Below are 68,027 nucleotides of genomic sequence, written 5' to 3'. Positions count from 1 at the left end.
TCGGGTACGGACTGGGCATTCCCCTGGACGGCCGAGAATGCGGGTGCGCCCTGGGTTCCAGCCTCCGATCCAGCCACGGAGGCCCGGTGAGCCCTGGCTGAGGGTCCTGAGACGGCTACGGAACCGGATCCTGCTCTCTGTCCGGCCGCGAGTGCTTGCGCAGAGGCGGGTTCAGGCACGGCAGAGGGCTCCGGAGCCGGATTGGTTGCGGGTAAAGGATCTGCTGCTACTGCCGCTGGATCCCCGGGTCCCGGCCGGTTCCCGGCAGAACCCAACCCTGATACTTTAGGGCGCATCTTGAGTCCCCTGTTGACTCGCGCAGCTGGGGCTTTATAACTTGTGTCTGGATGCGCTCCCGCCCGGCCGTACCACGCGAGGGAGGGGGCGGCCGAGGAGCAAATGGTGGTGCCCGGGGCGAGAGGACGCGCGGAGGGACGAATTTTGGGGGGCGGACCAGAGCCCAAAAAGTAAGAAAAGAGCGAGGAGAAGAGGAGAGTGGACGTTGCAGCTGTTTCCGCGGACTTCGGCTCCGAGTATTGTGCTTCTCTCCCCTCTCCGACTCCCGAGAATGGTTTTGCCCAAAGCCACAGCTTCCCGGGGATTCGGGTACCTGGACGTGTAGGTCTTTAACTGGGGGACAGCCCCTAGTTCCGCTCCAGCCCGAAACTTTTCGGCTGCCTTCCCTGGATCTAATCTGTGAGTTTAGTTTTTCCTCTGTTGATTGGGGGATAAATCCAAATTCCAGTATGGTCTCCACGCGTCACACACTGATCCTGGCGCTATCAACCCCGGTGCTCCAGCCGCTCGACAACCTTCTTTCTTATTTCTTAAGTCGTCTTATTGCCTTTCCTCGTGTTTTACCTCCGCCCTCATTCACTTTGCCCACCTTCTACCATGCTGGCAAACACCCATTCTTCCGGGAGACCCCGCTTAGGTGTCTCCGCATAAAAACTCCTGCGACCCAGTCCTCCTCGGCCCCGGAGCATCCTTTATGCGATGGCCGCAGTGGTCACGCTGTGTCTGTCTCCAAGACAAGACCTGCGCTCAGCACAGGGAGCGTGTCCCTCAGAGCGCAGCGCAGGACGGGTCCCTTTGGGGGTCTCAGTAAACCCTGAATGAACTGTGAAGCAACAGAGGAGTTCAGAGGCCATTTCTGTACCTTTGGACTGAAGGAACCTACAGACCAAAAGAGATGGCTACATCACTGATTCTTTTAAAGCCTTGGGATCATTCCTGGTGCCCCAATTTCCTTCTCTTCAATACTGTCAGTCACCAAATCCTGGTTAATTTCCCTCCTAATGTGCCGCCTCCTTTTCAACCCTCCTTCTGTTGATGCCTGATTCTCTCTCCTCATTCTCTCTTCTCAATTGTTGTAATCCTATACTCCCATCCACCCCAGCCCATCCACATGAATCCATCTCTAATCTAACCCACCCCTCTCACTCACACCTCTATCCAAGCTAAGGATTATTCCAGGAGCCCTTTTCCTACAGACACCACTCAAAGCCAGAGTCCGGGACAGAGGCTGTGCCCAAGGTCTGGGCCTGGGACAGAGGCTCCTAGTGCTAACAGCATGAGCCAGGCAGGTATCCATGACACAGCCTGGAACAAGAGGCGCAACCCAGAAAGGAGAATCAGAGTGTCCCACTCCATCCCTCCCGCTCCCCCTGGGCAACCACAAGTCTGTTCTCTATGCCTATAAGTCTGTTTTGGTTGAGTAAATAGGTTCATTTGTGCCATATTTTGGATTCCATATATGAGTAATATCATATAGTATTTTCTTTTTCTGTCTGACTTACTTCACTTAGTGTAATAATCTCTGGGTCCATCTATGTTGTAGCAAGTGGCATTTTTCATTTTTTATGGCTGAGTAGTATTCCTTTGTGTATACACACCACATCTTCTTTATCCATTCATTTGTTGATGGACATTTAGGTTGTTTCCATGTCTCGGCTATTGTAAATAATGCTTTTATGAACATTGAGGTGCATGTGTCTTAATAAAATCTTGCTTTTAGGGAATTCCCTGGCAGTCCAGTCGTTAGGATTCAGCACTTTTATTACCAGGTCATGGGTTCAATCCCTGGTCAGGGAACTAAGATCCCACAAGCCCCACGGTGCAGCCAGTAAATAAACAAAATCTTACTTTTAAAGTAATAATACACAGACACACATTACCCCCTGAAAACTCCCTGTCCTCTATGATGAGTGCTGAAAGTCAGTTGCTGGAATCTCTCTGACTTTGTCACCCAAAATATTCCAATCTTACATAGTTTTACTATCATCCTAGCCAACAGGAGTCCAACTTTTTGGCAACACATTCACTCCTGTTTGGGGCTCCCATCTCACCCCCCTGCACCTCTGCCATCCCCTGTCATCCCTTCCACTTGGCCATGCAGGATTTCTCCCGACTCTTGGAACCTGTCATGCTTTCATTCATTCACTCAACAAGTTTTCACTGAGCCCCTGCCGAGGGCCTGGTTCTGTTCTAGGAACTGGGGATACAGCGATGAACAAGACAAGACCCTACACTCAGGAGCTTCCACTCCAGGAAAACAGACGAGGTAACACAACTATAATGTCACATGGTGACACCACCTATGATATCCTCTGGTGGTAAGCATTGTGGGAGAGAAAAAGAGCAAAATAAATAGAAGGAGGAACAGATGCTACTGTTTCAGAAAGAGTGTTCTGGGAAGGCTTCCCTGAGGAGGTAACATTTGGACAGAGACCAAAGTGAATTAAGCAAGTAAGCCCCACCTAGAGTCAATCCTAAGGGAAATCAGTCCTGAATATTCATTTGAAGGACTGATGCTGAAGCTGAAGCTCCAATACTTTGGCTTGATGCAAAGAACTGATTCACTGGAAAAGACCCTGATGCTGGGAAAGATTGAAGGCAGGAGGAGAAGGGGATGACAGAGGATGAGATGGTTGGATGGCATCACCAACTCGATGGACATGAGTTTGAGCAAGCTCCAAGAGTTGGTGATGGACAGGGGAGCCTGGCGTGCTGCAGTCCATGGGGTCACAAAGAGTCAGATATGACTGAGAGACTGAACTGAACTGATATGGGGGAAGAGCTGTTCAAGCATGGGAAAAGTAAGAACAAAGACCTGAAGACTCGTGCATGCTTGGATGCTCCTGGGATAGGACGCCACCAAGGATTTTCCAGCAGGAGAGCAACATGGTCTTACTTAAATTTCTAAAAAGATTACTTTGGCTGCTGAGTAAAGCAGGGATTCCAGAGCAGTGCTGTCCAGGAGAAATTGAATGAGAGCCATAAACACAAACCACAGATATAATTTTGTCATATTCTTTTCCATTGTGATTAATCACAGTGTGTTGAATATAGTTTCCTGTGCTATGCAGTAGGACTTTGTTGTGTATCCATCCTATATATAATAGTTTGCCTCCAGTGTTATTTGCTCAGTCGTGTCCAGCTCTTTGAGACCCCATGGACTATAACCCGCCAGGCTTCTCTGTCCGTGGAATTCTCCAGGCAAGAATAATGGAATGGGTTGCCATTTCCTTCTCTAGGGGATCTTCTTAAACCAGGGATCAAACCTGGGTTTGCTGCATTGCAGGCGGATTCTTTACCACCTGAGCCACCAGGGGAGCCCCAAGTTTGCATCTACTAACCCCAAACTCCTCAATCCATCCCTCCCCCACCCCTTACCCCTTGGTATCGACAAATCTGTTCTCTATGTACCTGAGTTTGTTTTGTTTCCACACACGTAATTTTAAATGTTCTAGCAGCTGTATTTTAAAAGCTTACTTTTTAAGCCAAAAAACAGGCAAAATTAGTTTTAATAATATATTTTATTTAACCCAAAATATTCATCTCCAAAATATTACTTAAACACACAATCAACACAATTATTAATGAGATTACATTTTTATAGTAAATCCAGTGTGAATGTAACCTTACAACACATCTCAATTTGGACTAGCATTCATTCTCATCTTTATTTCCCTAAATATAATCTGTCTTTTTTTCCTACATGCTTTAAAATGTCTTCTCCTCATCACTGGCTTTCAGCAACTTGATCATGATGTGTTCTGGTGGGGTTTTCTTTTATTCTTCTTGGGCTTCACTGAGCTTCTTAGATTTGTGGATGTACAGCTTTCATCAGAATTTGGACCCTTTTCAACTTTTATTTCTGTAAATACTTTTTCTAAGTCTCTCTTCTAGAATTTCAATTCTAGAAGTGGTATATTAGACCACTTGACAGTAACCACAGGGCACTGAGCCTCTGTTCTTTCTTTTTCTTTCAGCCTTTTTCTCTCTGTCCTGCAGTTCCCATTATTTCTATTGGTTTCTCTTCAAGTTCACTGATCTTCTTTAAGAAACAAAAACAATTTTTTTTTCTTGTGATGAGAACTCTTAGGATCTACTCTTACTGACTTTCATATACAACACGCAGCAGTGTTAATTATATTTATCATGTTATATGTTACACCCTTGGTACTTTTATCTTTTGACTGCCTTCTCCCACTTCCCCTTTCCCCTGCCCCCCCACCTCTGGTAACCACAAATCTATTAGTTTTTAAAGTATAATTGACCTACAACACTATGTTAATTCCTGTTGTACAACAGTGACTCAATATTCCTATACATTTCAAAATGATCACCATGGGAATTCCCTGGTGGCCTAGTGGTTAGGATTCCAGGATTTCACTGTCTTGGCCCAGGTTCAGTCCCTGGTCAGGGAGGGAACTGAGATCTCCTAGCCCCCATGATGTGGATCACAACAAACTGTGGAAAATTCTTCAAGAGATGGGAATACCAGACCACCTTACCTGCCTCCTGAGAAACTTGTATGCAGGTCAAGAAGCAACAGTTAGAACCATACATGGCACAACAGACTGGTTCAAAATTGGGAAACAGGTACGTCAAGGCTATATATTGTCACCCTGCTTATTTAACTTATATGCAGAGTACATCATGCGAAATGCCAGGCTGGATGAAGCACAAGTTGAAATCAAGATTGCTGGGAGAAATATCAATAACCTCAGATATGCAGATGATACCACCCTAATGGCAGAAAGGGAAGAAGAACTAAAGAGCCTCTTGATGAAGGTGAAAGAGGAGAGTGAAAAACCTGGCTTAAAACTCAGCATTCAGAAAACTCAGATCATGGCATCCAGTCCCATCACTTCAAGGCAAATAGATGGGAAAACAATGGAAACAGTGGCAGACTTTATTTTCTTGGGCTCCAAAATCACTGTGGATGGTGACTGCAGCCATGAAATTAAAAGATGCTTGCTCCTTGGAAGAAAAGCTATGAAAAACCTAGACAGCATATTAAAAAGCAGAAACATCACTTTACCCACAAAGGCCTGTATAGTCAGAGCTATGGTTTTTCCAGTAGTCATGTATGAATGTGAGAGCTGGACCATAAAGAAGGCTGAGTACTGAATAATTTACGTCTTCAAACTGTGGTGTTGGAGAAGACTTGAGAAGTACAGCAAGAAGTTCAAATCAGTCAATCCTAAAAGAAATCAACCTTGAATATTCACTAGAAGGACTGATGCTGAAGCTGAAGCTCCAATACTTTGGCCATCTGATGCAAAGAGCCAATTCATTGGAAAAGACCCTGATGCTGGGAAAGATTGAGGGCAGGAGAAGGGGACAACAGAGGATGAGATGGTTGGTTAGATGGCATGACCAACTTGGTGGACATGAGTTTGAGCAAACTCCAGGAGATGGTAAAGGACAGGGAAGCCTGGTGTGCTGCAGCCCATGGGGTCACAGAGTTGGACTTGACTGAGCAACTAAGCAATATATATATATATATATACACACACACACACACATATATAGTATATATCCATTCTTGGTTTTTTTAATTTTTTCAAAATTTATTTTTAATTGAAGGACATCTGGTTTTTTTAATTACTTATTTATTTATTTGACTTCATTGTGGCACATGGGTTCTTCCATCTTCGTTGTGACATGCAGAATCTTTTAGTTGTGGCATGTGGGATCTAGCTCCCTGACCAGGGATTGAACCCGGGCCCCCTGCATTGGAAGTGCAGAGTCTTAGCCACTGGAAACACCATGGAAGTCCCTATCCATTCATCTGTTGATGAAACATTTTGCTTCCATATCTTGGCCACTGCAAATAATGCTATTATGAACATATAGGGACATAAAGCTATGGTTTGTCAGCAAGAAGTTTTATTAATATTTTTGAAGTATAGTTGACTTTACAATGCTGTGTTAGATTCTGGTATATAGCAAAGTGGTTCAGTTATACATATATATATATATATATATGCTTTTTCATATTCTCTAATTATACATTATTACAATATACTGAATATAGCTCCCTGTGCTATACAGTAGGACCTTGTTCTTTATCTATTTTATATATGGTAGTTTGATTCTGCTAATCCCAAACTCCTAATTTACACCCTCTTTGATAACCTTCAGTTTGTTTTCTATGTCTATGTGTCTGTTTCTGTTTTGTAAATAGGTCCATTTGTGTCTCTTTTTCCTTCTTTCTTCTCTTTTTTTTACCACACCGCAAGGCATGTGGGATCTCAGTTCCCCAGACCTGCGCCTCCTGCAGTGGAAGCATGGAGTCTTAACCACTGAACTGCCAGAGAAGTCCTTATTTAAAAAAAAAAAGATTTATTTTTGGCCGTGCTAGGTCTTAGTTGTTGCACAGGCTTTATTCTAGTTGCAGTGCTCAGGATTCTCATTGCAGGGGCTTCTCTTATTGAGGAGCACGGCTCTAGGGCATGTGGGCTTCAGTAATTGCAGCACACAGGCTCAGTAGTTGTGGCACACTGGCTTAGTTGCTCTTCTGCATGTGGGATCTTTCTGCACCAGGGATTGAACACACGTCTCCTGCATTGACATAGATTCTTCACCACTGAGTCACCAGGGAAGCTCCCTATTTTTTTTCACTTGTGTCATATTTTGTGTGCTCAGTCGCTCAGTCTTATCCGACTCTGCAGACAAGACTCTGTGTAGACTGTAGCCCACCAGACTCCTCTGTCCGTGGGATTCTCTAGGCTAGAGTACTGGAGCCGGTTGTGATTTCCTACTGCAGGAGATCTTCCTGACCCAGGGATCAAACCCATGTCTCTTGCATCTCCTACACTGGCAGGCAGATTCTTTACCACTGAGCCACCTGGGGAGTCATGTTTTAGATTGTACACGTGTGTGCTTAGTTGCTCGGTCGTGTCCGACTCTGCGACCCCATGGACTGCAACCTGCCAGGCTCCTCTGTCCATGGAGATTCTCCAGGCAGGAATACTGGAGTATTCTTGGAGTGGGTTGCCATGCCCTCCTTCAGGGGATCTTCCCAACCCAGAGATTGAACCCAGGTCTCCTGCATTGCAGGTGGATTTTTTACCAGCTGAGCTACCAGGGAAGCCCATAAGTGATATCATTTGATATTTGTCTTTGTCAGGAGAAAGTTTTAAGACACAACCCAACCCCAAGGGCTTGCTGTGGATGGGGAGGCTGGAGAACACCAGGAGGTGGCCATGACCCAGCATCAGCACAGGCCAGACTTCACAAGGCTGAAGTTCCTGGACTGCGTTACTGAGACATCTCTGCAGCTCCCACACCAAGCACAGAACAGGACTACAGTAGGGACCCATTCAATTTCTACTGAATAGATATTTTCTGAATTGAATCATCCCTGCCCTGAGCCACTGGGAGGTATGGGATGAAGAAGAAAGAAGTAGGATGGAGAAGACAGGTGCCTCTGTGATGCCTCAAGCTCCCAGGTGACAACACGGTCTAGGTCCAGACATTGGTGCCTGGCAACTCTCATTGTGACCACCAGAGGGCAATACCAGTCCACATACCACCATCACCACCACCACCATTCCCCACCCTCACCTCCCTCCCCTGCAGGGTCATCATCGCCCCACAAAAGAGGCCGTGCTGGAATGGCGACTCCATTTTTCAGATGGAAAAATCAGGGCTCAGACCCCCAGTCCCTCTGCAGTAAGTACTGTGGCCTGCCGCTTAATGCCTGGGTCAGCCAGGTCAGCCAGGCGTACTCCCCACCACAGACAGGAACTTGGGGCACAGACACTCTGATCCCCACCCTTGGGCAGCAGCTCAGGCCACCTCCCCTGACCTGAACCTGGATAAAGCCACCTGGGACAAGGTTCCCCATGGAAAGGATCCCTGAGGGTCAGTGCAGTGACCTGGGCAGGGCCAGGCACCAAGCCTAGTGTTTGCAACTGACTGGAGAGCAGGATGGAGGGGGCCCTGGACTCGGGAAAGCAGAGACCCTACCCCCTACCCCCACTCTTGCTCCTTTCCTGCGGGCCTCAGGGGAGCCCTCCCTCACCTGGCCCCACTTCCCAACCAGCACCAGCACTTCCCCAAGTGTAACCTCACCCCCCCGCATCCCTCCACCCCTCAGAGTCCCCTTTCCGTTACTCCTCCCAGGACCCTGGCCAGACTCCAGGACACTGAGCCCTCTGAGCGCCCCTGATCTGGGGCGAGGAGATGGGGATGCTCTGGGGGCCTGAGTCCCTCAGCCACTGTCCTCTGTTGTCCAGGACAGGGAAGGGACAGAAGCAAGGAGAGAGAAGAGAGGGGAAGTGCCTGTGGTGATGGTTGGAATGGGGTGTGGGGACTCCAGAGGGGATGGGCAGAACCCTGGGCAAAGAGCGATTTCCTCCACTCTGGGCTCCACCAAGCTGTCTGCCACGGGGAAGAGGAGAGGCTCTTGTACCGTTAGAATACCCGCCACCCACACAGACTGCAGGCTTGCTCCTTCTAAGGTTGGCCCCCTCCTCTAAGAAGCCCTCCATGCTCCCAGACCAGGAGTCTCCTTGTTCTGCCCTCTTCTGGCATCCTGGCCTACCACTCACAGTTCACCATCTAAGACTGACTGATGAGATGATTATTTGAAAAATAGTGAGTAGACTTCCCTGGTGGCTCAGTGGCTAGAACTCGGCACTCCCAATGCGGGGGGCCCGGGTTCGATCCCTGGTCAGGGAGCTAGATCCCACATGCTGCAACTAAGACCCAGTGCAGCCAAAACAATGAGGGCAGTGTCTGTTTTACCCATTTCTGTATCCTCAGGACTCTAATTAGCGTAAATACTCTGTATTTGTTGAATAAGCACATGACGGACTCTCTGGGCGAGTCTTGGCTGTTGGGGGGCAGTGTCTCCCCCCAAAAGCCAGAGAGGGCTGACTTGCCCAGGCAGGGTGGGAGCCCAGGGTTCTGGACTCCTAGACCAGTGATCCCCTAGACAGTAGTCTGTGCCCTTCTAAAAAAGTCTCCCTTCAGACATCTGCTCAAAGATCCTTGTAACCCCACTCTCAGCCCCCAACCCCACTTCTTGTTCTGGTTATGCCCTCTGGGATCCCCAGAATGAGCCTGCACTCTCCAGTGCCCTGGGCCCATCTAACAGGTCTTTTGTCAGTGTGCTCTTCCCCAGGCTCCCCATCCTTCAGCCAGGTGTGAACCCCATCCCTCCTGATCTCATTGGGGCCCCCAAGCCAGCCAGGGGCTACCAGTGGGGCCAAGGCATCAACGCACACCCCGGTTCAGGGTCCCAACCTTGGAGGAAAAGTGCCTTAGGATTAAGAGTCAGGTGTCCTGGATTCAGATCCCAGCCCTGGCATTCACACAGCTATGCTGCCTTCGGCACGTTACCTAACCTCTCTGAGTCTCAGGGGCCGCAGCTTGTATAATTTACCTTCATTTTATACACCTCGCAGGGCTGTGGGGACTGAGCTTATTTAGTAAAGCACTTCGCACCTGAGAGCTCGTAACTGCTGTTGTTAATATTAGTTAAAACAACAGAATTATAGGCAGGTCGCTGGAATGTCTCTGGCCTCAAAAGTAAAATGAGAGGCAGATCTCCAACCTCAAAGCTGCTGTGAGAAACCATCCAGCACAGGGTCTGGCACCAAGGAAAAACTAAATGACTATTATGACCGGCCCTCCAAGAATGACAAGACTGAACCTCACCCTCCAGGTGGGGTTGCTGCTGCCTTCCTGTTAAAACCTCAGGAGTGGGACTTTCCTGGTGGTCTAGTGGCTAAGACTCCATGTTCGCAATGCAGGGACCTAGGTTCAATCCCTGGTCAGGGAACTAGATCCCTCATGCCGCAGTGACAATTAAAGATCCTGTGTGCCTAAACTAAGACCCAGCACAACCAAATAAATAAATTAAAAAAAAAAACCTCAGCAACTTTCACACCCCATCTTATCCGGTAACCAGTTCACACACTTTGGCCAGATGCATAAGGCCTTCTGCTGTTTGACTTTTGCCTGGTTTTCCACCCTGTTTCTCACTATACCACCCCTTCCTCTCACAGGCCGGACACACCAACCACTGTTAGCTCTTGAACTCCCCACCCAGCTTCCTGTGTCTGTGCCTTTGCTGTTCCCACTGCCAGGAATGCTGGAGCCTCCCAGTGAGGCCCAGCAAACATCTCTGTACACAAAATGAGGTTCAATTGTCCCCCACTTCCTCTCAGGCTCCTGGACCCACCCAGACTCCTAAGCACGTCCTCACTTCCGTACTGTCCTACTGGCCTTGGTTTATAGTCCATCCTCCCCCTGGAAGACAAGAACATTGACATCTCTACCCCCAGTGCCTTGAACAAAGCCGGGCAAAGAGCCAGCCCTTAGGAAGTATTGGGCTTCCCTGGTGGCTCAGTTGGTAAAGAATCTGCCCGCAATGCAGGAGACCTGAGTTTGATCCTTGGGTCAGGAAGATGCTCTGGAAAAGGGGATGGCTACCAACTCCAGTATTCTTGCCTGGAGAATTCCATGGACAGAGGAGCCTGGCGGATTGGGCTAAAGTGAGATCCATGGGATCGCCGAGTCAGACAGAACTAAATGACTAACACTTTCACTTTAGGAAGTAGTTGGTGATTGAATGAATGACCCATGAATCTAACCAATGCAGTAGCACTGTATTCCTCCAGAGACATTATGCTTCTATCAGTACAGACTGTGTATGCGTGTGTGTTAGTCACTCAGTCATGTCCGACTCTTTGCAACCCCATGGACTGTAGCCCAGCAGGCTCCTCTATGGGATTCTCCAGGCAAGAATACTGAAGAGGGTTGCCATGCCTTTTTCCAGAGGAATCTTCCTGACCCAGGGATCAAACCCAGGTCTCCTGCATTAGCAGGCAGATTCTTTACCACCTCAGCTACCAGGGAAGCCCAATACAGACTAGGACTATATTTTGAGTCATTTTCCAAAGCTTCATTATACTAGCAACTTATTATGAAGTTGGGGCTCAACTGAATTTCTCAAATCTGTCCAACACATACTGAGTGTAGCTGAATTTCCCAATGTTTCTTATATGTGCATAGATGTTTTTAAAGTATAGGATTTAGGTTTCCATCTAATTACTTCCTATCTAGCTATTTTATCTTATCTACTGTATCTTTTGAGCCAATTTATATGCTGTAGAGATGACATCATGTAGAAATGTTTTTAAAATGTTTAATGTAAGGCTCCCTTTAATAACTTATTTTTCATAACAATTTTTAATTGACAGATTTTAAGAGCCATTTTAAAGATAAGAACTTATTTTTAAGATACATTTTAACAACTTGATATTAAAATCCCACGTTGAATTCTGCCCCTTTATCCTGGCTCATCACCATTTCAGGGGGAGGGCCTTGGTTCAGCCACCTAGCAAGTGACCCTCGCTTGTCATAGATATATGTCTGTCTGCATTGGTATTGTTGATACCAAGGTAGAGATATTGAGTGTGTGGGTGGCAGAGACCTTCCTCCAGCTCTCCGGATGGACCGGGTCAGGTTCCTACTCCTTGGATATGGCTCAACCAAGTCTGCCTACCTCCCCTAAACCTGTGTTTCCTTCTGATCTGCTACTAGTCTTTTGTTGAAACCCAGACACTCAGCTCTTCTGCTGGTTCCCCAACCAAACCCACTTAAAAGGCAGCAATTGGTCCAGACACTCATTCCCAGTTGCGGCAGACATGACTGGTGGTCTACCCTAGGTCTTCTATATCCCCTTTCTTACTATCAGAAACCTGATTTTTTTTTTATCAAGGAGGCAATGTGTGCAGCTGAAATATTCTATTTCCCAGCTTCCCTTGTAGAAAGAGATAGTCATGTGACAGTGTCCAGTCCACGTCCAGATATGACCCTGGAGTGGACATCTTTTCTGGAAAAGGAAAAGGCAATGCCTCTCTAGAAAAAACAGCCCTTTCCCCTTCTTCCTGTTGTAATTATGCCTTTACATTTCATCCTCATGTTAAGGAGGTGGAGCAGGCAATATCCCCATTTTACAGAGGATATTGAAGATCAGAGAAGCAAACCGACTTTCTCAAAGGTGTGGGGCTCAGACTGCTCCTATGTGAAAACTGAAGAAGCAACCAATTCATTCCATTACTAACTTGTCTTGTTTCTCTTTTTGGCCAGGCTGCCAGGAAGCTCAGCACCTAATGGGGAAGCTCAATCATGGCCTGTGTGAACTCTTAACATGTGTGCTGTGCCACCCCTTCCTTTCCCTTGTCCTCATTGCCTGTTCTTGAGATTTGAATGAGTGATCCTTTCTTATAAGTCATCTTGAATCCTCTTTAGGAAAGACAGGGGGTGGGAGATAGAGTTATCTTTCACAGCCTCCCCAGATCTTCTCTCCACTCTGCCCTGGGCGGAGGGGTACATCATGAAGACAACAGTGATGGGCTCTCTGGTTTCTGATTGGGTTTGGCAAACAGGGCACACCAGTAGGAAGGAGTGAGGTCACAGTCTTTCCTTGTTAGGTGTCTCCTCTGTAGGGCTGTTCCCAAGAAACACTCCTTCCCTTCTTGCTTGAGGGTAGAGGTGAGGTCTTCATAATTAGCACAGGGCACTACCCTCTCCCTTCCTAGTTCCTATACTGTCCACACCTTTGTAAAGTGTCCCTGTATCAAATTCTCAAATAACCTAAACTGAGTGGTTCCTATCAGGACCATCTTATGGGCTGAATGTCTGTGTTGCCGCCGCCGCCCCCCCCCCCCCCCGCCACTAAATTCATCTGTTGAAGTTCTAGCCCCTAGTGTGATGGTATTTGGACATGAGGTTTTGGGGAGTAACTAGGTTTACATGAGGTCACAGGGTGGGGCCCTCCTGATGGGATTAGTGCCCTTAAAAGAAGAGGGCTCCTTGGAAGGAAAGCCATGGCAAACCTAGTCCACGTGTATGCGAGCAAACTCTCTTCAGATGTGTCCGACTCTTTGCTACCCTATGGACTGTAGCCCATCAGGCTTCTCTATCTATGGGATTCTCCAGGCAAGAATACTGGAGTTGCCATGCCCTCCTCCAGGGGATCTTCCTGACCTGGGGTTGAACCCAGGTCTCCTGAGGATTCTGTATTGCAAGTGGATTCTTTACCACTGAGCCACCAGGGAAGCCCTATGACAAAAGCAGAGACATCACTTTGCCAACAAAGGTCTGTATAGTCAAAGCTATGATTTTTTCAGTAATCATGTACGAATGTGAGAGTTGGACCATAAAGAAAGCTAAGCACCGAAGAACTGATGCTTTCGAACTGGAGAAGACTCTTGAGAATCCCTTGGACTGCAAGATCAAATCAGTCAGTCCTAAAGGAAATCAACCCTGAATATTCATTGGAAGGACTGATGCTAAGGCTCAAGCTCCAATACTTTGGCCACCTGATGCAAAGAGCCAACTCACTGGAAAAGACCCTGATGCTAGGAAAGATTGAGGGCAGGAGGAGAAGGGGGCAACAGAGGATGAGATGATTGGATGGCATCACTGACTCAATGGACATGAGTTTGAGCAAACTCCAGGAGATAGTGAAGGACAGGGAAGCCTGGCGTGCTGTAGTCCTCGGGGTCAGACATGACTTAGCAACTCAACAACAACAACAACAAAGAAGAGGGAGGGAAATCTCTCTCTTCATGAGTGGGCATCAAGGAAAGGTCATGTGAGCACACAGCAAGAAGGTGGTATCTGCAAGCCAAGAAGTGGACTCTCACCAGACATGGAATCTACTGGCACCTTGATCTTGGACTTGCAGCCTCCAGAACTGTGAGAAATAAATGTCCATGGTTTAAGCCACGAGTCTATGGTATTTTGTTATAGCAACCCAGCAGACCAGACAGGCCTTGAACACAGAGTATGAGAAAGTGCAGTTAAAAGACCTTCTTGTGGGAATTCCCTGATGGTCCAGTGGTTAGGACTCCTCACTTTCACTCCCAAGGTTCAATCCCTGGTTGCGGAACTAAGATCCCACAAGTTGCACAGTGTAGCAAAAAAAAAAAAAAAAAACTCTTGTGGTCCCTAAAATTTCTGTTCTCCCTCCCATTTCATCTCAGTGGAGTTCGGCTCAGTGTCTCATCACCTCTCGCCTGCACCTTACAGCCTCGTCCTAACTGGGTTCCCTGCTTTGTCACCAACACCTCTGTGCCACTGCTCCTCCACCAACAAGGCCATGGCCTCCCTCCACTGCCCAAGCTCAGGCAGGTGTAGACATGAAATAGATGTGGTGACAGCAGGCCCCCAGGGGCCACATGTGTGTTCTACTCAGCCCTCTCCAGGAAGGAGAATTTGGGGACATGAGTGCAGGACCATCACATAAGCTGCCGGTTACACTGTGATGGATAAAATGAGAGCAGAGGAAACAGCATGGGCCAAGATCAGGAGTCAAGAAACAGCTTGGAAGATGCTGGCTGCAGGAACAGGGGAAGGGAGGCGGGGAGGGGCTGGGCCGGGCCCACCATAGACCAGAAAGGAGCCTGGCTTCCAAGCCATAGGCCACATGGAGTGTTCTGCCCAGGAGAGATCAGCCAGTGATCATTAAGGCTGCACGGCGGGGAAGAGCAGGCGAGAGACTGAGATGCCCGCAAGGAGGTTCCCCACTGAAGAGATAAATATGACCTGGTGTCCTCCAAAGAGGGGACTCACCTCTAGTCAGCTCTTCACCCCTCCTGAGGTTTTGAGTTGTATGTATTAATTAAATCAACTCCAGCTTGTGGACGCTCCTTTCTCTCCGCTTCTCCCCCCTCTTGCCTTTTCTATACACAAGGTGGCCACATACACTCAGGATCCAGCCATCGAGGAGGTACCAGGCTAAAGGAGCTCCGTCCCCCTCATTGCTCTCCCTCAAACAACCCCCATCAGATCAGTGTGTTAGTTTTATTTTCTTTGCTTTGGTCTATACAAAAAAAACCAATAACCAAAAACATAAAGCGATCATAATAAAACTCTGCTGGGACCTCCCCCAGCCCCCAACACCCGTGTGCAGGAGGTGGTGGGGAGTTTGAAATAGAAAGAGGAAGAGAAAGCCCCTCACCGCACACCAGAGGGGTCAGCCAAGAGCACTTCTTGGGGGTCAGCTAGGGTAGTTGTGTGGGCGGGAGTGGGGTTCCAGGGCGCTGTCCCCAAGCTCCCCTAGGAGGGGCCAAAGCCAACTGAGCATCCCGGGGAAGGAGCAGGCAGTGTCCTGGAGCAGGGACAATCTCTCCATGTCTCCATCCCATCTTCCCAGAGGATCCCTGAACTTTCCAAGACAAGCTTTGGATTCTGGGCCTTTTGGCCTTGAACCTGGGGCCTGGAGATCCCGGGGGCTCAGCACAGTTGGAGTTCAGTGACCAAATCAGAAGCCAGAGCCTGTGGGGCCCAGGCTGCTGGAGACAGGCAGCCCAGGAGGAGGGGGGATATTCGGGGGGGGGGACAAGATGGGTGCCTAGAGTCTAAAGTTTTCATGCCAGGGCCTCAGGGGTGGGAAGGGGGTGTCGGGCCCTGGACCCACGGCCCAGAACAGAAAAGCAGGAGCAGATCACCATCCCAAAAAAGACCCCACAGAGGACCTCTGGAGGCACGGGGCTTGGCAGGAAGTTGCAGCCCTGCTGCCCGGGTTCAGGCACTTGGCTATCTGGCCCCATCACCTGCACGGAGAACCTCTCAGATGGGGAACCGCACCTGCGGAGGGGGAGGGGGGCAGACACAGAGGGGTTAGGCCAGGCCCATGGCCCCTGGGAGCTCATGCCACTCCTGCGTCACCCACCCGCCATCCGCAGAAGGAGCAGGAACTTGCTGTCCGGAGCAAAGATAATAGAACAAGGCAGGCGAGGCATGCCTTCCTTGGGGCAGCTCAGCACCCAGAGGCCCTATGCTTGCTCCTCTCCTAAAGGAGCCAGGGTTTCAGGGAAAGTCTGAGAGGCCTCCTGTGAGAAGGAGGTCCTAAGGGAAGGGAAGCCCAAGTCTCAGCAGCCCACAGCGGGAGAGAGAGCTGCAAAGCAGGGAGAGGGGCGCCATACTAGGGTCCGGGCAGCTAGGCCAGCATGTGGTCTGCAGTCGGGTAGGGGGGCCTGAGGCCGTCGCTGTAGGTGTCGATGGGATAGTCTCCTTCCATGTCCATGTGCATCTCCAGCGGGTCTATGGGCACGTCACTCGAGTACATGGGGCGGTAGGTGGCGTCCAGATCTGGCGAGGAGAAGGGTCTCAGGCTACCCTGAGGGGGTCTGAACAGCGCTCAGCCACACCTTCTACCCCTGCCCACCCTCAGTGGGCTGGACCCCCCCCACCCCCACTTAGGGACCTGGCCAGGAGTTGGTATGAACACTACAGTGACTGTCACTGGTCCTTTGGCCCTGGGGACATGAGCTGCTCCCTCGTTCACACACACCCACACAGGATGCCCCTGTGCCCCAGCTCTCCAGGGTCCTAAGCACCTCTGCACACACTTACCATCAGCATAGGGTTCATTCATGGGGATCATGCTCTGGGCCTGAGGATGGAGACAGAGAGCAACATTAGGGGAGAGGGGAAGGGAGGGAACACAGGCTCTGGACTGGGGCTGGGGAGGCAAGGAGAGAAGAGCAGCAAGAGATGTTTCTCTAGAGGGGCCAAGGAGGTCTTCCCTGGTGGCCCAGTGGCTAAGACAGTTACAATGCAAGGGGCACGGGTTTGATCCCTGGTCAGGAAACTAAGACCCCACAGGCTGCGCAACCAAAAAACAACAGATAAAGGGGGCCAAAGGAAAAGCAAAGATCCCTTGGAGGCACCTGCAGAATTAGAGCAGCCCTGAGGAGGGGAGTGGCGGGGAGAGGACTAGAGAATGGGTGTCAGGAGTGGCCCGACGCAGGATCAGGGCAGCCGTCAGCCTGTAACGGCACCTTTGTGCAAGTTAGGGAAAGGCACTCCTGCCCCAACACTTTTTATCAGTTTGAACAAAAAATTGCCATTTTGTAGGTCAAAAACAGTAGATGGTCCAACCTATTACTTTCATCTTCTGGGAATTGTCATAAATGATTCAATTATAAAATTAAAACCTATTGGGAATTCCCTGGCAATCCAGTGGTTAGGACTCCACATTTCCACTGCAGGGGGCCCAGGTTCAAACCCTGGTCGGGGAACTAAGATCCCCCATTCGGCATATCAAAAAAAAGGTCTATGAAGCTGACAAGATGGGAACCCCCCCCCCCAACACACACACTCCTGACAAAGTGCTGTCCTTGTGCAGTACCCAACTTGCACAGCCAGACACTGCGATCCAACTCAGGATACTCACTGCCTCCCAGGCGGCAGGGTCGTGTTTGAAGAGGGAGTTAGTGAGCTCCACAGACACCCGTTTGCGGTAATCTGGGTTCTTGTCCTCGGAGATGCGGAACAAGACGGCAGCGGCATAGGTGGCTGAGCAGGGAAAAGGACGGGCCAGGCAGGTCAGGTGCTTGCCTCCACCCTCCCCCAGCCTCCCTCCTCACCCTCCTCGCCCCCTTGCGCCTAGCCCAGCCCCTCACCGGTGCCCTCATTGCGTGAGTGCAGTAGCTCCATGAGTGGGGCCGACGCGCCCTCCGCATCAATGGCGTCCGCCGCCTCCTTGTCCTGGGCCAGCTCGCACAGCACCCCGGCGGCCACGCGCTGGATGTTCTCCACCGAGGAGTAGAGGAGCTGGGGAGAGGGGCGCGAGGTGGGCGTGAGGCAAGCCCGTAACACACCTCACCACCCCGCCAATCTCCGCCGTCCTTTTTGGATATGACTCAAGGCCATAGGAAAAAGTGTGACAAGTCTTAAGTAAAATCTAAAGAAAGGAAATGCAGGGAATTCCCTGGTGATCCAGTGGTTAAGACTCTGTGTTTTCAATATTGGGGCGTGGGTGCAATCCCTTCTTGGGGTACTAAGATTCTATAAGCCTTGAGGTAAGGCCAAAAGATTTTTTAAAAATTCTTTTAGTTTAAAACAACCGCCACAACCTCCTACCCAGACACAGCTTCTTTCCATTGGATTTTCATCATAGTCATGAACACATATTTGATTCGTTTTTTTAAGACTTTTTTTGATGTGGCCATTTTTTTTAAATTTGTTACAAAATTGTTTCTGTTTTATGTTTTGTTTTTTTGACCTCCAGGCGTGTGAAATCTTAGCTCCCCAACCAGGGATCAAACCTGTACCCCCTGCACTGGAAGGTGAAGTCTTGACCAGTGGACCACCAGGGAAGGCCCTGATTCCTGTTTTTTAATCATACATTGCAGCATAATGCATTTTCCCATATGATTCAGTAACTTTTCCATAAAAATCTACGAGTTCAGGGACTTCCCCAGCGGCCCAGTGGCTGACTCTGCTATCCCACTGCAGGGGGGCTGGGTTTGATTCCTGTTCAGGGAACTAACTGCAAGCCTGCGAAGAAACATGGCCAAAAACCAAAAAATATTTATGAGTTCATATCAGTACTCAAGAGAGAAGGGGAATGCTACAAAGCAAAACAACAGTGGAAATTAAAAAACCTCATCCATCACAAGTGGAGGTAGCTACCAGCACCCATTCCTTACTCTGAACATTAATAATTAAAGGAAAAAATTTCAAAAATTTCAAAAACTGAAAATTCAATGGTTGCCATTGACTTCTCTGACCAGCAGGGTATAAGACTGCCCATTTTATCGCATCTTCACCAGCATAAAGCACTCCCATTTTTTTTTCTTTGCCAATTTGATAGTGGAAAATGGGCTCTCCCTGTGGGGTAAGCTTCATTTCTTTTAAACTCCTGGGGTTGATTGAGCACTGTTTGTTTATGAACTACCTGGTAATTAATTACATGTGCCTCTGTGTAGATAACTACTGAGGTTTAGTATTAACAACGGAGAAGGCAATGGCACCCCACTCCAGTACTCTTGCCTGGAAAATCCCATGGACGGAGAAGCCTGGTAGGCTGCAGTCCATGGGGTTGCTAAGAGTCGGACACGACTGGGCGACTTCACTTTCACTTTTCACTTTCATGCATTGGAGAAGGAAATGGCAACCCACTCCAGTGTTCTTGCCTGGAGAATCCCAGGGACTGGGGAGCCTGGTGGGCTGCCGTCTATGGGGTCGCAGAGTCGGACACGACTGAAGCGACTTAGCAGCAGCAGTAGTATCAGTATTAACAAGCCTTTTATATGAAAGATATTAAACTCTTGTCTGTTGCGAGGCTTGCAAGTATTTTCCCAGTTTGCTGTTTACTTTTCAATGATTTTAGGCTATTTCTGACATTAAAACCTTAATGTTGTTTCTGACAATAAGAATACTTCCTGTTTTCATTTGTGGGCTCTTCCTTTACCTCTGAGCTTGGAAAGCCTTTCCCATGCTGGAGTTTGGTAAGTGATCACATCTGGTGTGGCCACTTTTCTCCAAATGCTTCCAAAGACCTCTTGATGCCTGGCCCAGACTGCCTCAAACATTCCCATTTCAGCAGTGGGGAAAAGCAAGGGTTGGGGGAAACCTCTCCTGCCCACCTGCCCCAGACTCACCTGCACAAACAGGGGGATGGTGTTGAGTCGGAAGATCTCCATGCGGTTCATGGGGTCCCGGGCGAGGATGTGCAGGGCTCCAGTGCAGCCTTCCACAATCTCCTCCATCCTCACGCCATCCTGCACAAAAGGAGCCACTGGGGTATAGCAACAGTGAGCCTAGGGAGTGGTCACACCCCGCCAGGACACTGGCAAACCTCACTGGTCCTTGGAGTTGGCCTCAATCACAACTTGCCCCCCTAGTCACACGCTCATGTGTGCACACGTTCACACAGAGGGCAGCCAGACTCTCAGGGCGGGTGGTCACAGGCTCCAGCAGCTCACTTACCGTGTAGGGCTGCTGTGTGCCAGCAGCTACATGGCGCTGGGCATCCTGGTGGGCCTTGACCAGCAGTTGGACAAGGCGAGGAATGACCGCTGCCTCCTGCAGTGGGGCATGGTTGGCTGGGCACAAGGCCAGATTCCTGATCAGGCCAATGGTTGCCTGGCAAGAAAAAGGGTACCCGTCAAGGGCATTTCGTGGACATCTGGAGGATCCCACTTCTCCAGCATCATCTCCTTCCCCCTCATCTCTTCTCCCCCAGGCCAGCCGTAGATGTGCTGGAAGGTCTCCAGAGAATGACACTTCTCCCAGCCCATGCCCCTTATTCCATACAGTCTGCTGGTCCTCATGGCAGACTCTAATAGCCCCTGCTAAAATGATACTCCATTCCAGAATATTCCACCAGCCCCCATGCCTTGACCCTCACCCCTGTTCCCTCTCTCTTAACACCCCCTCACAGACAATATAGTCTTGCTTTTCTGATGGTTCCCAAACTGATTATCAGGGAGTCCTTACTAGGGTTGACCCCAAAGCCTCCGGCATTGGTGACACTCACAATGTAATCCAGCCAAAGCAGTGGGATCTGGAACGAGGTCTCTGCCCCAGGTCCTACCCTGCCAGCTGGCTCCGGTGCCCTCTGACAAGAACCCATCTATAGCCGCTCCCTCACTCTCTGGCACCAGGTGTCACACACCTATAGCTCTGCTCTGGCTCACCCTCACCTGCCCTGTCTGTGACAGGGAACTGACACACCTGTCCTCTACCCAGGCAGCCTCCAGGTTCCCTGGCCCCCAGTGGTGGACACCAAGTGTCCCCGGAACCCTGTCTCCCCTTTGTCTCTTTAGCATCCTTCCTGAGTTTGAGCAGAACGCATGACACAGTACTGGCACCCTTGCATCCACACGTGGCCAAAGGAACAATTTCCTGAGTATGGGCTGAAGTGGTCTCACTTTCTGGTCGCTGCCAGCTCTTCAGGGCTTCTCCACCTCTCTGGGGCTAGAATGCATGGATGAGGGTGACCTCACCCATCGATTCAAGCGTCCAGACCCTCTGGCATAATGACTGTGCCCCGTGGACCACCAAAATCACCTGGGGGCTTGTTAGAAATGCAGTCGCAGGCCCACCTCGGGCCTATCGAATCTGAGCCTGCAGTTGAATGAGACTGCCCAGGGTGGCCCTGTGCGCCTTCAACTCTGAAGCTCTATTCTAGCTGATGGCCGAGCTACAAGATAGAAGGATTCTGGGTCTCGGGAGCAGAGCCACCATGGACTGTGGAGGCTCTAACCCTGTCTTCGGAGCTCCTCCCCTCGCCTGGCCCCACTAGGCAGCAGGCGGTACCTTGACCAGTGGCCACTGGTTGGGCTGGTTGAGCAGCTTGACAATGGCTGGGATGCCATAGTTGAGACGCACGGAGTTCTGGGCCATCTCAGCCTCGGGGTGGCGGCTGGTGAGGTGGCGCAGGGCGCAGACAGCGGGCTCCGTGATGTCGTCCTTGTCACCTGCGCGCAGGATGGCGTGGATGAGCGCCTCCACGCCACTGTTCTGCGTCACCAGAGTCTTGTTCTTGCTGTTGTTGCACGTCAGGTTGGACAGAGTGCCCGTGGCACAGGTGAGGACGTTGATGTCATCCACGCTCAGCTGGTTCACCAGAATCTTCAGCACGCTCTCCAGGCCCTCCTGGGGTTGGGGAAAGCAGTGGAGTGTGAGGGAGACCCCCAACTGCAGGGGCTTCCCAAGTATGTCCAGGGGAGCAAGATGGCCTAAGTGAGGGTCTCCAGCCCACTCAGTAGAGACTCCCTGGGCCCTGAGAATCTTCAACGCCATGATCCTGCCAACACCCCGTGAGATGGCAGTTCTACCCGTGGAGCATCTAGGGCTGAGAGAGGTTGAGAGCCTGGCTCACAGACCCACAGCTCATGGGCCAGATCTGAACTCAAGCCTATCTCTAAGCCCCATGCTCTCTTCTCCAGCCCCTCCTCTGGGTCCTCAGACCCAACAGAACTCAACTCAGGCCGAGGGAGGCCCCTAGGCCAGAAGGAAGTTGTTGAGCTATGCTTCAGTGGCTCAGTTGACCCACTTTTATATGCTTCTCCCCTTTCTGGATTTGCTGCTGCACACTCAGTGGTCCCCAAGACAAATCTGCCTTCAGGAAACATCCCTAAGCCAGAAACCTCATTTCTTCCAGGGAAAGCCACGTGGGACTTGTGGTAGAACATAAAAACCCCAGGCGCTGGGGACAGACAGTCCTGAGTTTGAATCCCAACTCTGCTGTCTATTAGCCGTGACCAAGGCCATTTCTTAACTCCCTGAGCCTATTTATTCTTTCCTTTTTTTTTTCCTTCTATGAAAATTTTTTGTTTTTAATTTTTATTGTTTCTTGGAGTACAGTCAAAAACTTCCTTTTTAAAATTTTTATCTTATATTGGATATAGTTGAAAACTTTTTAATATTTTTATCTTATACTGGAGCATATTTGATCAACAATGTTGTGTTTCAGGTGTACAGCAAAGTGATTCAGTTATATATACATGTATCTATTATTTTTCAAATTCTTTTCCCATTTAGGCCATAACAGAGTACTGAGCAGAGTTCCCTGTGCTATACAGTAGGTCCTTGTTAGTTATCTATTTTAAATATATCAGTGTGCACATGTCAATCCCAAAATCCCAATCTATCCTTGTCCCCCAGTTTTCACCCTAGTAACTATAAGTTCATTCTCTAAGTTTGTGAGTCTGTTTCTGTTTTACGAATCAGTTCGTTTGTATCGTTTTTTTGAGTCCACATGTAAGTGATGTCATATGATATTTGTCTTTCTCTGTCCAACTTACTTCACTTGGTATAATAACCTCTAGGTCAATCCATGTTGCTGCAAATGGCATTATTTCATTATTTTTAACGACTGAGTAATACTCCACTGTATATATGTACCACTTGAGCCTTTGTTTCTTCAGCTAACAACGAGCCCCACACTCTACCTCCAGGTACTGAAAGGGGTAAAGAAGCCAGTGTCCCAGGTGCTTAGCTGAGCCTACAACATGGCGGGTGCTCAATAAGCAGCCTACTGATGTAATTCTTAGCAATGACAGACAGGTCTAAAGGAGGAACTGGAAGACTTGTCCCGAAACTGCATTTTTCCTTAAGTTGTTTTTAGCCACCAGGGCCCCCAAGCCATCGCCTGCACACTACTGCTCCCTGCCCAAAGTCTAGGGCATAACTGTTCCTCTGGTACCACCTGAACCCCAGCTTGGAACCATCAGCCGCTTTCCTTTAGTCCTCTTCCAAAACCCCTCAGACGGATTAGAGCCTTTAGCTAAAGGGATGAAGGGCACTTCCAGCCTCAGCCACAGTGGAGCAAGATTTAGGGGCCTCAGGCTCCTAAGGTCAGACTCCCAGACAGGAGGCTGGACGCAGTAAGACAGCTGAGGAGGTGGACACAGGCCTGATCACCTCCCTCACCTGCTTGGTGGCCACATCCGAGAGGTTGCGCAGGGTCCACAGGCAGTTCTGCACGAGGCGGGGGCTGTTGCTCGTCAGGTGCTTGCCCAGGGCCTGCATCCCACCTGGGGTAGGAGATGAGCACATGTCAGCCACAGGGGAGCACAGCTGACTGAGCCTGGTGGCTGGTAAGGGGCCCCGCTTGCTCCCACCCACCTGGCTACATGAGCCATCCTCACGGGCTGCAGTACTCACCAGCCTCCACAATGGCAGGCTTGTTGCTGGGACACACGGACAGCACTTTGAGCACGCGGCTGGTGGTCCAGAGCAGCTTCTCATAACTGTAGTTGCGCATGATCTGGACAAGGGCCTGGGGTCCTCCATTGGCCAGGATGATGAGCTGTCGGGGGAGGGGGGAAATGAGTGTGAGACAGATGGGGTCTATGGCAAGGAACAAGGAAGGAAGGGGGGGTAGGTGACAGAGCTGTTATTACTGAGCTTCATCCAAAACCTGAATAGCTTTTGTGACTATTAAATAAGCCAAATATTGAAAAAAATGATAATACACAATGCTGGCAAAGATGAGGTGAGACTACTAACATACATTGCTACTGATGGCAAGGTAAATAAGGCAATCCTTTTGGAAAGTACCTGGCAATTTTTGTAAAAGCTTAGAAATATTAAAAATCCTTAAGCCTACTGATGAAAAACATCCTACTTTTTGGGAAAAGCTGTGTCTTGAATATGTTCATTACAGCATTGTTCATAAAAATGGAAGATCAGGAGCAACCTAGATGCCCTTCCTCAGGATAAAGTCTGGAGTCTCCATTTAATGAAATGTTATTTGCTCTTATAAAGAGTGGTTTTGAGGACAGTGTAGCAAAAAAACAATAATAATTTTAATATCATACATTAATAGAAAACATGCAAAGTTGTAAATTGCTATGACTACAACTGTATAAAAAATGCCCACAGGAAAGCACTGGAGGAAGCACATGGTTGTGTGAGGATAATTTTTTCTTTCCCTTATCCTCAAAATATTAAGTAGTATGATGAAAGATTACATCAGAATTTACATATATATTTAACCTAAAAAGAGTAAGGAAGCAGTGACCCGAAGCTGCAGCTGGATGGAGGGGGATGGCATGGGGGACACGGGTCTTGGTTGGGGTGGGAAGCACTGGAGGAAGCCGAGGTTGTGTGAGGACAATACAGCTCAGCCCACCTTGCTCTCCTGGTTGCCATAGGCCAGGAGCTGCAGGCAGTCGGTGGTGATGGCCAGGAACTTGGGGTTGTTCTTGTTGAGCAGGGGCACCATCTTCTGCAGCCCGTCCGCCAGGCGCACTGCCATCTTGGCACCCTCCTGGTAGAGCAGCAGGTTGTGCAGCGTAGTGATAGCATAGAACAAGACCGACTCCACAGGGGAGCTGGGATAGGGTAGAGAGTTCATGTGAGTCAGGTTCCAGGTAAATGTGGGTCACTTCCTGCAGGAAGCCTTCCCCAATACTGACACTTCTATGGAAATAGCTCTTTACTAAAATTTCATTGTCCCTTGAGTCCAGTCTCATTTCTATGAACAGAGCACGCAGCTCCTCTCCTCTCCCCCTGAGACCATGACTCCTCTTGCTCTGGACTCCCAGCTCGGTGCTAGGCATACCTGTCCCTACTGAGTTGGTCCCCTGGACACCAGTCCCTGAGTAACTGCCATGTGGAAGGCATCATGCTAGAAAGGCCTGCAAGGGACTCAGAGAGGAGTAAGATCAGTATCTCGGCCCTTAGGGAACTCACAGCTGGGTATGGGGATCAGGAAAAAGGCCATTCAACATTGCAAGGCAGGGAAAGATAAAGGTGGCAAGGGACTTTGCACACTCTGCAAAGACACTCTTTGCACACTCTGTTCCCTCTGTTCCCTCTGCCTGGAAGTCCACTCCTCTGTCAACCCCCTGCCATTAGAGTGAACAGCTTCTTGGAGCTCCACTGACCAACCTTGGGGACACCTTTGCCCTTGTCTATACTGTATCCTGATAAATAACCTGAGAGTTACCTGACTGTCTCCCCTGCTAGGCTGTGAGCAGCTGAGCATCAGGACAGGGCATGGTTCTACACCTGGCATAGTAGGTGCTCAATAAATGTATGGGAGCCCAGGGAAGTCCAAGGGAGGGGACACTCCCAGCTCCTGCAGGGAGTAGGGGTGGGTACCTGAGCATGCGGACAAGGGCCGGGATGCCGCCTGACTTGAAGATGGCAAGCAGCCCCTCGCGGTGGTGGGAGAGGTTGTGCAGGATGCTAGTGGTGCAGCGGGCCGTGTCCAGGTCACTAGTGTTCTGCATGGTGCGCACGACGGCTGCCACCAGCTGGGGTGAGCCCATCAGCGCCCGCCGAGACGCCTCCTTCTTGGACAGCTGGTTCACGATCATGGCCGCCTTGGTCACCACCACCTTGGAGGTTAAGAAGGAGGAGGGGAGGGGGTGAGCAGACGGGCCAAGGTGGTTGCCATTGTGAGAAGGAAGGGCCAGGAGACACCTCCACAAAGCTCAGACAGACCCGGGTCAGACTTCCCACTGATGAGGCTCTAGGTCAATGATCTCCCTCCAACCCAAGGAGGGCCCTCTCCTGCAGACCCCTGGCTCTCCCCTCCCTGCCCTGCCTCCACCCTGGCCAGGCCCTCACAGACCGGGTCCTCATCGTTGAGCAGCTTGGTGAGCTCAGGCAGGGCCCGGGTAGCCAGCTCAGCGTCGTCCTGGTAGTTGATGAGATGCACGATGGCCGACTTGAGGAGCTGGGATGGCTCGGCCAGCCGCTGCAGGTTGGTGGTCTGTCCCTCCACCTGGGTGGCCAGCAGCAGCGAGCTGTCCTCTCCTGTCACACCGGGACACATGGCTTCCCGCACCCGCTTGGCTCTGGCGGTCGTGGACATCTGGTACTCCAGGTCACCTGGGGGCCAGCAGAGAGGGACTGAGTTGCAGGAAGTGGGCAGGGGGCCACTGGGGAGCAGGCATCCCATCTGGGCTCTCTTCCAGTCCACCACTTGCATTTCTGCCTTTAACCAGTGACCTTGAGGAGGTCATCATTGCCTCAGTTACATCATTGGTAAAATGGAGCACCTCCTGTTCTGTCCATCACAGGAAATTCTTGTGAAAATTAAATGACATAATAGGTGTGAATTATTCTTAAAAGAAAGGATGCATGTGCCTGGCACATATCGCTAAAAATAAGGTCAGAGTTTATTATTATTGAAAGAAATAGTTAACATTTTTTGAGTACAGGCATACCTAAAAGATATTATGGTTATATAATATATAAAAGATACGTAGTTCCCTACCACTACAATGAAGAAGTGAATATTGCAGTAAAGTGAGTCATGAATTTTTTGGTTGTCCAGTGCATATAAAAGTTATGTTTACATTATTTGCAGTATCTTGTGTGCCATAGCACTGTGTCTAAAACATGTACATATCTAAATTTTAAAATATTTTATTGCCAAAAAATGATGACCATCATCTGAATCTTCAACAAGTCATAGCAGTATTATCAAAAATGACTTGTCACAGATTACCATCACAAGAGAATCATCATGAAAATGTTTGAAATATTGCAAGAATTACTAAAATGTGATACAGAGACATGAAGTAAGCAAATGCTGCTGGGAAAATGGCACATATAGACTTGATCCATGCAGTTACCACAAATCTTCAATTTGTAAAAAAAAAAAAATGTGTGCCTATACTTTTTTAAAGGTCTTTTGGCCATGCTGCACAGCATGTGGGATCTCAGTTCCCCAATCAGGGATCGAACTCATGTTGCCTGCATTGGCAGCGCAGAGCCTTAACCACTGGACCACCAGGGAAATCCTATGCCTATACTTAGGTGCCCAGCAGTGAAATAAGTGCTGTCCTTATATTTTTCTCATTTAATCTTACAACCCTACAAGGCAAGGACTATTATTATCTCCACTTTACAGATGGGAAAACTGAGACACAGAGAGGTTGTAAGAACCTGAGTTGGGACCCGAACCCAGACAGCCTGACTCCAGAACCCAACCCTGACTCTATGCCCCTCCCTTAACAATCAGGTAGGGGTAGGATGATACAACCTCTGTCTCTTTCCAACCCTGAAATCTCATGATTCTAATTACACCCTTAACCTCCTCAAAGGAGGCAATTCTCCCATTATATGGTCAGGTAAATAGAGGCCCAGGGGCTTCCCTGGTGGCTCAGTGGTAAAGAATCTGCCTGTAATGCTGGAGACACAGGAGATACAGGAAGATCCCCTGGAGAAGGGCATGGCAACCCACTCCAGTATTCTTGCCTGAAGAATTCCATGGACAGAGGAGCCTGGAGGGCTACAGTCCATGGGGGTCACAAAGAGTCAGACATGACTGAAGTGACTCAGCAGCAGCAGCAAATAGAGGCCCAGAGGGTCACCCACTAGAATACAATGGATGACAGGGCAAGTTGGGACTGTGGGATTCACAAAACAGAAGGAGCGCTCTCAGTTCAGTCCAGGCTCCAACCCCTGGTAGGTCTGGAAGTCCCAGAGACAGGTACCCCAGTTTCCCAAGTAGCCCTGCCGTGGTGAGTGTCCCAAAGCCCAGAGGAGAGGGAGAGAGAGGTTCCTCACTCCCATTAGTTGGGAAGGAGGGGGTATCCACATGGCTTTCCCGCCTGGACGCTGCACTTTAGCAACCAACACAATGCCTGGCCCCGCCAAGCCGAGAGGCCTCCGCGTGCTGTCAGGAGGAGCTCCCCGGGCAGGAGAGGCTGAGCACTCCAGTGGCCCAGGCTGCCACCACCTATTCTCCACCCTTCCCAGCTCCCAAGGCTCTCCGTACTGCACCGTTCAAGGCCCTAGAGCCATCTATGGGCTACAGATGGGACTGGATCCTCCTTTCCCCCAAAGAGGCAGGGCACCCTGGGCTGGCAGGCATCCCCACCCTGACCAAGCCCCAGAACTGGGCTCTGCCCCCGCTGCGGACTTGAGGCTCCTGGAGCAAAAGGACTGTGTCTTCCCCCAGCCTCTGGGTTTCCTGAGTGTAGCAGGGGTGCCTCCTCAGCACTCCGTATGTTCATGGAAGGCAACGACTGTGTCTCTTCCATCAGACTGGTGTGTAGGGTCTATGCCTTCCCTTCTTATTAGAGGTTCACAGGAGAGGAATCTGCCTCCCTCCCAGATGGGGGAGGCAGGGCGCTGTGAAGATGCTGTGCCTCCTCCCTCAGACTGCGTGGGTCTCTAAGAGCAGGAGCTATGCCTCCTCCCTCAGACTGCTGAGTCTAAGCACCAGAGCTGGGCCTCCCTCCGAAGACTGGGAGCCCGCTGAGGTCTGCCTCCTTTGACCCTGACCTCCCTCCAGGAGCCAGTTGCTTTTCTGCTGGGATAGTCCCACAGAAGAGTCCCCAGGGATCCTGACCTTGGCCTGGGGGCACCGACTGGGTGTAGGTGGTGGTCTTCTTGAGCGTGTACTGGCGCCCGCAGGCCTCGTCCTCCTCCATGAGGCCCTTGCTGCTGACCGAGGGCACACAGGTGTTGGCCCCCGAGTGGATGCCAGAGTCGTACGTATAGGTCTGCTGCCACTCGGTCACCTTGATGGGCTGTTCGATCAGGTTCATCACCTCCATGGTGGCTGCTGGGACACAGAAGAGGGGCAGGAAATTAGCTGACCAGGTGGGACATCCCATCACTTGGCACGGCCCCCATCTCCAGCCTCTCCCCAGGCCCTGCCCATCACCCCTTCCCCCAACCATGGCCCCAGGGGCCCCAGTGGGCTGTGGAGGAGGGTGGGAGGCAGAAGGGACCAAACCCAGGGAAGACTGCCCAGGGTGGGACACCAGGCCTGAGTCCTGGGCTTGTATCTCTGACCTCCAGCCCAGGGTGGGATGAACCCCACGGGGCCAGGTGCCTTAAAGGGCCAGATGCTCCAACCCAGCCCTGAGTTTATTGCAGTGAAAAGGAAAAAAGAAGAATGAGTTTTTCTTTCCTGAGAACAAAGAACATAAAGAGAAGAGTGAGCAGGCCAGATTTCCCCTAGTTTTCACTTTAACTGTTCCTAATCAGGGAAGGACAGGGAAGCCTGGGGTGCTGCAGTCCATGGGGTTGCAAAGAGTCAGACACAACTTAGCGGCTGAACAACAAACCTGTAGTCTAAGTTTGCTTTTCTGCCCCCTAACTCCGCTTAAGCTATATTTTGTGCCTATCATCCTTTGATTTTATGCTAATTACATCCTGTATCTGGTGCTCACCTTCACAGCACTCTCTTTGCAGACCACCCCTGGTACTTTCCTCTCTTTTTGCCTTACAGAAAGAAGGCCACACTACAATACACAAAAGACAATGGACTCAGCTACTGGGCTTCGGGACTGGGTTGCCAGACCCAATTACTGGGCTACCTGACGCCAGCCTATGACTGCTTTTGAAACAATGCAAGAAGAGGATACAAAATCCTTATAAGTTTGTTTCTCATCCCCTACCCCTGACTGCGAGCCTTCATTTTATATAACCCTTCAGATTCCTTATGGAAGGGGGGGAAACCGTTCTTGAGGCACAAACCTACTGTGTTCTCCCCCTCTGCCGGCTGAGGATTAAAGCTACCTTTCTATTTCCTCTAAGCTCTATCTCTGTATTTTTTAATTCAGCTTCAGTGGGCAGAGAAAGCCAAGATTTTGGCGGTAACGGGCTCACTCACCTTGCGGCCCACAGCCCCAAACCCCCAGGGCAAGGGATGCCAATCAGAGCCTCCAGCAACTTCTAGGGTCCCGAAGGCCCACCCCCATCCACTGGGGCTCCTGGGAAGGGCTGCAAGGTGAGGCAACTACACCTCAGGCATTGGGTGGGAAACTGGGAAAGTGGGTGGGGCCGGGAAGCAGTCTGACAGGTTTCTCTGGGAGCCTCAGAGACTCCAGAATCTTCTCCTGCACATGGGGCAGGATCATGAGTGACCCCAGAGGCTCAGGCCTTAAGAACCCCATCTCTCCAGCACCCCAGCTCCTAGATGCCTTCCCCAGAATTCTGAGTCCCACCGACCAGTTCAGACCTGGGCCATTCACCACTCAGCTGAACCGCCATCTTCATCTGTAAAATGGGGCAGCACCACCTCCCACCACCAACCCAGCAGGCGGTTGTGAAGACCCAGCCAGGCATCTGGCCACACAGTAAGTGCTCAATGTCGGTGGCCATGGCTGGGTATCAGTATTCCCCCAGGGTGTATTCTCTCCTCAGGGTGGGGCAGGCCTCAGGGTAGTCACTGCTACTATTCAGAGACTTGGGGGCACTTGAGGGTCATGAATAGCTGGGCCTGACTCTGTACCAGGGAGGTGACTCCTACTTGGTCTGTCCAGCTCCCTTGTCTCAGGTACTGACCTCCAGAGTCCAACAGCCAGGAAGATGGACAGGAGAAGCTGTACCCCGGTGAGGGCCTACCTGGTGCCTTTCAAGACAGCCAACATCCTCACAAGTGGGTTTCAAAGCACATGCTCTGCTTCCCAATTTACAGATGGGGCAACTGAGGCTCCACCAGGTGAAGGGGCACAGCAGAGAAATGACAGCCGGGACCAGGCTTGGGCGTGAGTGACACCCTTCTGCGGTCTGTGCACACCCAGTGTGGCCTCAGATGGCAAGTAAACCCCAGTCTAGCCCACCCAGAGGGGAGGCAGCACCCAGCACCTCAAACCCGTTGTCCCATTGCGTTGGAGACCAGTTGGGGATGAGGTTGCAGTGGCTGGTGAGCCTGGTCCCTCGCCGGGAACAAAGGTCACCACAGATATGCCTTCCACCTCCCAGGAGGAGGCCAGTGATCCTTTAGGTCTCCCTGCCTTTTATGGTGACCCCTCCCCTCCCCTGCCTGTGAGCACACCTGGAACAGGCAGGCAGAGGCAGGAGCCAGGCCCACTCCCTGGAGCCTCTTCCCTCTCCTCCCATCTCCCCAAGTGACTCAGAGTTTCGGGCTGATTAACAGAAGCAGGCTCGGTGCCGCCAGATGTGCCCAGCTGCTCTCCAGGCCGATGCAGCTATTTCAGGGGGAGCCCTCCCCCTCGCCCCTGCCCTAAGCACACGCTGCCCGCCCAGCACTCCTGCCTTCCCCGGAGAGACAAGACAGAGAACACAGGAGAGTTTGGGAGGAGAAAGCAGCCCCCGGGGAGAAAATTCAGGCAGGAAGCCTTGGACATCCGAGCCCAGAGAAGGAAGATGAAACTGCGTCAGTAAAGACAGCTGCGTTAACCCTGCGAAGGCCACTTTGCCGGGCAGACAGCTGAGCTGCCATCTGGCCACCGAGCCCCAGCCAGATTCGCTGAGGACAAACTGGACATCTCCCTGTGGCTGATTCATGTTGATGTAGGGCAGAAAGCAACACAATATTGTAAAGCAATTATCCTCCAGTGAAAAAAAAAACAGAAATAAAAAAAAATTTCAAACTAGCACTCAGAGGCAGAAGGAAGGCCCTGCTGTGGCTGTGTTCCAGGCCTGCCTGCCATGGATGCTGAATGTTACCAAATGATTTTTCTACATCTCTTGAGATGATTGTATAATTTTTCTTGTTTATTCTATAGTGAGTTATTAAAAAAAACAAAACTGGGTATCTCCAGCCCTATCAGTAAAAACAGCCCATCTGAGCCAGAAAATGCTGCTCCCCAGTAGAGACCATCACCTACCCCTGGTGCTTTTCAGCCAAGTGAGAGATGCAGGCCTTGGCCAGAGCCTAAGGAACAATCCACTCACTGGCCCCAGATCCAAAGAGACCCTGGAGGTCAAGGCTAGCCATAAGAGAGGTGTTTCCTAGCAGGCCCCTCAGCACCCCCACCAGCCCAAGCCTGGAGCTAAGAGAAGCTGAGGGCTGGACAACTGCCCCCGGTGAGACACAGGCCTCACGGAGGTCAAAGGATCCACCATAGTGGAAGGATGGGGGCGGGGGCATGTGTCTTAACTAGCAAATGAATCTCATGCGTCCTAGAAGCAACCCTGGTCAGCATTTGATTATTCCAGTTTCCAGATGAGGAAACAAGAGATGTCCAGTTTGTCCTCAGCGAACCTGGCTGAGGCTCAGTGGCCAGATGGCAGCTCAGCTGTCTGCCTGGCAAAGTGGCCTTCGCAGGGTTAATTGCCATACTGACAAATAGTGGTGCTGCGCTCAAATCCAGGTCTGCCTCACTGCCAACCAGCCTCCTCCCCTGGGTCCTAACAGGGCATCTGGGAGAAGATGGGAAACTCTGGAATCAGGGAAGGAATGCCAGACACCTGCAGAGAGACCGGAGGCAGGGAGCTGAAGGGAGCATAGGTGGAGCCAAGCACTGGCTGCTCCAAAATCAGGAGTCACAGGTTCTAGTCTCAGCTCTGCAGGCAACTTGCTGTGTGTCCTTGGGCAACAGCTTTCCCTCTCTGTGCTTCATCCACAGAAAGGGTGGCCCAGGTGATCTCAGAGGAACATTGATGTCTAAGATTTTAGGAATGAAAAGTCAGAATTCCCATGACAGTCAAGAAAAGGCTGAGGGTGGGCAAGGTCAGAGGTAGAAAGCAGTTCAGAGAAGGCACACCAGAACTCTTCGTGAAGAAAGGATGGTGGAGAGAGCTACTCCTGGCACAGCAAAGATCTAAGACCTCAGGCAGGACTGTCAAGCAACCCCACCTCTTCTCACCTACTCCCCAGGAGAACCAGGGGAATTCTCTCACAAGAAACCAAAGTGCTGGTTTTGTAGTTCCCAGGGTGGAGGAGGCCACACCCAGTTTGGTCTCACCCTTCTCTGCCCTGGACCTGGAGACCCACTACAATGCCCCTGGTCAGAGCCAGGCTGGAAGGAGGCAAGACAGACGTGGGCCCTGCCCAGTCACCCTGGCCGGAGACGGGCAGAGCCAGACACAGGGCGGGGCTCCGAACTGAATGGGGGCGCTTTGTTTAGCAGTGGTTCTATTGTTGGCGACACAGGAGGAAGAAGCCAGCTCAGAGATCACAGGATGGGATGGGGACCTTGCAAGGGGCAGGAAGAGAGAACAGGGGCTCTGGAGAGGAGGTGCAAAGGACCCTTCTGCCACTGGTCCACACTGGCCAGGAATCTGCAAGCAAGCAATGAGGCTGCTTTGGGGTGCACTCTGCCCTCCACTCCTGCTTCCTTCTCTGCATTGCCAACCCAGTGGGCTCTCACTGGGCACTCTAAACCCAAGAATGTCCTGGAAGAGTGCAGCCCAGCTCTGAAATCAAAAATAACTCCCAGGACTTCCCCAGGAGTTAGCACTCTGCACTTCCACTGCAGGGGACACAGGTTCGATCCCTGGTTAGGGAACTAGATCCCATGTGCAGTGCAGCATGGCCAAAAATATTAAAAAATTAAAAATAAATACAAAACTCCCACCAGAGCTACAGGCTCTTTCCCGTGCCAGCAGTGACAGGCTGGGCTGGGCTGTATGACACCAAGTGTCAATTAGACATCTAGAAATCAGGACAGGAATTGGTTGTCCGAGAGCTGTGCTGGGACCTGGCTCAGAAACATTGCAGTACAGCAGGCAGAGTTTCCAGGAGGTCCTTGGGCCAGAGGTCAGCACCCTGTGCAGATGCAGATCACGGGCTCAGGCAGTGATAGAGGAAGGGGACCATGGACAGGGTGGAGTCAGAGGAAAGCTCCATCCAGCCCCACCTCACACTGGCCATGTGCCCTTGGGCAAGTCATGTGATTTCCTGAAGCCTCATATTCCTCCTCTGTAAAGTGGAGACAGGGACTTCCCTGGCAGTCCAGGGTTTAGGGCTCCATGCTTCCACCGCAGCGGGCACGGGTTCAATCTGTGGGCGGGGAGCTAAGATCCTACATGCTGAGCGGTTCAGCCAAAAATAAAGTGGAGACAATCAAGACACTGCTTTCTTCGGACCACTGGAAGTTGTGTGGATAGTATACAACTATGACTGCAGAAGGCCTCTGTTGATAGGAAGGACCCAGGCAAGTGTCCTTCCATTAGGAAAGCAAAAAAATTGCAGAGGAGGCCGGCAAAGATGGGCCCCGTAAGGTAGCTGGCAGCCAGCCTGCTTTTTTAGGACCCAGTACCCCAGGGGCTTCCAGGGGGTGCTAGTGGTAAAGAACCTGTCTGCCAATGCAGGAGACACAGGTTCGATCCCTGGATCAGGAAGATCCCCTGCCAGAGGGCACGGGAACCAATTTAGTATTCTCGCCTGGAGAAACCCATGGACAGAGGAGCCTAGTAGGCTACAGTCCATAGGGTCGCAGTCAGTCAGACACAACTAAAGCGACTTAGCATGCATGCACACCCAAGGTTAAGACCCAGGCTTCTCTTGCCCGACCTCTCAGATAAGAGCTAGGAGGGGAGTTGCCTCCTGGTCCTAGGCCAGAGCCTCTGGGTTTGGGGGACAGGGTGTGGCTGGGGAGGACGAGTTATATCCAGGTCCTGGGAGGGGAGGCCAGGGGCAGAAACAGTGCTGCCCCTCTCCCCGTCACATGTGCTGCACTCGGGGGCGGGCAGGCCAGTCAGGCTTGGGCATTCCCCACATAGCAGCCCCAAGGGAGAGGCTGGGCTCTGCAGGGTCACCAGCCCCCACCCTTCCTCACTCTGTCTCTGGCTCCAGCAGAGACTTGGCTGGCGGGCCCAAGCACAGACGGAAACAGACTCTAGAAGTACAGAGACGTGACTACTTCCCTTGAGAGCCCTGTCTCCCCTTCGTCAGGCTGGGGCTTCCCAGCGAGGCCACTCCCCTCAGACTAGTGGCTCCAGGAGAAATACCCCCACCCGTGGACGAGATGTTCCTTGGCCAAAACTGTGGTCTCCCCCATCAGACTGGTCATTTCAAATGGGCAGAGACTGAAGTGGGCACCAGCCATGGCCAGGGCTCTGGGGACAGGAGAAGACACAGAAGCCCATCCTGAGCTTCCGGAGGAAACCCCTCACTTCCGGTCTGGAGGACAGCCTGGCCCAGGCCTGGCTGGGGGTGGAGGAGGTTCAGGTCAGGCCGACCCAGCTGCTGTTTATTTTCTTCCTTCTGGGCTCCTGCCCAAAGCAAACAAGCCAGGGTGGGAAAATGAAGGGGACTTGGAGGAGAGGGAAATGCTCGGCCAGGTGGCTGGACCCTGGGAACCTCCGGGCTCCCCTGGAGAGGACTCCAGCTGGAGATCCATTCCCTGCTGGGGACCCTGGGTGGGCAAAAATCAAAAACCAGCAGATGACCCCAAACCAAGACTCCTGGGAATGGAAAAACGCTTTACCAGCCTCAGGAAACAACCGCTAAGGACTCACTTGTGTCAGTGACATATCTCAATACACAAGTGCCTGCTGCCCCCACCCAACCACCCCAGGGGGGCCTGGGGAATCCAACCCCAGCTCGTGTCCACTCCTCAGGCTGTGATTCCCCAGGGTTTCATTCTGCAGGGATTGCTGCCTGACCTTCTCCTGGAAAAGCAAGAAAGATCCAACTGTTACTTCCCTGTTCAGCATTTGCTGGAGAAAACCAGGATTTGGATAAAGGTTTGGTTAAAATTTGTTATTGTATACACACACAGCATAAGATCATCCAAGAGCAAGGCTGAGAAACAGGAGGATGCTAAGAAAAGAGAAGGGAAAGAAATGTTAGCAGTAGATGCCTCAAAGGATAGGATTATGGATGACTTTTTTTCTTCTCTCATAAACTTTCCTAAAATTTCCAACTGTTTTGCAAAGTGAGCAGATATTACTTTTTCAATCAAGTGGGAGGGGGAGTCATAGTGAGTACAACCTCCACTCACCCCCAAATAAGCAGTGTATTGACTGCCCAGCCCTGTCTCAATTGTCTCCCGTGCCTGCCACTTGCCAGAGACAAGAATCCAGAGACAAGAATCTGCTGTCCCCACAGTGAGGAAAGATAGCTAACCTATTAACCCACACTCTGTAGGTCACAGAAAGCTGAGCTTCCTGCCCTGAGGGCCCCCAACAGCTGAGGTGCCAAGAGGCTGAGCAAAGGGGGAGTGGTCAGAGAGTTTTCTCTTTGGCCTGGCCAAAGAAGCTGCTGGAAATCAGGGCAGTCCATGATTCAACCAGATTCAACCATGTCCCAGGAGGCAGGCCTCATGGTGTCCCTTGCAGAGACACAAACCCTGATGACTTGCCCCAGTCACATTGCTCTTTCTCTTCGCAGGGGTCAGTGGGTAAATGGCTCATGGCTCCCTGCCCCTCTCTGAGCCAGGTCTCTCCTCCCCAAAGACACAAGACTATTAAGTTTCCCCAGCAGGGACCCACCAGACCTCAGACTTGCCCCCGAACAGTAGTGATTCCTGCCTGGTCTCCTGGGGTAGGCTGGCCCTCCCCAACTCACATGGATGAGGCCCTGCTTCATTCCCTTCAGAGAAGAGTCAACTCTGAGCCTCCATTGGCATCTCCCTCTTACTCATCAACTCAAGACCTCATCTCTAACAGGTGGGAAGTCCTTTGTCCTGTCTAGCCTCCATTCTTTCCATAAGCATCCTGGGGATTTCCATGGTGGTCCAGTGGTTAAGACTCTGCCTTCCAATGGAGGGGGTGCAGGTTCAATCCCTGGTCAGGGAATTAAGACCCCCACGTGCCAAAAAGGTGGAAAAAAAATAAAAGGAAGAAAAAGAAATAGACTTGGGGGGGAGGTGGGAGGGATGTTCAAGTGGGAGGGGACATGGGTAAACCTATGGCTGATTCATGTTGGTGTTTGGTAAAAACGAATGCAATACTGTAAAGCAATTATCCTTCAATTAAAAATAAATAATTTTTTAAACAAAGATTAAAAAAGAGAGTCCTGATCGCTTCTGTATTCTGGGTGGGAGATTGCGGGGAGGTGAGGGTGGAAAATTGTGAGCCTGTCACCCTCTTTGTAGCAATCAGCCAGGACTGAGTTCATTCTCTTTCCTTGTCTGTCACATCAAGTCCCCTCAGTTTTCTCTTCTCCAGGATCAGTAATTCCCCACGCCTAGGGTCCCCTCCTGACCTCAAGTGATCTGGAAGCCCAAGGCCGATAGGCTCAGTACCCAGGCTGTACTGACACAGATAGAGGACCATTTCCCAGGTCCATCCAGGTGTCAGGTGCCCAGTTGGCAGACGTGCCAGAGCCAGGCAGGTCTGAGGACAGGGACACCAGCCCCTCCCTCCAGGACCAAGGCTCTTCTGACCCCACCCCCACGACCAGAAAGGCCTTCTCAGCAGCAGAAAATCTACTCCCAGCCGCCAGGGCTCCCAGCTCCAAAGCTGAGGACAGCCAACTTCCTGCCCAAGAGCAGCCTGGCAGCGCTGACTGGTAGAGCCCAGTAGGACACTGGCCCAGTCCTAAATCTGACTCTCATTTCTCTCTACTCCCCAGGGAACAGCCCCCCCCCCCCCCGCCACCACCACCCCTAGACTTGCTTGGCACAGCCCAGCCCCCAGCAAAGCGGACAACTCCCACTTTCTATACAGGGACAAGCCCAGAAAAGTCCGTGGTTCTGCCCAGCTCAAGCCGGGAGGCAGCAGCAGCTTTGACCCCTGCCCTCCTCTCCCAGTCATAACCTCCTCCACACATCCGCCACAGCCCCTGGCCTTTGGGAAACAGCCCCCTTCACCGAAAACCAAGCCATGGAGCAGGGAGGTTTCAGAAGGCTGGAGGCTGGGACATGAGTCACCTCTGACAAACCTGCCCCCACCTTCACCACCCACACACACCATCCTGGGCCCTTTTGAACTCTCATCTCCCCAGACTCCCAAGCAGAGGCTCTTAAAAAAGCAATGGCAGAAAAATTCTTCCCAGAGCCTCAGTGGGGTGATACAGCAGGACAAGCTCTGGGCTTGGAGCCAAAGGACCCAAATGCCAGCTGTGGCCCTGCTCAGGTCTCATTGTGCAACCTTGGACAGTTACTTAACTCCCTTGAGTAGAGTTTCCATTTCCTCACCTGTAGAATGGTGAAGGGTGCTTGCCTAGAGGAATGATCGTAAGGATTAAGTGAGAACAATTAATGAAAGTGCTTGGAATCTGTAAGTAGTCCGTTGTCTTTTAAGTTACCATTTTTGCCCAGGAGATCACTGAGGTTCAGACAGGTGAAGTGACTAGTTCAATGGGAAATGAGTGACAGAGCTGGGAACCAAACCTAGCTCAAACCAAGTCTAAATCCCTATGTTCAGAACTGCCCAAATAACAGCTCTTCTGTACAGGAGTCAACTGCCCCCATCTCATTCTAAGGTGGCTCTTTCCCCCAAGCACTCCCAGGCCAGAGAGAGAACCCCCTTACCTGTACCTGCCTGATTGGTACCCTTTTATTCCCACAAAATGCATTCTTAAAGCCTCATCCTTGGCAGCCCAAACAGAGGTTCCAGAGGAAATGGGGTGTAACTGGGGTTAGGGGTGGGACCAGGAGAAAGGAGGGAGAGGGCTCATGTCACTCTAGCTGAGGTTTGCTCTAGCAAGAAGTGACCACTTGGATCCTACCTTTCCCCCCCTCTTCCTCTAGTCCAGTAAGTAGCTGGTTTGCTCCTCCTAGCAATACTTCCTCACCTCAGTATCATCTTTTCATCGCAGCCACAAACCGGATTAGCTCAACTAATCATCTAACCAGTGTAATTACAATGCCTTCCCCCTCCACTTTGGCACAGAGAAGAGGGAAAACAGGTTATTTTGCCCAAACTCCTTGCTCTTGTGACACCCATTGGAGCAAAAGAGGCATGGGACCCCCCCCCTGACTCAGGGCACTCCTGGGGGGTGGGGAGGGTTCTGATCTTCACCCCCACTCTCCCATCTACCCCCAAGGCAGAGTTGTAGAGTAGGAAGGGTCTTCCCAAGCGAATCAGAGCAAGCAACCCTGATCCCCCGAATCTTCCCTTCATCCCAGGAATGAAGGAGAACCTGGCTCTTACATTCCCCACTCTGTTCCCCCAAGGAGGCCAGGGAAGGGGCTCTCAGGAAACTGGAGGAGGGGGCGGGCAGCGAAAGCAGCTCTGCCTGAAACCCTCCCCGCTGAAGCCTTCCTCCTTTCCCCTTCGAACTCTCTCAGGAAAGGGGGTGGGTACAAAAACCTCCAGAAGGAATGTACCTTCGAAAACCTAGAAATCTAATGGAAATCCAGCCCCATCGCTCCGCTTTTCGGACTCAGTTACCAGCCAGCTAAATTACGTGGGGGATGGGACAGAGGAAAAAAAGACCAGAGCAATCGCTCCCCCCACCCTCAGTCTGCTCGGCCCGGCCCTGCCCCACCCCCATTCCTGGGGAGGGGGGCAGAGGTCGGGAGCGAGCCTGTAGGGCAGGCCTCCTGCGAGGGGGTGTGGTGGTCCCCGGAGGCAGGAAGAGAAGGAAGAAGCTGCTTCCCCTTTGGCCCACCCACCGCCCCCCCTTACCCCGTCCCCCATCTCAGGCCCCAGGGGCCCGGCAAACAGGATGGAGGTGGGGGCAGGGTGGACGGGGTCACAGCGCAGGCACCAGCCCAGGTTCAGCCTGGCCGACTGGGGGAGGGGACTTTGCTCCTGGAAGGACCCCTTAAGCCTGGGGGGAAGCCCCGGGCTAGGAGGCAGGCAAAGCCCCAGGGAAAGCTGCGGTGAATACTTCTTCCTGAAAAGTTTGTTTGGGGTGATTTTTTCCGCCAAGAAGAGGATAGAGAGCAAGGGTAGTCCTGTTCCCATAATCAACACTCTGGAAGCCTCAGCTGCGGTAACTGGGCGGGTGAATTCTCCAGGCGTGCACGACCCCTCCGGCCAGACCCCAGTTCTTGACGCGGGTGCCAGACACCGGCTGCGCGGGGAGCCGGGCCCAGCACCAATCCCAGTGCCATCCCATCCCGCCTCCGATGGCAGAGCTAAGAGCCCGGCACCCAGGAAGCGGAGCCGAGGGAGGCGCCGCAGGTACAGTCCAGACTGGGTTCGCAGAGCTGGAGGGCAGGGCCTCTGGACTCCCTGTGCTCACCTGCTTGGCAGGTGGGGCCCGCGTCGCTGGGAAAATGTGCGCTCAGCCCCCAGAGTTGGGCAAACCGGGCGCAGACAATAGGGCCCCACCCAGCCCTGGGGGAGTAGAGAGGGAGGGAAAGCGAGGATGACGCTTGAGGTGGGGTGAGCGTGGCCCCAAAGAGACCAGCGGCAGCAAGTTTCCCAAAACAGTAAATTCCTGACTACAGAGTGAGCGCTTGGAAGCAGGCCGAGCAGGTGAAAGTCTCCCCCGCAAGAGGCAGGGCCAGAGTCTGGGACGCGGCGTCGAGAGAGCTCCGCGGGCCCCGGGAGAGGCGCGATCCAGAGGCACCTGCCCTGACCTCTCCCCGCCCGTTCCCCGAGCCCCTAGTCGCGCTCCGCCCGAACCTCGCGCCCGCCTGGTCGCAGCGCCCAGGACTCCAGCGCGCCCCCTACCGCCAGTGCAGGGTGGCGCTCCCTGGCTCTGGCTCTTACCTGCCCAGAGACGAGAGGATCGGCCTCTCCGCCCCTCGCTACCCTTCCCTCGCCCCAGCGATACCTGCACCCCGATCGTCCGCACCTGCGTTTGGAGCCTGGCCGGGCTGTGTAGGAGTCGGGCCGGGATGGGAGCCGGCGCGGGCTGCGAACTGAGATCGGCGCGCTCGGGCGGCGGCTGCTCCGGACTCTGGCCAAGGCAGCAACTCAGTAACCGAACAAAAGGCGAAGGGACCTGACAGCCAAGCCACGCCTCTCGCCCCCTCGTAGCTCCGCCCCTAAGGGAGACGCCCACCCGCCGATGTGGGCTCACTGGCTGCCTCGCCAGACTGTCCCATCGAGGGGTGGAGTCTCGCGTCCAGTCCCCTTTCACCGCCGCCTCTGTTTATCCGCTGACCATTGGCCTTAGGGACTGCCACTCGGCCCTAGGGACGGTCTCCAACTTGAGGTTCCATCCTAACTCCGCACCTATTGGCAGATTGAAGGTTACTTTCTCCTGATTGGGCAAGGAACTGTCAGTAAGACTAAGGAAAGAACCAATGGGAGGGATGGGGTGTGTCTTGCCCCACCCTACCTCCGAGCAGGTAAGGCTGATTACTCTCCCCTTCCCCCTACCTGTCCAACAGGTGAGTCAGGGTGCGCCATGGGAAAGGACAGACGCCTTCACTGGCCAGCCAACTCAGCGTCAGGCATGATGCTTCTTTGAGCTTATTCACCCTTGCCACAAAGTGGTAATAACATATTAATATAGCATTTCATAGGCTTTTTCTGGGTTAGGATTTTTTCCCCCAAAGACGGTGTGCTTATGAGATTCAGAATTAGAGAGCCTGGATTTGACTTCTGCTACTTAGTAGCTAGATGATCTTAAGCAAGTTACTTGTCTTTCACCCTGTTTCTCCACATCTATAAAATGGGTACATGAGCTCTCTCTCATGGGAGTGAAAGAAAGTTTGTGAAATCACTTGGACAACCGCTAAATCTTAAATTAATTACGTATATATATTTAATTCTCATGACAATTCTGAAAATTTGTTAGGGCAACAAAATGACCATTTCAAAGATGAGGAAACTGCTTCAGAGAGATGACAAAACTTGAAAATGGCACATTCTAAACAAAAACCCATTTCTCTTCTAATTTCAAGGCCCACCAAACCACATGTTCTCCTGGTAGAATAACAGCATAGACATAAAATGTCAAAGCAGAGGCGAGGGGCTGAGAAAAAAGCAAAAGCAAATATTTTGGGGAGAGACAGAAGAGCAATGATTTGTGACGAAGAGAAAGAAGTGGTGGGTTTGGAAGAAGTCAGACAGCGGATCTAAAAGAAATCCGTACCGGCATAAAGAAATGAAGCAGCAGGCCCCTCAGTGGTGGAAGAGTCTGGGTTAGTTATTGGAAAGAACTTCCCAATGGGCACATTGAGAAGACAAGGGTCTTTCTTTTCTGTGGTTGATAAAATGAATGCTTTGTTAACACAACTATTGAGCACCAACTGAGTGCTAGACACTGGGTTAGACTCTGGTGACACGGCAAATCAAAATGACTCCAACTCTCAAAGGACTTCCAGAGGGCCAAGTGTAAATAGGTCATGTTAACAACTCTGTGTGTGTCACTGTTGGAAGGGTGATTGTTCAGGAAAGGGTCTCCCCTCAAAACACCTTTGCATGCCCAAAGCTAGCACACAGGATGGGCTGGATGAAGGTATCTTAGAGACATCCTTGACCACTTTCCCCACCAGAGAAAGGAGTCGTGGCAAACCAGTCCCACTTCTGAGGTTTGTGCCATCAAAGAAGTCTTCCTGGAATGGGTCAAGGAGACATCAACATCCCCAGCCAGTTACCATCCACATGCCTGGGCCACTGCCCTGTCTGTTGTTTCCCTTACTCCCCTTTTTCCAGCTTACCTCAGCATCTTTCTGTTACCTTCCCCCTGCCCCACCCACCTGCTTGGCCTGCTTGCCACCCTGCCAAGCTATGCAGCAGCTGGCCCCTAGCTTGGGAGAAAAAGAGCTCCCAATACTAGGCTGCTGCCCCACCAGGGTTTCACTTCCTTCCTCTCCCACCTGCCATGTTTCCCTGCCCACTTCCCACACCCCACACAAAGGCAACACACACACACACACTTCCCAGACCTAAGCCTGGCTTAACGCTTTCCTTTCTCTTGACTTCAGCATGTAGGCAGGGTAGGGTTGGTTGAATGCAGAAGGGTGGAGGAGCCTGAGTGAGGTGGAGAAGCAGAAATGAGGCTTCAGAATAAAGCCTGTGTGTGTGTGTGTGTCCCATGCAGAATTCTCCCTGCATGTCAGCCTGGAACATGCTGCAACAAGCTGGCCCCAAAGCTCAGGCTGGGACTGGGTGGAGGCATTACCACAGCATCAGGAAAGACTGAGCTAGCAGCTTTGACTCCCATATCCAGGAGGTTTCTGCGCGTTTATTAAGCACCTACTACTGGCTGCTCGGCACTGAGGATTCATCTGTGGGATACAGAAAAGAATCAGAAAATAGTATTTACTACATTCAACTGTCTGTATAGAGAATTTGGTCTCATGGAACAAAGAGGTGCCTAGGCATAAGGAATGAGAGTCCCTATGGTCAAGTACCTTCTGGAACTTGAGGCCACAAGACCATTCTACCCAGACCCCTGCCTCCGAGCCCTTAAAGGCATGGATTTCTCTGACAAATCTCCAGGAAAGGCTATTCTCCAGCCTCCCTTATATGAATACCCTTATGTCCTTATTCCAACACTGGTAAATTCCTCCTGGTATCTAGCTTCAGTTCCTGTCCCTGCAGTTTAAACTATTTCTCTCGCCCGGGGCTCAGTGGAAGCAGAGTCCTTGAGCCACCAAGAACACATATGGTTAATTCAACTTGCAGACTTCTGGGACTCAGAGTAAAGAAAAAAAGGGCATCAAGTGGCCCCTCCCAAGTTGCCCCAGAGACAGGAGTTACTGGCAAAGAGGGATCCCATGAGGAGAGTTGGCGGGGGGGGGGGGGGGGGGGGGGGGGGAATGCTTTCCTGGAGGAAGGTGACCATCTCACTTCCTCTCAACCCCCAGGAGGCCTCTGGGCCATATAAGGAGGTGCAAGAATCTCTGTTGTCTGTTCACAATCAGCCCTTCTCTGTGGGGCCCCTTCCCCAGACAGAGGCAGGCAAGACACTTAGATCTGCACATCATGTTGCACACACACACGAGCTTCCATGCTCACATCTCAGGGACATATACTCCCAGGTACAGATTCAGACATGCGAACCCCAGCCGCATCAGCACTCGCAAGGATGGCCGCCTTCACAGAGGGAGACTAGGTGAACAGATGGGACACTAACCTTCAGGCTGATGACTGTCCCTTTCCACCACCCAGCAGCTCTTCCCAGCAGTGGAAAAGGAGCACAGAGAAGTGGAAGTCATTCCCAGTGGCAGACTGGAGTCCCAGGCTACTGGGAAGAGCCATCTGTAGACCTAGGGAGGGGGCCTTGAGCCTGGGTCTGGTCCTTCTGGGGTTGCGCCCCTCCACACAGGGCCAAGGGAACAAACTTATACAGACTTCACGTTTCTCCTCTTAGAGACCACACTCCAGGTATTTGTCCAGCACTGACCCTGCTTCTGGGCCTGTGGGTCTCTTGCTTGGGCTCTTCCTTCTGTTCGGACAGCAGCATTGTGCATGGTGTGTGCTTTCTAGGCCAAGGGGTCACAAAGGGGCAGCAATGGGAAAGGGGTGCACACACAGGGGACATGCAAGCTGAGGTGCCTACACCCACATGCTGGAGGCCCTTGGTGGTGTGGCTGGAGCCAGGGGTGTGAAGGAGAGGGGAGATGGCCCAAGGGCTGGGGGCCAGGAAGGATTTTTTCACAGGCTGCCGTGTTCTGAGAAAGCGTCAGAGGTCTCAATTACATCCCAGCTTTCAGGTCAGGGTGGAGGTATACTTGGCAAAGTGTACCTTTTTTTTTTTTTTTAAACAAAAGAACACTATTCTTCTAATTACAAAACAATACCTGTTAAGTATAAAGAAAAAAAAAGGAAAAGAATCAGCTATATTTCCATCATAGTAAAATAATCACTGTTCATATATTGTTCATATTTCCAGCATTTTCTCTAAGCATTTTCACATACCCATGTTTGTTTTTAATTTTAATTGGAGTAGAGTTGATTTACAATGTTGTGTTTGTTTCAGCAAAGTGATTCAGTTATACATATACCTATATTCATTCTTCTTCAGATTCTTTTCTCATATAAGTTATCACAGACTATTGAGCAGAGTTCCTTGTGCTATACAGTAGGTCCTTGTTGGTATATCTTTGAAGAGTTAGCTTGCCTTGTACCTTATTTAGATCCATGCGCACTGCTGCCCCCTGTCTGCTGGTGTTGGGTGAGGGGACTTGCTCAGGGTGACCCTGTCAGGTTTAGGGGGAGAGGACACGAGGTGCAGAAGAGCCTCCCAAATGCTTCTGGCTGGAGTGGCCTAAGCATCCCTGGGAGGGGGAGTAGGGCCGGACGGTGCAAGGCCCTGGAGGGGGTGAGGGTGGGGTGCTCCTGCCATTTTTGCTGCCCTTTGTCTTTGAGGCGCCTCGAGGCCAGAGGCTGCCCGCAGCCTGGTTCAGTGGGTGTGTGCCCAGTGCCAGGAGAGGGCTCTTTAATTACAGAGGTAGCTCCAGCCACAATTCTCTGCAAGGCGTGTGGGCGGGGATGGAATGTCAAAGGGAAAACAGGGAGACAAGAAAACAGAGATAGGATGGCCTAGAAATAGCAAAGGCAGGGCGAGATACCAGGGGCCAGGGGTGGTGAATGGAGAGACTGGAGGAGGGTCAGGACCTCTCCAGAGCATGTCTTTCTTCACAAGTCCCTCCCTCCATCCCTTGGTGGTGGTTTAGTCACTCAGTCGTGTCTGACTCTCAGACAGAGAAGGAATTGTAGCCCATCAGGCTCCTCTGTCCATGGGATTCTCCAGGCAAGAATACTGGAGTGGATTGCCATTTCCTTCTCCAGGGGATCTTGCCCACTCAGGAATCGAACCCAGGTCTCCTGCACTGCAGCCAGATTCTTTACCGTCTAAGCTACAAGGGAAGCTCTTACCTACCCTCAACCTCCCAAGGTACCACTTCAGGTCTTCAGGAGCCCAACAAGGTGGGCCTCAAGCATCAGGATTCTATTCTGGAGCTTAGTCTCCCTGGGTCTCTGAGCAACCCCTTCCCTGTCCTGAGTGGGTTGGGGGAAGGGAGGGGGGCGAGGCCTTGCCACTTGACTCACCCCACTTTCTGCTCCTGGTCTGGGTGACTCCACCCACCGGCTGACACAGCTGGGGCCCCACCCGTCCTGCCAGCCTGCCTGCCCCTCCCTCGCTCAACAAGCCAGGAGAGATGCCTGCCCTGACAGGTGTCCTTCCCACACAGAGGCCACCCCTCCCCTGCCTGCATGCGTGTATGTGTGTGAACACACACACACACACACACACACACACACACAGCAGGAGTTCCTTCCCCACCTGTTGAGAGTCCTGGGGGAGAAGGAGGACTTGAGGCAAACCTTGGGATTAGAGACACACTGGGGGAGGGGTGGGCGGCCCTCCTCAGGGGTCTGAATCAGTAACTTCCCTCAGTTCCTCTAAGCCCTCTAAGCCGGCAACTCCACAACCCACAGCCATCGATTATGCAAAGAGACCCCTCTGGCCTTCCCTGTCTCCCAGCCCTGGACTCCACCTCGCTGGGAGCTAGAGCCAAGGTTTGGAGGCCCCCCAACTTTGTACATTAATCCTAGCTGCCCTAGTCCCATCCAGCGGCCACCAGGGAATTTGAGAGTTGAGATCCTTGAATATTTCATCAGCACTTCAGCCTCCAGTTGAAGAAGCATCCAACTTACAGCTCATGGATAATTTATGACTCCGGCAGAGAACCTGGAAGTAGTGAGGGGGAAGGGCAGAGAGAGTCGGGGTGGGTGAACCCTGGACCCGGGCTGTTGATGATGGTGCCTGAGAAGCCAGCTCCATCCAAAGTATGTTTTGGGGGCAGAAGAAGAGCACCAAGGCCAGGGACATTCCCATTTTTGAGGATATCAAGGTATTACCCCAAAAATGCGTTATCAAAATAATTATGTCTGAAAAAAATTGGAAAGTGTTAGTCGCTCAGTTGTGTCAGATTCTGTGCAACTCCATGGACTGTAGCCTGCCAGGCTCCTCTGTCCTTGGAATTCTCCAGGCAAGAATACTGGAGTGGGTATCCATTCCCTCCTCCAGGGGATCTTCCCGACCAAGGGATCGAACCCAGGTCTATCTGCACTGTAGGCAGATTCTTTAACATCTGAGCCACCAGGGAAACCCAAAAGGTTAAAGTTATGCGATAAGCATTTCTTGATTTGATTCTGTCTCTGTAACTATGTACATAACCTCATTTGGAGATAACAAAAAATTTTAATGAGATGTCTTTCATGGCTGTGAAGCCTCCAAAAAGCCCCCTGCCCCCTACATCCACCTGGGGCCAGGGAAGGAGACCAGACTCCCCTCAGCTAGAATGACTGAGCCTCACTTCTTCCCTGGTGGCTCAGATGGTAAAGCATCTGCCTGCAGGAGACCTGGGTTTGATCCTTGGGTCAGGAAGATCCCCTGAGGAAGGAAATAGCAACCCATTCCAGTACTCTTGCCTGGAAAATCCCATGGATGGAGGAGCCTGATAGGCTACAATCCATGGGGTTGCAAAGAGCTGGACACAACTGAGTCACTTCACTTTCACTTCTTTTTAGCCTCTTCCTGCAGGAAAGCCACCAGGATTTAGTCAAATGCTCAAAACAAAAGGAAGGAATTTCGAATGGTCACCACTTATCTTGCTCCAGGAGTATAAGGTAGCACTCTTGTTAAAGGAGGGCTGAAAAAATGACTCAAAACAGAAGATGTCAAGTTCTCCTGGCCTCTTCTTTACCAAAGGACCTACCACAGTGAGTTCTTCTGCAGATAGAGGATCAGGAATACACGGCAGGAAGGGGTAAGCAAGCTGCCATGTCCTCGTCTTACCTCAGTTTCTCCACCTGAGTCACGGGCATGAACGGTGCTCCCACCCCAAAGGCTGTTTGGGGGTCAGACGAGATGCTATCCAGGTACCCCGGCGCCAGCTGGGACCCAGGCAGGTAGTGATTATGGGGTGATGTTATGGCATGATGTGCCCACAGTTTATATTCCTAATCCCCAAGCCATCTTGGAGTTTGATCATGCGGTCCTGGGAGTCCAATCTAGTCTCCCTGGGCCTCAGTTTCCTCCATCCAGGAAATCAGGGCCATCTGCTGGAGCCATGAAGGCCCCTGAGTGGGGAAGCAGCATGGGGCTTGGACCCGGGAGCTGTCAGGGCTCCCTCAGTGAGGTTATGCAGTTGCCCCAGTGCCAACCAGATACAGCCTCTGACAAAGGAAGGGGTCATTCTTTGTTCCCAGGGGAACCCTACTCTCCCAGAGAAAGGGAACACGAGGGTGAGACTTCAAGAGCTATTTCTCAAACCTAAGCAGGGAATTTTTTCCATTGGAATTTACAAGAATTTGGGGGATCCCATGGGACTCCCCCACCCCACTCCCACTGACCCTGGCCATCATTTCTCCAGATTCAAAAAGAGGCTGGTCTAAATGACCCTGAGCTTCCCTGGATAGCGCTAGTGGCAAAGAATCCACCTGCAGTTTTGATCCCTGGGTCAGGAAGGTCCCCTGGAGGAGGAAATGGCAACCCACTCCATTATTCTTGATTGGAAAATCTCAGGGATAGAGGAGCACAGGCTGCAGTCCAGGGGGTCGCAGAGTCGGACAAGACTGAGGGACTGAGCACACACACACTCTTAAGTGATCCCAGCAATTCTGTGATGATCCCAAGCCCACTAACATTTGGTCCAGTCTAGGGAGCTGACAATGGGAAGTGGGACCCGGCTATGGAATCAGACCCAAGAGTGAGGCTGGATGGTCTACTCTTCCTCCCCTTCCTCCCTACCCCCTCTCCTTCCCTCTCTCCCTTCTGGAACTCTCTGCTTCCCTCAGCTGACAGCCTAGAGGGACACAGAGACCAGAGTGTTCCTTCTCTTGCTCCCTTCTCTGAGCAATATGGATTTAGGGAGAAAAGTTTCAAACCCAGCTCAGTCACTCCTCACCCAGAGGAGTCTTGGACAGGTTGCTTCTCATTCCTCAGCCTCACCTATGGCAGAAGGGAATTGGTATCTATGTTGCAAGACTTTTTAAAATTTATTATTTTTGTATGTTCTGCATCTTCATTGCTGCGCCGGCTTTCTCTAGTTGCAGTGAGCTACTTTTCACTGCAGTGCTCGGCCTTCTCACTGCGTTGGCTTCCCTTGTTTCGGAGCACCAGCTCAAGGGCACAGGCTCAGTAGTTTTGGCGCAGAGACTTAGTTGTTCTGCGGCACCTGAGCTCTTCCTGGACCAGGAATTGAACCTGTGACTCGCAGCTGGATTCTTTACCACTGAGCCACCAGGGAAGCCCCTGCAAGACTGTTCTGAGGCTGTAAAGAACCTGCCAAGTTTCTTTGCCAAGTGTGCCTACTGCCAGGCACACAGTAGGTGATATATTGCAGCAGTGATTCTCTCTTCAGGATGGGGGCTTTCTGGGTCCAGGACACCTCTGCGGCATCTGAGTCTGGCCCTATTGTGTGAGGTCGTCATCCCCACTGCCCTTTTGGCTGCGTCTCTAACCTAGCCATTATGCTACACAGGGTAGGACGTCTCTAACCTAGCCATTATGCTACACAGGGTAGGACGGCTGAGGTGCCCGGCTGGAGAGTTGGGGGCGGGGTAAGGAGAGGGCCGAGGGAGATAGAGACGTGGAGAAGGCAAGGGCGAGGGCGTCTGGGCTGGGTGGGGTTGGGAGAATGAACTGCAGGGCTCCAGAGGGCCCACGCTGGGACTCACTGGAACTCGGTCTCACCGGTTTGGGAAGCTGGCCGGGCAATGGGGAGACGCTGGCATCAGAGAGAGGTGGGAGGGGCTGGTGGCTGCCTGGGATGGAGAAGCTGAGTAAGGCCCCCTGGAAGGGCAGGGCCTGGGCTAACGCAGGGATGGGGGTGAATGCTTCGAGAGGCGCGGCTTTCTGCTATCAGGCGACACACACACACACACACACACACACACACACACACACACACACACACACACACACACACACACACACACACACACACACACACACACACACACACACACACACACACACACACACACACACACACACACACACACACACCCTCATCCTCAGACGCCACCCTTCGATGCACACGGACACACACATCAACACACTTTTTAAACTGCATTGCCCCCCACCTCCTTCCGGTTCCCCTGATCCTCTCACCCTGCTGTTTTTCCATCTCATTTATCTTAGCCAGATAACTCATTTGTATAACATTTATTGTTTATTACCTGTCTCCCCGCAGGCATGCAAGCTTCACGAAGGCAGGGTGCTTGGCTGGCTTTGCCCACTATTATATATGCTTAGCACCTACGGCGAATCCAGCATACAGTAGGTGCTCAACAAATACGTGATGAGGGGGCGAACAAACCCTCTCGAACCACGGTCGCGAACGCGCGCACCTTCAGGGACGCATGCGCAAACCCGCTCGGTCGCCCCCCCTCCTCCGCCCCTCGCGCCCGCCCTCAAGCTGCCACGGACACTCTCAGACACGTGCATACAGGCACACGCTCACACCAACACAACACACAAGGACACAGAGCTTCTCGCTGTAGCCACACAGGCGCTTTCAGACTCACACCCAGCCCTCCGGATTCCAGAGCTAGTAGTCACGCAGGCACGCTCCAGCTCGTCCCAGCTCCCCACCCTCGGCTGGGCCAGCCCCTCCCAGAAACAGGGGGCGGGGTCTCGGTGGAAGCTGACAACACAGCAGCTTGAGAGGGTGGGGTGGGGCGGGGCCGCCCTGGCACCTGGAAGCTCTCAGGAGACGCTGCCACTGCAGACTCACCTATGGGAGGCAAGAGTGAGGTCACCGGCGCCCCCAGCTTTGACCCCGCCCGTGCTCCAGACTCAGACTCTGGCCTTCCTACCCTCATCTTCACCAAAGGCCCAGGGGAAGGGCATGCGGCGGGGCAGGGAATCCTCCTGGGCACCGGAGATGGGCAGGAACCCAGGCCAGGTCACCTGGCACATCTGGGCAGGGGCGTGGAAGCTGAGAACCGGGCTTACCAGCTTCAGCTCCACCCTCCAGTAGGAGGAGAAAGCTCTTCCACCGCCCTGCCGCTGGGAGACCTGTGGGCAGTGGGGCCCAGTGTCACCTAGCTGGCCCCAGTCCAGGGTCCCTCCCCAGAGAGACCCCTTTTGCCCCCACGTCCCAGCTCTGGAACATGGAAACATGGATGGGTGGAGACACTGGTGAAGCATAGGGGCTGGGTGGGAGGCACCTCCAGATTCTCTGCCCACCCCCCACCCCCCAGTCAATGCAAGATTGGGCAACACGGTCTGGCAGCCCCACTGCCACCACGAAGTCTCATGTTATCAAGCCATGTTCCTAGGGCTCCTCTGGCCACTAAGAGGGCAAGTGCCCTTCGGTGTGTGAGCAGAGAGGGCAGGATGGGGCATGCTTGCTCTAGCTCTAAGGAACCTGGGTCAGTAAAACCTTGGAAAGTAAAAACCGGAAGTAAATGTCCTTGTCCCTTTCCCCGTATTCCCTGAGGGAAGTGATGCTGAACTAGGAAAATAGCAGACATCCCACCTCAGGTATCTGAAACCATCATCTTCCCAGGACTCAGGCAGAACTTCATCCTTACACCCCCTAGCGGCAGATTGCAATCGCAGGCTGATGCTTCCGGCAGTCACAAACCCCCAGGGTCCACAGAGGCCAAATTGTGGCCCCTCACCTGTCTCCACGTTTATTGATGAGGTGAGATGGGTGCAGAGGCGGGAGGGAAGGACCTGCACCGTTATCACTCCGCCCAGGGAAATCTGGACCCTAATTCTGTGATTCATTCAACAAGAAATGTTTATTGAGCACCCACTGCCAGTGTGCCAGGAACCAACCGCGGGACTCCTGGTCCAGTGCTCTTCATGATGCCAGTTGCCCCTCTGCTCTGTGTGCAGTTCAGGCTGAGAGCCAACTCGGGAGAGCTGGAATCTTCGCCAGGAGACTGTCCCCACTGGGTGGGGAGGACACTGGGAGGAGGGCAGGCCTTCAGCAGCTGCAGCACCACCATCCTGTGGTCCAGAGACCCAGAGAGGAGGCCGGAGGGGTCTGGGAAGCAGTGCTCACAGGTGGGACAGGATGGGGCCTGGTCAGCTCTGTCCATTTTACATGTTTAATAAATAGTTCTTGTTGGACCCAGGCTTCCCAAGCTCTTGAGGGGTGCAGGGGCGGGGGGCCTCTTCTCATGGTAATTCAGGCTCTGGCTCTGAAAAATGAAAGGCAAGGGCATTGGGGTTAGCCAGGCATCTGGGTGCTGTCCTGGGGAAAGGTGGTGCAGACAGGAGAGAGGGTCCCTGGGAGCAGGTCTCAGCTGGTTCCTGCTCCAGGAAGGATGCTCCCCCACCCCTCAACCAGTTGGGACAGGGGTTGCTAACAGGCCGGAAGCCCCCAAAGGAGGAGTGCCAGCGCCCTCTGCAGTCCAGTGCTCAGAGCCTTCTGTCCCTAACCTCCAGCCCAGGCTGCACCCCTACCCGTCCATCAGGACTAGTCACTGACCAGCCTCAGCCTCGTCGCCCTTGGCATCTGGCTCCTGCCACCAGTCAGCATAGATGCTCTCCTCATAGTCGCCCTCCCCTTCAAACTCGGCATCAGATGGGGGCTTCTCAGGCTCCATGGGTGGTTCTGTCTCCTCCAGCTCCATCTAGAGCAGCCCAGGATGGATGGAGAAACCAGGTCACAACAGGCACAAACCCAGATCGGCTCCCTTCCTGGCCAAGGGGCCCTTCCATCCTGTCTTAGTCCCGAACGCCCCCTTCCCAGCTTCACTCAAGATCTCACACAGGAATGACTTGAGGGTTTCTCCCAAAGTCCTGATCCCAAGCTGCCCCCTCCCTGAAATGATGCACGGGCTCCACCGGCAGAGCTTCAGGGTTGGTGGAAGCATCTCCCTCTGCACAGCCCACCTTTTAAGCATAAATACCTGGGCAATACTGCTCGTCTGTGAATACTGTCTGCTCAGGCTGTTTTGCAGCCAGGAACGCCTTTACTCCCCTGTGCTCTTGTTTATCCCTCCAGCACCAGGCATCAGCTCCAGCATGTGGCCCTTGCTGCTGATGCTGGGTCGGGAGTGCCCCGAGCATCCAGGGCCCCAAGCTGACCGCTCTCATTGCACTACACTAACTGTGAGCTGCTTAGGTGAGGGGCTGTGCCTTTCAGCCCCAGTCACAAAGTCTGGCAAACAGCAAACAATAAACAACAGTAATCGAAATGGCTACCACCCCCTGAGCACCTACCATGTGCCAGCTGTACACTAAATGCTTCACATCCTGGATCTCATTTAATTCTCACCACAACGGTATGAGACGGGCATTATTCTCCCCATTCAATGGATGAAGAAATGGAAGTTTGAGGGTTACTTAAGCCTGGCCTGGAGGCTGCCCAACTGGGATGTGGTGGAGCCAAGTCTGGTGAGCACCAAAGCCTGGGGACTCACAGTGCAGACCCGGCCCCCTGTTTGATGAGGGGTGGGGGGCATGGGCACATAAAGAGTGGAGAGGATGGATGAATAAGTATGGGCAGCAATGCCTCAGAATTCAGGCTCTCAAACCCTCATTTAGAATCAATGTGATAACACACTGGGGGTCTTTCCTTCCTGGTATACTGTGTTCATTCAGTCATTCAGTGGTTCATTCAGATTCAGTTTCTGAGAGCCAGCCGTGTGCCAGGTGCTGTGGGAGGACTGGGAATAAGCTAGCCCCTGTCCTGGAGCCTGTGTTCTCTAGGACACTGGCTGGAGAAAGGGGCGGAGTGAGACGGATGAGGGCTGCAAATAACTCTGGTCCAGGGAGGCATAGAGGATCAGAATGGGCACAGCAAACCCAGAAGACAGAGCCAGGACATGCAGCAAGGGCTTCCTGGAGGAGGCACCACCAGACCGGGGTCTAGGAGAAGCAAGATTCAGACGTGTAGAGAAGTGGGGCATGAGAACATGGAGCAGGGAGAGAAGGGCAGGTGTAAACAAGGCACAGGTAAAATGCCCCTGCCTCACAACAGCTGACTGCCAGGAGCTGTGGCTGAGCTTTGGCACAGCGGCCCACCAGGCCTGTAGAGCAAAGGCCCCCTTACCTCATCATCTGACTGCAGGTACATGTGTGCAAAGTCTAGCAGCTCCCGAAGCTCAGCTGTCTGGTTGTGGTAGAGTCTGGCCTCCTGGGAGGAGGGAAGAAAAACAGGTGAGCCAGGCCTCCTGCTGCCAGATAGTGGAGGAGCCAGAGCTCCTAGACTCTGAGTCTTCTGGTCCTTTTCTACCTCCAGGAGCAGAAGCAGGGTGTCAGTTTACATGCTGATCAAAAAACTGCAGTTGCTTGATGCTGGGTTAAGAAGGATTCTGAGGGCTCAGTGAGAAAGAGCGCCTCAATCGATTACCAATGTCTGCCACTGACAAGGAAACTGAGAGGTTTTATTTGCCAGTCATGCCCAGACTCCCAAGGGGTTTCCTCAGGTGGTTCAGGTTAGGAGGTCCCTGGGGAAGAAGGGCAAAGGCGAGCAGTGAGGGTGGGGAGGGAACAGGCAGGGACACACAGATACTTTTTACCTCCCACATCCCAGGTGCTGTGCTGAAGAGGTAGGCTGGACCACCCCCATTTTGCAGGTGAGGCAACCAATTCAGAAAAGGTCAGTAAAGAGGGACTTCCTTGGTGGTCCAGTGGCTAAGACTCCACGCTCCATACAGGGGGCCCAGGTTTGATCCTTGGTCAGGGAACTAGATCCCACATGCCGCAACTAAGAGTTCATACGCCACAACTAAAGATCCCACATCCTACAACCAAGACTTGGCGCAGCCAAATAAATAAGTACGTACCAAAAAAAAAAAGATCACTAGTGTTCTCAGGATCACACAGTTGGTGGGTCTGAACCTAAGACTCCAACCACAACCCAAACTCTTTCTTTTTATTTCTCATCCTGCCATTGGAGCGAGCCAGGAATTTTTAAAAATCAAATCACAGGTCCTGAGAATGCCTTGGCGATGCCCACCTCCCGGGGCTGGAAGTCCTCCTCCTCCAGGCCCCAGCGGGCCCTGTGGAAGCGGTAATACACCAGGTTCTGCTGCATGACATTGTCTTCCGGGTCGAAGAGCATGTAGCTGGCGGCACTGCGGGCGGCCTGGCGCACGTCGTTCACTGCAGGCAGAACAAGAGAGAGGAGTGGCCCCTGGCGCGTCCCCCTCCTTCAAGGATAACCCTCACCTAACCCATCCCCAGCTTCCAATTTAGTCCAGCGCCCCTGTATCCCCAGCTGCCTCCCAGAATATCCAACTCAATAACAACACAAGCTAGAGTATATTGAGCAATTACCCGATGTCCTGTGTAACTCACTTAAGCCTCACTGTTACTGTCATCCCCATATTACAGACAATAAATCAGAGGCACAGAGGGTTAGGTAAACTGGTCAAGTTCACACAGCTGGAGAATGAAGGCACTGGGGAATCAGAGGCTGTTGCCCCAGCCTTCACTCTCTTTGCCAACTGGACCCCAAAGGGTCTCCCGGCCCCTTGTTCTTCAGCTCTTCCTCTCCAGCTCTAGCCTGTCTGAATTTTGGCATCTCTGAGTTGCAGACACCCTGGAGACTGACCTTAGCCCCAGCTGATGCCAAAATCTCCCTCAAGTGAGGAGAGCCTTAAGGCCTGGTGCTACTTTTTATTAGCCAGGTGACTGACTCATGGCCCCTTGCCCTCTATGAGCCTCGGCGTCCTCATCTGAAAAATGGGTCCAGTAACATCAGCTACTGGTGGTTTGTGAGAGGATCCAGCGAGATAAACAGAGGTGGCAGGGCTCCATCAACTGTCGAGTACTGTGCAGTTTGTTGACTATCTAGTCCTTCACCTAAGAGGCCCTCGAATTCTCCCCAGAGGCTGCTGCCTGTTCCCTCCCACCAGCTTCTCACTTGCCCCCACCACCCTCCCATCACCAGGGATCCTCAATTCTGACTCGCTTTCGCCTCTAGTGCAGAGCTTCCCCTCGCCCCAAGCCCACCGGGAGGCTCACACTTGTAGTAGGCAAACTGCAGGTAGTGATACATGGTGGCCACGAACTTCTCCACGAAGTAGCCGCCCACATTGGGGGTCAAGTTGGCCTCACAGTCCACCTTACACTGCAGGGATTCTGCAAAGAGATCTTGAGGGGTGGGGAGGCAGCAGTGAGGAGCTGGTGTGCTGAACAGCTCCAGCCTGCAGACGGGGGTGACAGAGATGACCTCCAACCTCAGCTCTATCCACTGATGTCACAAGACAGTAAAGTGACAAGTGATGCTGAGGAAGACTACTGTGGACTGGGCTGACTTACCACCCCCACAGCTCACCTGCCACCCTGAAGCCATAGGAAGCCAGGGGTCTCTGGGAGAATGGCAGGTGAGGTTTGGAGGTGGGACTAAAGTCCAAATATAGAAGCTCAGGACAGTCCTTTCTGCCCCTGCTGATGGACTCTGCCTTTAGGGATCCCCAGACCCTATTTCTGGCCCCAAACTGCTTTCCACACACATCCACTAGGCTATTCCCACCTCAGCACCTACATTGCTCTCTGTCTGGAAGGTCCATGGACCCAACCTCCCCAGATCCTTTTGGGAAGTCACTCCTTGCTACACCCATGCCCAGCACCTTGGACACTCTCCGCTGTGTCCCCTGCACCCAGGGTGGCAGGTGTTCTGTTAGCCTCTCTCAGCCAACTGAAGGCTCTGAGGGTCCGGATAACAACTTATGCCTGTCTGCCTCCCAAGCACTTAAGAAAGTGTTAGTCACTCAGTTCTGTCTCACTTTTTGTAACTCCATGACTGAAACCCTCCAGGCTCCTCTGTCCATGGAATTCTTCAGGCAAGAATACTGGACTAGTGGGTTGCCATTTCCTCCTGCAGGAGATCTTCCCACCCCGGGGATCTAAGCCATGTCTCCTGCTTTGCAGGCCGATTCTTTACCGTCTGAGCCACCAGGGAAGCCCTAAGCACTTAGGAGGCCTCTATAAATGCGTGTGGAATGAATAATTGTGTCAAGGGGCCTTAGGAGTTCTGAGCCCTGTGGGTGTGAGGGATGTCTGGGTGGGATGTACCTGCTATGGCTGGGTAGAAGTCCTTGAAATCCACCTGCTCGTGGGCTCCCTCGCAGCCAGCCAGACACCGGGCAAAGACAGCCAGGTACTCAGCCAGGGCCCGCTCCATGTCCTCGGTGCTCCCGCGGAAATCTCCGCTGTTGTAGAGCTTCACAGCCCGGAGGAACACCGCCTGGAGGGAGGGGACGCGCAGGAGGGTCAAGGGGATTCCAACACCTCCCCCCCGCCTCCACGGGCGCTACGCAACTCGGGACTCATGGCGTTACGTCGGGGCCGGTCCTACCCCCGACATCCCACCTCGTAGGGCTGGGCCTCCAAATCTGTGAGAGGCTCGTCGGCGGCGTCCAGCAGCCCGCGATAGTAGCTGAGATACTTGGCGGTGAGCTCGTGCTTCGGGTTCCTCTGGAGGAAGGTGTAGGCCGCGGCCACCGCCTTCTCCAGCCGGTTAGCCTGCGGGGTGGGGACGGAGCGGGTCAGCAGAGCCGGAGTCCGCTGCCAGGAGCGCGAGCGAGGGATCAGCGGTCGGGCTACTGGGTGGGAGCCGCGCTCCTCGCGACCCGACCGGGCGGCCGGCGCGCACCTTGAACTGCGCGTAGTGCAGGTACTGGTAGGGCAGGCGGCTCTGGAAGTCGCGCAGCAGCTGGCGCGGCGGGTAGGGCACCTGGAAGGCGGGCAGCGAACGCTTGCAGCGCCGCAGGCAGGCGGCGCGCTCCAGGACGTGGCCGAAGAGCCGCAGCTCGCGGGCCCATTCGTCGCCGCCGTCCGGCCCGAGGGGCGCTGGGTCCGGGTGCGCGGCGGCGGGCGGCGCGGGGCCGCTGCAGTTGGCGTGGCAGAAGGCCTCGCTGTCCCGCAGCAGCCGGTGCAGCCGCAGCGCCGCCTCGAGGTAGCGCGCGCTCTCGCGCCAGCTCTCGCCCTCGTACTGCTCCAGCGCGTGCCCGTAGGCCGCAGCCAGGGGCATCAGGTCCTCCGGCGGGAAGCCCCGAAAGCTGTACTTCTCGTACTGCGCCCCGGCGCTGCCCAGCAGCAGCCACAGCAGCCCCCACGCCGCCCGAGCCATGCCCGCTCCGCGCCGGCCGGCTCTCCCAGCCTCGAGCAGGCGTCCCGCTGGCGGGCAGGCGGGCGGGCTCTGGGGCCGGGGCTGGCCCGCTGGGTCTTAGCGCCGGGCACTGGCGGAGAGGGCTACGAGGCGGGGTGTGGCTTGAGTCAGATCCCCCAAGGGGCCGAGGGATCTCTACTCTTTTCAGACAGCCGTCACTATCCTGAGTCCCTGACCTCCTGCCCTTGGGGTCCTCCCCTTGGCAGATGGTGTGAGTGTGGGGAACGCTTCCGGCAGGGATGGGGAGCCCAGAAAGCCGCCCCCACGCAAAGGCGGTCCCACCCCCGCCCCCGCCTTAAGATAGAGAAATTGAGGGAAGTGTCACTTCTCTCTAGTTTGCCTAAGCCCTGAAACCTGCTCTTCCTCCCATCACAGCGGTCCTTCTGCTCACTCCCCACCCCCAGCCCCCAAGAGGTGACCCCAAGGGTACCCTCCAGCCCGCGACAGGGAGGCACATCCCTGGTTTTACCCTGCACACCCTCCACTCTCACCACCTCCTATTCGATCCCCATCCCCACATCAGAAAGTCCTCTGGCAGTCCAGCTTTTGCTGGACAAAGCAGCCCGTTCCCGGAGAGGCTGTCCCAGGGACAGAGGGGTGGGAGGGAGCACTGAGATCGCCTCCCCGCCCCCGATTCTGGAGCCTCACCAGTCACCTGGAGAGGCCTAAATTGGGGGTTGCCTCCCAAAGAAACAAGGAATGCCTCAGCCCGGCTTTAGGACCCGGGGGGCTCCAGAAAAAAAAAAGACTAAGAACTTTTTTATTTTTTTCTGTCGGCTCCGCTGTCTCAACTTTCACGAACTTCCCTACCCCTCCAGGCCCCAGTCTCTGGGCCCCCAGGGTGGGGGTGGGCGCAAATCTGGAGGGCTTAGCGGTGCTTTCCTCCGACTCCAGCAGCCTGGCCCTCCTCCTGTTCCACTCCTCTTGCCCCCGCCCCGCCAGCTCAACCTCCCCAGCCCCCATTCCACGTGGACCAGCCAGGGCGGGGGTGGGGATGGAGCACAGGAAGAGGGGGAGCCAGCTCTGGGAGGAGGAGAGGGGAAGGAGTCTGGCCGCCGCCGCGCTTTCTCTCGCCCTCACTGCCGACCGTCCCAGCTCCAGGCACCATGCTCCGTGCAGGCCCCCCGAGCCACACCCTCCTCCGGCTCCCCCTGCTGCAGTTGCTGCTGCTGCTCGTGCAGGCCGTGGGGAGGGGGCTGGGCCGCGCCAGTCCGGCCGGGAGCCCCCTGGAAGATGTGGTCATCGAGAGGTACCACATCCCCAGGGTCTGTCCCCGGGAAGTGCAGATGGGGGATTTTGTGCGCTACCATTACAACGGTACTTTCGAGGACGGCAAGAAATTTGACTCGAGGTAACGGCTTGGGTGCCCCCAGACTCACCATTTCTCTTCCCCGAGCTTGGAGCCAGGCTCACTCAGTTTAGGGTTCCCTTGTTGCCGCCTTTAAGCTGTGTCTGCATGCGCCTCCTCACACCGCGATCCCCCAGCTCCAAACAGCACCCTGAGTGGGAGGATTCGTAGACGTCTCTCTCCCCGGACATCTCTGCCCTCAGTTTCAAACTTTCGCCTCTCAAAAGACCTCACTTGCTTTCACACAAGCCTCCTCTGTCCCCCAAAGTGCTTGAGAATCGAGAGGAACTCAGCGTTTTATTTAAAGCCAAGGAGGGGATGTTCTGGTTCATAGAGGTGGGGGAAGGGCATGGTCCCTGCTGCATGCGAATCGTCCAGGGATCTCAGCCCAGGACCCTCTACCTTTCCGTCCACGTTGACTCGCTTTGTGGTTCCAGCCCCAGGTTTCAGTGCCTTTGTGTTTAGAGAAGGAGTAAGCAGAGGTTTTGGGGGAAAGGGGTAGGGGTTTTCAGCCGCTAGTGGGGTAAAGCAGGTGGGCCTTCTAAGACAGCAGGATGGATCAGGGAGTGCAGGGCATAGATTGGTGTAGGGACCTGTCTGTCTACGTGTCACACAGTCACACATGCCACCCTGGGTTCCTTCGGAGGGTTTTCATGCCTCCCTCTCTGCCAGAACCCGCACCCCCCTCTCCCTCCATCTTGGCTCCACCAGGTCAGTGCTGCCGCCCATCTTGCCAGCTTTGGGGTTTGAGAGACTGGCTTCTGGTCTGGTCCAAGCCTCTGGTCTGCTCTAGCAAGTTCTTTTTTCTTAGTGGGGGCAGGCCTATACGCCAGGTCAGCCTCAGTTAAAATTAGGGTCCTGGTGGTCACACACACAAGCCCCCACACCACACCCCAAGAAGCCAGTCCCTCTTAGAGACTTCACCAAAACACCCACTTCAGCCTGCAGAAATTAGTGGCCATGGGAACTTCCCTCGTGGTCCAGTGGCTAAGACTCCATGCTCCCAATGCTGGGGGCCCAGGTTCTATCCCTGGTCAGGGAATTAGGTCCCACCCACTGCAACTAAGTGTTCGCATGCCATAGCCTGCATGCTGCACCTAAGACCCAGTGTAGCCAAATTATAATTAGTTAATTTTTTAAAAGGGGGCCATGGCTGTGGAGCCAGGCAGAACACGAACTCCTGAGACTAAGACCTTGGGTACAAACCCAGACTGTAATCATGGACAAGAAGTTTTGCCTCTTTGTGCTTTACTTCCCTCATCTGAAAAATGGAGATCAAAAAGCGTTCTAAAAAAATGAGTCCCTACTTCCTAAGGCTGCTGTTAGGACTCAAGGTGATAAATGAAAGTGAACTTCACACAGGACCTGATGGTCTGCAAGCAGCTTCAGCACACGTTCGCCTTGACTCTGGGGAGAACTCTGGTTTAACGAAACTTCTTGCCATGCTTGAGCTCTCCTAAGGGCTCTGTGAAATGAGCAGGCCAGACATGGCAACCATCTCAGTGGGCAAAATGCGGCCTGGGGAGTAGCCAGGAGTACAGCTCCGAGCCCGTGGCCACAGAGTGGAAGAGGGTTGGGAGTTGGGGAATGACCTCCCTGCTGGGGACTCTGCTGGGCCCAGTTCATGAAGTGCTGAGTTTGGAAGACTTTCACCACTCATGACTCCTTCCATCAAAATGCCAATCTCTCATCCTTCCTTAATTTTGGAAAACTTGTAAATTAAAACTGTAACCAAAAACAAAAGCTGTGGCAATTTTAGAACAGGCCTTTTCAAAATTGAAAACCAATTCCTATCCCTGGCAAGCTCTGCTTCCCCTTCCTTGCCTCAGTGAATTGATGGTTCGGTGGCCCACATGTGGGCTGTGGAGTTCAACAGACCACACATCAGCTCTGTGACCTTGGGCAAGTCACTTGGTTTCTCAAGTCTCAATTTTTCTCCTAAGAAAGATGAAATCAATAAAGCCCATTTTGGAAATTCCCCACTGCCATGGCCAGGGTTCAGTCCCTTGTTGGGGAACTAAGAACCCACAAAGCATGTGGTGCTGCCAAAAATAATAATATTGCCCACTGCACAGGGGACAGGATTAAATAACATAATGAATGCAGAATGCCAAGCATTTCGAGACTTTCCTGGCTGTCCTGTGGTTAAGACTGCAAGCTCCCAATGCAGAGGGCAAGGGTTTGATCCCTGGCCTAGGAACTAGGATCCCCCCATGCCCCCATGCCCCATGATGCAACCAACAGCAACAACAACAAAAAAGCCAAGCATTAGCATTTCTTCCTGCTGGATAACTGGTCTCCCCAACCCCAATCCCCTGCTCTGCCGCCCCCTGCCCCCCACGTCTGTACTTCCCACTCTGGCCTCCTTGGGGACCTCCTTTTGTCACAGCCCGCCCTGTTGAGGTGGGAGTTGCAGCCCACCTAGGGGGAGGCTTGAAGAGGAGACAAGGAACCTGTGGATCAACACGTGTGTGTAGGGAGGGGGATTGTGTGTGTGTGTGTGTCTCCTGGGCATGTACGTGATCATGAGCAGAGGTCACTGCATCGCATCTGTCCCCTCCCTCTCCAGCTATGACCGCCACACGTTGGTGGCCATCGTGGTGGGCGTGGGGCGCCTCATCACCGGCATGGACCGAGGCCTCATGGGCATGTGTGTCAATGAACGACGACGCCTCATTGTGCCTCCGCACCTGGGCTATGGCAGCATCGGCGTGGGTGAGGAAGGCTGGGGCCCAGGCCTAGGGATGGAGATCAGGAGGCAGAAGCAGGGACCCTAGGGCCAGAAAACGGACGCTCAGAGAGGGAGAGTGAACTTCCAAGGTCACACTGCATGTGCAGACTGAATAGCAACAAGCCTGGGACTCACGTTTGGGTCTCCTGCCCCTGGGGTGGGAGGAAGGACAGTAAGAGGCCTGGGTAGGATCCTCGCTTGACTCAGGAGAAGGGGACCTATGGGTGCTGGAGGGCAAGGCCAACCTGGATGCTGAGACCTCCATTCCACCCCCTACTCTGGGGGCTGCTTCACCCTCACAGCGGGGCTTATCCCTCCTGATGCCACCCTCTATTTCGACGTGGTCCTGCTGGATGTTTGGAACAAGGAGGACACTGTGCAGGTGACCACCTTGCTGCGCCCACCCCACTGCCCCCGGATGGTCCAGGACAGTGACTTTGTGCGCTACCACTACAATGGCACGCTGCTGGATGGCACTGCCTTCGACACCAGGTAAGGGCTGAGATCCAGGGGACTGTGGCATGCAGTGGGGAGTCGGGGGCCATCCTGCCTCTCCCACCAACAGCAGCCTCACCTCTACCTCCTTCTCTGCAGCTACAGTAAGGGTGGGACTTATGACACCTACGTGGGCTCTGGCTGGCTGATCAAGGGTATGGACCAGGGTCTGCTGGGCATGTGTCCTGGAGAGAGAAGAAAGATCATCATCCCTCCATTCCTGGCCTATGGCGAGAAAGGCTATGGTGAGGACAGGCAGGGACTCGGGGATTCTCTGTAAGCAGGCTGCCATGTACAGTTGTCCAGGTTGAATACTGTACAAGGACACCCAGCCAAGGAGGCAAATTGGGATGAAATCTAGCCCTTGGTGATTGCCTCATTAAGAAACAGTGCATCAGAATTCCCTGGTGGTCCAGTAGCTCTTTCATTACTGGGGCCCAAGTTCAATCCCTGATGGAGGAGCTAAGATCCTGCAAGCCATGGAGCATAACTCCCCCAAAGAAGAGAGGGAGGTACTTTATTCTTTTAAATTTTTATTTAGTTATTTATGGCTGTGCTGGGTCTTTCTTGCTGTTCACAGTCTTTCTCTAGTTGCCTCAGGTGGGCTCAGTAGTTGTGGCACACGGACTTAGTTGCCTCACAGCACATGGAATCTTCCCGGACCAGGGATCAAACCTATGTCACCTGCACTGGTGGCCGGATTCTTAACTACTGGACCACCAGGGAAGTCCCCATATTCTGCTTTACTCTGCTTTATACAAAGGCTTATATGGGCTGGTGGTGGCTTTGGGGAAAACCCAGCTCCAGCCTCACAGGGGAAGAAGCATAGGAAGAAGCAGAAAGGGCTCTGGAAAGCAGGGTTGGCACCTTTTTGGGTGGTGCTCACATAGGCCTTCCTGAGTTGAGAAGAAGCCCCATTCTGGTCTCCATTTGTATGATTCAAGCCTATTCCTTCCCCAGGGACTGTGATCCCCTCGCAGGCCTCACTGGTCTTCCACGTCCTACTGATTGACGTCCACAACCCGAAGGACACTGTCCAGCTGGAGACACTTGAGCTGCCGCCTGGCTGCGTCCGGAGAGCCGTGGCTGGGGACTTCATGCGTTACCACTACAACGGGTCCCTGATGGATGGCACTCTCTTTGATTCCAGGTCCGGGGTGGGGCGGGCAGGGGCAGGGGGTCCCCGAGGAGGATGGTGGGGGATGGGGCAGCTCGGAGCTGCCTGGCAGGGCGGGGCCCCTGTGACTCCCTTGCTGGCCCCCCACCCTGCCTTGTATTGCAGCTACTCCCGCAACCACACCTACAATACCTATGTGGGGCAGGGCTACATCATCCCTGGGATGGACCAGGGCCTGCAAGGCTCGTGCATGGGAGAGCACCGGAGGATCACCATCCCCCCCCACCTTGCCTACGGGGAGAACGGGACTGGTAGGCTTGCTCCCAGTTCCCCAGGCCAACACCTCAGCTCCTCCTGACCTACCCCTAATACGGGTGGGGGGATTCCAGCTACTGCTCTGCCCTTCTCGTCACAAAAACCGGTCCCCCAGCCAACTCTTGCCGCAAGGACTTTATCTGTTCCTCCAGGGGCAGTCCCCTGCTTCTCCCCTTCCACACAGGAAAAGGGCAGCCCACTTCTGAGCTTGGGGAGGGAGGGTGGTATAGCCCTAGGAAGCAAACAGACCTGGATCTGAGTCCCAGCTTTGCTGGAAACCATAGTGTGCTCACCTGTAAAATGGAACTAATCACATTGATCAGCAGAGTAAGCCACTGGGAGGTTGCAAGACATACCTGTAAAGGGCTTTCTAATTGGCATGCCTCTCCCCTCCCCTGCCCTGCCTCCTTACCCCTACAGTGTATATGACGAGTTGACCATGTGGACAAACATCCCATCCCATCCTTGCTTAGAATCCCAGGACCGGGAAGTCTAGGGGCCTCCGTGGAGACCTGTAGCAGCCCCTCCATGACCCCAACTGATCCACGCCTCCATTCTGGCCCCAGGAGACAAGATCCCCGGCTCTGCTGTGCTGATCTTTGATGTCCACGTGATCGACTTCCACAATCCTGCGGATCCAGTGGAAATCAAGACGCTGTCCCGGCCCCTGGAGACCTGCAACGAGACAGCCAAACTTGGGGACTTCGTTCGCTACCACTACAACTGCTCTCTGCTGGATGGCACCAGGCTCTTCTCCTCGTGGGTCCAGGGCAGGGCCAGGGCTGGGCAGGTGGGTGGGCATGGGCCAGGCATGGGGGGGTCCTCCTAGGAGCACCCCCTAAGTTCCCACTGAAGCTGAAATTCTTAACTCCAGAGGCAAAGGGAGGGTGAAGTAGGTAGTAGGGGGAGCTGCTGGTTCCACTCTTCGGAGGACAGCTGGAGCAGGGGCCACACTACAGGACAGGGCCAGGACAAGGAGATCGCTCCTCCTTCTGCTCACTGGGCCCCGGCACCCTGCCCTGTGGGGCGGCCCCAGGAATGAGTCAGGAGCTGGGCCTGCCGGGGATCAGACAGGTACTGACCCGGGAATCTGCTCTCCCCACTAGCCATGACTACGGGGCCCCTCAGGAGGCAACTCTGGGAGCCCACAAAGTGATCGAAGGCCTGGACACGGGCCTGCAGGGCATGTGCGTGGGAGAGAGGCGGCAGCTCGTGGTCCCCCCACACCTGGCGCACGGAGAGAGTGGAGGTGAGGGGTCGAGACTGGCCTGAACTTTCCTCCCCTCTGCCCCTGCCCGCCTGGGGCCTTGCTGGCTGGTGGGAGAAGTGAGGGGAGCCTTCTGGATTGTTCTGTAGGGTGGTTCTGTAAACGTGCCCTGCCCCACTCTCCAGCAACCCCAGCGGGCAGCTGAGGCCTGTGGGCTGGGTGTGCGCTGGGCAGGCTGTGAAGCGGGGCCCGGACTCTCCCCTTCTCTGCTCCCCACTCCTGCAGCCCGGGGGGTTCCTGGCAGTGCTGTGCTGCTGTTTGAGGTGGAGCTGGTGTCCCGGGAGGATGGGCTGCCCACAGGCTACCTGTTTGTGTGGCATGAGGACCCTCCTGCCAACCTGTTTGAACACATGGACCTTAACAAGGATGGCGAGGTTCCCGCAGAGGAGGTAGGTGACGAGTTCTCGCCTTCTCATTCATAACTGTCCGCACACTGTCACCCAGCAGAAGCCCCTGGCACAGTGGTGTCTAACGAGAACACAGCACGTGTCCACTGCACCCCGGCCCTCTACGGCTCACTGTGCCTTAAGCCCCTTGTCCCCGCCTTTTCCTCTGGCTACCTGACCCCGAGAACGTCCTCCACCCCCAGCGCCCCCCACCACCGCCCCCCAGGACATAGCACCAGTTCCTCTTAGTCCTCCTGGGAGCCCATCCCAAGGCCAGCCCAGCTGCTCGGGCAGGATGCTCTCTTCCCCTCCCCTTGACTCTTCCCTCTCTGCAGTTCTCCACCTTCATCAAGGCTCAAGTCAGTGAGGGCAAAGGCCGCCTCCTGCCTGGCCAGGACCCTGAGAAAACCATAGGAGACATGTTCCAGAATCAGGATCGCAACCAGGATGGCAAGATCACCGCCGAGGAGCTCAAGCTGAAGTTGGACGAAGACCAGGAGCGGGTCCATGAGGAACTCTGAAGGGCAGAGGCCTGGGCCTGGAGGCAAAGGCCCACATCGAAGGGGACAGTGGGCAGTGGGGCTGGCTTCCCAACAGCCACCCTCCCCTCTGCCAGGATGAGGTCTGGAAGCATCTAGACAGTGGTCAGAGGGGACAACTCTGGTCTTCCCACTGCCTGAGAGTAAAATCCACAGCACAGACCTCTATTCGGTTTTCTCTCCCAACCCCAAGCCCCTTCCTTAAAAGTTTTGGAATTACAAAGCCACCCGGGGGGATGGTAGACTGTGGGGGTTGGCTGCCCCTCACTCAGACCTCCCCTCCATGTCACCACTGAGCAAGACCAAACTCATTCATTTCCCCCAACTTCCCCTTTACCTATATTTACCCTCGCCATCTTCAACCCCCACCTGTAGCCTGCATTCCTCTGTCCTGGCATCTCCCCAAAACATGAACCCCCAGCTTTCCTCCCTCAGCTCTGGCTGGATCCTAGGGAAAGGGGGTGGTTCCAGGGGGGCAGCCCTACCTCACCTTCACCTGTCCCATCCCCCTTCCCGGTGTGGTGGTGGCCGAAGTGCTCCCAGGGTGCTATACATCAGAGCTGGGCTTTGTGTCACCTTTCATCCCTAAAGAAGGTTGCCTTCTCCAGGGACCAAGGGCCAAGAAAACAATGAAGGGGTGGCGATGAGGAAACCTACTTGGATGGATGAGAGCTATGGAACCCTTGGTTTAGGGCTGAAAGTTGGAAGAGGGGCTCATTGGGGACTGAGGGGTGACAGACGGGTGGGCAAAGCTCTGCACACTCCAAAGACTAAACTGGTGTCAAGACCCCCCTGCTCCTTTGTGCCAAATAAAACACTAAACCAGAGGCCTTGGCATGTGGTCTTTCTGGGGGAGGGGCCCTTCGCCCACATGTTCAGAGGAAGGGGAGCAGGGCAGGCCACCTCCACGGCCCTTCAGTTCAAGATGCTGTCCCCGGGTCTGGGCCTTCTGCCTCTCTCAGGCTCAGCTGGGGCCCTCACCATGGAGGGGTAAGTGTCCACAGAGGAGAGGAGCCTGAGGGCCAGGCCTGGGGATAGGATCCTGGTCTCCTTACTGCCCCAGCTCAATGGAAAACAAGGTCCCTGAAGTCAAACACGATGTACAAAGCTCAGGGATTGAATTAAACCACACAGTTTGGATTCTCCTTTCACATAGATCAGTTCTCACAGAATATTCCCACGTCTCCCTCCTGGCTGCCAGCTGTTCCCACCTGCCTGATGCTTCTTCCTCTCGCCAGAAAGGTAAATGAGTTCAAACCTCTAGTGTCGTTTTTTTTGGCTGCTGTGGGTCTTGGCTGTGGCATGTGAACTCTTTATTTGCAGCATGTGATGGGACCTAGTTCCCTGACCAGGGATTGAACCCAGGCTCCCTGCACTGGGGACGCAGAGTCTTAGCCACTGAACAAAACCTCTCATGTCGAGGACGGAGTCGCTTCAGCCACCAGTCAGGCCATCTGTCCTCATCTGCTTGGCTGGACTCTGGCCAGTGTGAGAGATAACCCTAGCCATCCAAGGAGGGGGTGAGGTGCATGGGAGAGAAAATGACCAGCTTGGACTCACCTCTGAACTGCCCCCACAAAAACCGCAAGCAGAGTTCTCACCCAAGACCCTCCGAGAGAGAGAAGCTGCTCCCCACGGCTGCAGTGACTGATATTCCCAGGTCCCAGAGAATCCAGATAGCACCTCAGGGTTGACAGACCCAGCCTTAGATGGTAACCACCTTCTCCCAAGCCTGACTAAGCCGGCGTGGAGGGAGCATGATGCA

At 53.1% G+C, this 68,027-nt stretch overlaps 4 protein-coding genes and 1 long non-coding RNA gene across 19 annotated transcripts in view; 2 read left to right on the top strand and 3 right to left on the bottom strand.

Moving 5' to 3' along the window:
- The window catches only part of HAP1 (huntingtin associated protein 1), a 9,287-nt gene extending 8,921 nt beyond the window's left edge, over window positions 1-366 (bottom strand). For all 5 annotated transcript variants that reach the window (XM_081579630.1, XM_081579631.1, XM_081579632.1 and 2 more), the window contains exon 1: window positions 1-366. This exon is cut by the window's left edge and continues 179 nt beyond it. In XM_081579630.1, coding sequence (XP_081435756.1) covers window positions 1-296 — 296 coding nt within the window. In that variant the 5' untranslated portion in view covers window positions 297-366.
- A 14,740-nt stretch (window positions 367-15,106) lies between these two features.
- On the bottom strand, window positions 15,107-40,975 carry JUP (junction plakoglobin). Of its 3 annotated transcripts, none has more exons than XM_081577674.1 (15): window positions 40,865-40,975; window positions 28,874-29,089; window positions 26,141-26,400; window positions 25,666-25,904; window positions 24,692-24,893; window positions 23,722-23,866; window positions 23,488-23,591; window positions 21,370-21,708; window positions 20,038-20,193; window positions 19,710-19,829; window positions 17,727-17,877; window positions 17,498-17,619; window positions 16,675-16,714; window positions 16,245-16,410; window positions 15,107-15,906 (listed from the first exon to the last, which is right to left on the bottom strand). In XM_081577674.1, the coding sequence occupies exons 2-14, from the start codon at window positions 29,079-29,081 to the stop codon at window positions 16,259-16,261; spliced, it is 2,238 nt and encodes a 745-aa protein (XP_081433800.1). In that variant the 5' UTR covers window positions 29,082-29,089; window positions 40,865-40,975; the 3' UTR covers window positions 15,107-15,906; window positions 16,245-16,258. The 3 variants fall into 3 exon arrangements, with proteins under 3 accessions (XP_081433800.1, XP_081433802.1, XP_081433801.1); XM_081577676.1 differs by having other exon boundaries at window positions 28,874-29,086; XM_081577675.1 differs by having other exon boundaries at window positions 15,107-16,410; window positions 28,874-29,086.
- Window positions 40,976-45,950: 4,975 nt separating this feature from the next.
- Window positions 45,951-51,525, top strand: LOC145541368 (uncharacterized). The gene is made up of 3 exons (XR_014078956.1): window positions 45,951-46,826; window positions 47,506-47,744; window positions 50,175-51,525. It is a non-coding gene; the product is annotated as an uncharacterized LOC145541368 (long non-coding RNA).
- A 188-nt stretch (window positions 51,526-51,713) lies between these two features.
- Window positions 51,714-58,058, bottom strand: P3H4 (prolyl 3-hydroxylase family member 4 (inactive)). Of its 3 annotated transcripts, none has more exons than XM_081577671.1 (8): window positions 57,549-58,058; window positions 57,266-57,418; window positions 56,969-57,140; window positions 55,916-56,044; window positions 54,902-55,051; window positions 53,997-54,175; window positions 52,428-52,572; window positions 51,714-52,137 (listed from the first exon to the last, which is right to left on the bottom strand). In XM_081577671.1, the coding sequence occupies exons 1-8, from the start codon at window positions 58,023-58,025 to the stop codon at window positions 52,115-52,117; spliced, it is 1,428 nt and encodes a 475-aa protein (XP_081433797.1). In that variant the 5' UTR covers window positions 58,026-58,058; the 3' UTR covers window positions 51,714-52,114. The 3 variants fall into 3 exon arrangements, with proteins under 3 accessions (XP_081433797.1, XP_081433798.1, XP_081433799.1); XM_081577672.1 differs by having other exon boundaries at window positions 53,997-54,080; window positions 54,906-55,051; XM_081577673.1 differs by lacking the exon at window positions 55,916-56,044 and having other exon boundaries at window positions 53,997-54,080; window positions 54,906-55,051.
- On the top strand, window positions 56,191-67,089 carry FKBP10 (FKBP prolyl isomerase 10). Of its 7 annotated transcripts, none has more exons than XM_081577666.1 (10): window positions 56,191-56,277; window positions 61,982-62,127; window positions 62,446-62,635; window positions 62,738-62,883; window positions 63,599-63,788; window positions 63,921-64,066; window positions 64,637-64,829; window positions 65,177-65,319; window positions 65,563-65,726; window positions 66,059-67,089. In XM_081577666.1, the coding sequence occupies exons 2-10, from the start codon at window positions 62,040-62,042 to the stop codon at window positions 66,242-66,244; spliced, it is 1,446 nt and encodes a 481-aa protein (XP_081433792.1). In that variant the 5' UTR covers window positions 56,191-56,277; window positions 61,982-62,039; the 3' UTR covers window positions 66,245-67,089. The 7 variants fall into 7 exon arrangements, with proteins under 7 accessions (XP_081433792.1, XP_081433791.1, XP_081433793.1 ...); XM_081577665.1 differs by lacking the exon at window positions 56,191-56,277 and adding an exon at window positions 57,029-57,347; XM_081577667.1 differs by lacking the exon at window positions 56,191-56,277 and adding an exon at window positions 57,038-57,347 and having other exon boundaries at window positions 64,640-64,829.
- The last annotated feature ends 938 nt before the right edge of the window (window positions 67,090-68,027 follow it).

Source organism: Giraffa tippelskirchi, chromosome 3 (genome assembly GCF_054371585.1).
Source record: "Giraffa tippelskirchi isolate mGirTip1 chromosome 3, T2T-mGirTip1v1.2.pri, whole genome shotgun sequence".
Lineage (NCBI taxonomy): Eukaryota > Metazoa > Chordata > Mammalia > Artiodactyla > Giraffidae > Giraffa > Giraffa tippelskirchi.
Note: the sequence above shows the minus strand (reverse complement) of the source record. Positions and strands in the feature narration are given on the sequence as shown.

Coding starts and splice junctions, on each gene's coding strand:
- JUP (XM_081577674.1), bottom strand. CDS start 29,081: ATGGAGGTGATGAACCTGATCGAACAGCCCATCAAGGTGACCGAGTGG. Junction 25,905..26,140: donor TGCTCAACGATGAGGACCCG/GTCTGTGAGGGC, acceptor TTAACCTCCAAG/GTGGTGGTGACCAAGGCGGC. Junction 21,709..23,487: donor CGGATGTGGCCACCAAGCAG/GTGAGGGAGGTG, acceptor CCCCAACCCCAG/GAGGGCCTGGAGAGCGTGCT.
- P3H4 (XM_081577671.1), bottom strand. CDS start 58,025: ATGGCTCGGGCGGCGTGGGGGCTGCTGTGGCTGCTGCTGGGCAGCGCC. Junction 57,419..57,548: donor TGCACTACGCGCAGTTCAAG/GTGCGCGCCGGC, acceptor CCCACCCCGCAG/GCTAACCGGCTGGAGAAGGC. Junction 56,045..56,968: donor CTTCTACCCAGCCATAGCAG/GTACATCCCACC, acceptor CCACCCCTCAAG/ATCTCTTTGCAGAATCCCTG.
- FKBP10 (XM_081577670.1), top strand. CDS start 59,171: ATGCTCCGTGCAGGCCCCCCGAGCCACACCCTCCTCCGGCTCCCCCTG. Junction 64,830..65,176: donor GGCACCAGGCTCTTCTCCTC/GTGGGTCCAGGG, acceptor TCTCCCCACTAG/CCATGACTACGGGGCCCCTC. Junction 65,727..66,058: donor GCGAGGTTCCCGCAGAGGAG/GTAGGTGACGAG, acceptor CCCTCTCTGCAG/TTCTCCACCTTCATCAAGGC.